The 60948-nt window shown below is 45.0% G+C and overlaps 1 protein-coding gene and 1 long non-coding RNA gene across 2 annotated transcripts; both read right to left on the bottom strand.

The window, feature by feature from the left end:
- Window positions 1-11300: 11300 nt before the first annotated feature.
- Window positions 11301-13987, bottom strand: LOC119808318. The gene is made up of 3 exons (XR_005284419.1): window positions 13892-13987; window positions 13576-13760; window positions 11301-12349 (listed from the first exon to the last, which is right to left on the bottom strand). It is a non-coding gene; the product is annotated as an uncharacterized LOC119808318 (long non-coding RNA).
- Window positions 13988-29208: 15221 nt separating this feature from the next.
- Window positions 29209-57174, bottom strand: Suclg1 (succinate-CoA ligase GDP/ADP-forming subunit alpha). The gene is made up of 9 exons (XM_038319086.1): window positions 57020-57174; window positions 49268-49371; window positions 44590-44706; window positions 42214-42426; window positions 41941-41998; window positions 37570-37653; window positions 35774-35925; window positions 31289-31477; window positions 29209-29427 (listed from the first exon to the last, which is right to left on the bottom strand). Exons 1-9 carry the CDS (start codon window positions 57114-57116, stop codon window positions 29401-29403), a joined length of 1041 nt encoding a protein of 346 aa, XP_038175014.1. The 5' UTR covers window positions 57117-57174; the 3' UTR covers window positions 29209-29400.
- Window positions 57175-60948: the final 3774 nt, after the last annotated feature.

The following is a 60948-nucleotide window of genomic DNA, read 5'->3' on the forward strand; positions in this document are numbered from 1 at the left end:
AATTCCCAGCAACCCACATGGTGGCTCACAACCATCTGTAATGAGATCTGGCGCCCTCTTCTGGCCTGCAGGCATACACAGAGGCTGAACACTGTGTACATAATAAATAAATAAATCTTTAAAAAAAAAAAAAAAGAACCAAAAGACGAAACAAAGCAAAAGAAATAAAATAGAGCCGGGCCATGGTAGCTTATGCTTTTAGTCCCAGAACTCAGGAGACAGAGACAGGTGGATCTTTGTGAATTCAAGGCCAGCCTGGTCTACAGAACTAGCTAGCTCCAAAACAGCCAGGGTGTATACACAGAGAAACTCTGTCTCAAAAAGTCAAATAAGGGTCTCTGTCTCTATCTCCGTACATCGCCAGATAAAGGTTCTTTATCACATTGGAGCACTGGACTGAGTTCCCAAGGCCCAGATGAAGAGCAAAAGGAGGGAGAACATGAGCAAGGAAGTCAGGACCGCGAGGAGTGCGTCCACCCACAGAGATGGTGGGACTGATCTAATGGGAGCTCATCAAGGGATGAGCTGAACAAGCATGTGATCAAATCGGACTCTCTGAATGTGGCTGACAATGAGGGCAGACTGAGAAGCCAATAATAATAACACCAGATTTGGATCCTACTGCATGTACTGGCTTTTTGGGAGCCTAATCTGTTTGGATGCACACCTTCCTAGACCTGGATGGAGGGGGCAGGGCCTTGGACTTCCCACAGGGCAGGGCACCCTGACTACTCTTAGGACTGGAAAGGGATGGGGAAGGGGAGGGGAGAGGGGAGGGAAATGGGAGGACAGGAGGAGGTGGAAATTTTTAATTAATAAAAAAAGTCAAATGAGCCAGGCGGTGGTGGCGCACACCTTTAATCCCAGCACTTGGGAGGCAGAGGCAGGTGGATCTCTGAGTTCGAGGCCAGCCTGGTTTACAAGAGCTAGTTCCAGGACAGGCTCTAGAAACTACAGGGAAACCCTGTCTCAAAAAAAACAAAAAAAAGTCAAATAAATGAATGAATAGATAAATGAACGAATGAATGAATGAAAACAGAGTATTAACTTAAGCTGAAATGCTGAGAGTCAGCAAGATGGTTCAGTGAGGAAAGGAGCTTGCTGCTAAGCCTGACATTCTGAGTTCAGTGCCCAGAACCCATATGATCAAAGGAGAAATCAACTCCCAGAAGTTTTACCCCCTGTGCATGTTATACATACAAACAAACAAATATAATATAAATTTTTTAATTAAGTGAAATGCTTATATATCACAAAATATAATGCTGTAGAAAACATATTGAAAGTAAAAAAAGTAGTTGATGTCCATGTTCCAAGTTACCACCAAAGGCCATGCAGATAAACGTTCGTGGTCTGTGTTGCTTCCTGAACCCATGTCAATGTCCATGGGTCCTGTTGCCACCAAGAACCATACTGATGTGAGTGACCTGCATTGCTACCTGAGGCCGTGTCTACGTCTGTGGTCTGGACAGCCTCTGAAGGCCTTGTCTGTGTCTGTGGTCCTACTGAAGCAGGAGGCCATGTTTGTGGTCTGTACTGTCACCAGAAACCATGTGGAGGCCCATGATAGGTGCTCCTGTTGACCATGAAGATGAAGGAGGCTATTCTTGCTGTGATGTGGATGGCTGCAGATGCACAGCTGAGAGAGAGAGATGCTGAAGGCTTCTGTGACAACCCCGACCCCTCCTAATGCCACCCCCCCATAAAAGGTAAAGCCTAGACAAGAAAGTGATGAAGAGAACTCTTTAAACATGTGATGGAGATGCTGAAAAGTAGCTCTTCTCAATTGATGGCTTCTGGTGGAAATGTGGAAGGCGAAGGACTCAGTTCCATTGAAGGGGCAGCCACTAAGACCACACTCCAGTAAGCATACAAATCCACAGAGTGGATTGGGGTTTGTTTGGTTGGTTTTTTATTTCTTCCTTTTTCTTGTTTTCTCTTTTTTTTCTCTGACTTTTATTTTCTACTTCTTTTGGGGAAGAAGTCACAGGGGGAACAGACCTGGAAGGACTGGAAAGAGATTGTGATCAGGAAGCGCGCTGTAAAACTCCTAGAGAATCAATAAAAAAAAAAAATGCTATGGGGGAGGGCAGAAAATGAAAAGAATAAAAAGGTACAATAATGAATACACAAAAGTCGGCCTGGAAGAATATGAGTTAGAAAACCCACCATTAAGTGCTGCAATAAATTTAGATATTGTTCTATTTATATCTTGAAATTCACTTAGGATTAAAAAATATACCTTTCAAACACAAGAGAAAATAGGTTCCTTCTCATTTAGCTCTCCCAATGACCATCAAGAACTCATTGGCACTGACCTTGGGAAAAAAACCTACTTAATACTTTCCTAAAATTGGATTTAAGCAAGACACTATGAATAGCTCTCGTAAGAGTTTGGATATTGAATTTCTCCTGGTTGAGATCCAAAACCCATCTGAAGTGGAGCCAGCAGAGCTTGAGGTTCAGACTGGGAGAAACGACTGGGTATAAACCGGTGTGGCTGGAGCAGAAGGTTCCGGGAAAAGGGCATTGCCAAAGACAATCCAGCTAATTCACATCTCCCTCATGGATGACTGTGACCCCACCGTAGACGAATCTATTGGTAATCAAAGGCAGACTTGTGTCCTGAACTCTTGGAGACACCTGGTCAAGTGCAATATGGACTGAGGGAGCAATACATGAGGGCAGGTACACAGAGGTCTTCCTCTGTATCTGCAATCAATAGCAACAAATCATTTGCAGATATGGACTGGTAGGAAATGAGTGTGATCTCCCAGCATAAACGGTTAACACTGGCCGAGAGTTCTGAGATCTGTTCATTGAAACCTCGACAAGGTAAGGCAAGGTTTGCAAGACACTGTCTTTGCCAAGATACACCAGTACCAGTGCAACACTGGTGACAAAACCGGGATTGCATCAGGCTTCCACATGAGGGTATAACAAGAAATCTGTAAAGTTCCCTTGTGAGGATAAAACCACTTTGGCACTACCCCAAGAGCCTGGTCTGATTCCCTGGAGGCGTATTCTTGCCACTCTCTTCATCTTAAGGAAGCTACTGATGCTTCACCAACTCTCAGAAGATTTGTAAACTCTGAGGAATAGACTCAGAGAACTCCACCCATCATTGATTTGGACCTTAGCAAACCATAGGCACACTCCTTGAAAGAAAATCAGGATGAATCAATGGAGACACTACTATTGCCATGTTTTGTAAGCCTTAATGCCCTCCCCTTGGCACGGCTTCTCTCTCTAGACTCTGACTTTCTCATTTTACCAGTAAAATGAGAAAACAGCAACTTTATTTTTTAATTATTTTATGTGTATACATGTTTGCCTGCATATATGTCTTTGCACCATTTTGTGCCTAGTGCAAAAAAAAAGGCAAGAAAATGGCACTGGATCCCCTGGAAGTGGAGTTATAAATGATTGTGTGAGTACCACGTTAGCTCTGGGAATCCACTCCAGAGCCTCTACAAGAGCAGCCAGTGCTCTTAACCTCCGAGCTGACTCTCCAGCTCCGACACCCACACTATTAATCGTCCAAGTTTTCTCACACCCAGTCTAGTCTAGCTAAATAGGTGTCCCAGTTAACTTTTTCAGTAACTTGACTTAACCTAGAATTATCTTGAAAGACAATTTCAGTTAAAGCATTGCTTAGGTCACATTGGCCCACAAACATGTCTTGGGAGAGGGTGGGAGACGGAGAGTTGAGAGGGGGAAACTATCTTAATTGTTAGTTGGTATAGGACACAGCTACTGAAGGTGGCAACATTCCCTAAGAAAGTGGTTCTGAACTATGTAAGAGAGCTGCCTGATCATAAGCCTCCCTGGCAGCCAGCAGACAGCATCCTTCATTGTTCCTGCTGCACTTCTTCGGCTATGAGTGAGTTCCTTGGCCGTTTATATGCTGCACAGAATAGCAGGCATGCCTGCTTCAAGTTTCTACCTTGAGTTCCCGTCTTGACTTCCCCTCGATGACTACTACCTGAAATCGTAAGCCAAATAAGTCCTTTATCCTCTATAGTTCCTTTTGGTATGTGTCACAGCCGTGGAACTGAAACTAGAAAGGCCAGGGCTCACCTTAAATTGGGCCCTCACTATCTGATAAAGAACACTAGAAAATGCAGCACAAAGCCACACTCAAAATATTTGGGCAGAAGCCAGAAAACAACCCAACAAAGAAATGGATTTGGCTTCTTTCCTCATAGGGGGTTCAGGTTAGGTGACCTCTAAGGACAGTTCTGACTCTAAAAAGATTTCATTTTCCTGGTAGCAGCGGAGTAATCAGTGTCATATCCTGAGGTCTCTCAGCCTCCAGCTCTGCTGAGAATCAGGACTTGACATAGCACCGATTTCAGATACAGCTGCCATTGGAAGCCAGTCACACTGAGCACATTTGCTGGTACATATTAATATTTCTGAAATGACTATGTGTCTTACAATCAGTAGCTTGTCCTTGTTTAATTTCCATCACTCTAGCACATAAATGATGTGTCTCTTACAATTGATGAGGCCTTAGATTCACTACAATATATTAGGTCTTTGGCGGGTTCCTTCAGTGCAAGTACAGTGATCTGTTCTGTTACCTAATGATTTTCAAATGCATATGAGCTGCCATCTTAGCTATATACCCACAGGCTTGGCATGCAAGCCCCTTTCTGTTTGCCTAGGGCAGGAACTAAAATTCTGGTTGTTCAACTCCTTGGAAGAAAGCTAAGCAATAAGAAGACACCTCCCTGTGTGTAGTGAATACTTCTTGCAGAGCAACTCTTACTTCCTGGAGCAGTTCGGCCTCACTAAATGAAGCCCCTCCGATGCCCTGCACCAGGTAACTCCTATGGCATCACTCACAGACATCTTTCCAGCTTAGAATTTGGTTCATCTTGTTTAAAAGGCCTCTTTCTCATTAATTAGCCATTTGCCAGGGACCCACAGCCAGCCTCATGCCTCTTGGATTTCCTCTTCACTGAAAAGAAATTGGAGTCCAGCGAGAGATTGCAAATGATGTGGATCATTCGCTGAGTCACAGATTCCAGGTCAGGGACTTCTGACATGCATTCTCCTCGGGTCCTCCCAGGCTGAGTCTGTGAGCAGTGCAATATCCTGTCTGTGGAGTGCAAGGAAGGAGAAGGCACCTGAAAAATGAAATGCCAAATATCTTTCTCTCTTTTACTGTTTCAGTTTGCCCTTGGGCCCCTGTGGCAAATATGTTCCAAGGATACCTACCCTCCAATAAGTCACATCTCTGTGTAAGTCTCTCCCCTCAAATGTAAGTCTGTGGCAGGCTTTTAAGCAGCATATGGTGAGACATAGAGACTCTGATCTGTTATACCATACAGGGCAAGAGGGAAGGCTCAGATGCTGACGTGTTTGCCATACAGGCATGAAGACCTGAATTCAGATTCCCCACCACCCACATAAAAAGCCGGACACTGGCACACACACACACACACACACACACACACACACACCTGTTGTGCAATGTTCTGATTGTATTTTGACAATAAAGTTTGTTTTGAACCAGAGGGCAGAGCTAGCCAAAATTAGTCCTAGAGACTTTGGAGGAGTGAGGAAGTAGTAAGGCAAGGCTCAGAGAGGATGTCAGCCCTTTGGGAGGAAGGACCAAAAGAGGTAGGAGTTACTACTGGCTAATCCGTTGCTTCTCTGATCTTTCAGGTTCTTACCCTGACATCTGACTCCCAATTTTTTATTGATAAGAAATAATTAAATAAACACATCACTTACCTATGATCCCAGGACTGAGGAGGAAGAGACCGGAGGATCCCTGGAACTTTCTGGCCAGGCAGTCTAGCCAAAGCAGTTCAGTGACAGACCCTGTCTTTAAAGGTATAAGGTATAGAATGATGGAAGAAGACATAACATCACCCTCAGGCCTCCACACACATCTGTCTGCACCCACATCCATACACGAACGCTCCATTGCATCAGGCTCTGACATAACAGGAGAGAGAGAGAGAGAGAGAGAGAGAGAGAGAGAGAGAGAGAGAGAGAGAGAGAGAGAGAGAGAGATCCTCTGTGCCCAGAAGAAACAAACTGTCACTTATGAATTGCAAATGGGAGGAGTATGTGGCCGGAAGTTGTCTAGAGCCACTGAAAGCTGCCTCCTGCCACAAACAGGCTAAGACGCTGTGTCACTCAGGTTATATTGCAAGGAAATAAATCCTGCTGAAGGCTCACATGAGCTGGGATTAGATATTGACCCAGAAGAGCCTCCATATTTGACCCAGCACAGACTACAAGCGGGAAGCAGCTGACAAAAACAACTGGTTGGAAGAAAACGTGTTTTTTTTTTCGGTGGCTAAGGTTTCAGTGGCTAAGGTTTCGGGTATGTGGCAAGAGAAAATGAGCCACCTCCCTCTGCTCCTTTGTCCCCTCTTCTGCCACTGTGTCTGCAGACATCCATTCATGTACATTAAATAAAGAAATGGAGGGGGTGACAGATACAGAGACAGAAATAAGAGCCCACTTAGTTTAATGTTCTGGGCCAGATTTCAAAGACACAGCAAGGAGTAAACTAAATAATGTCTTGGGGATAGAGAGGCGTTCCATAGTTAAGAGCATTAGTTGTTCTGGCAAACCCAGGTTAGGTTTCTCGAACCCACATGGAGCTCACAGTCATCTCTAGCTCTGGCTGATTGGTGGCCTCTTTTGGATTCTGTGGGCACTTATACATGTGGTACACATACACACATGCAGGCAAACATGCATACGCAGCAAATACAAATAAGTCTTTTCAAAAAAGATAAAATCATTTCCTTCTTGGAATTTTCTTTTTAGCAGAGACATGCACACAATGAGACTACAACCAGCTATTTTGATAATAGGTGGTATGAGAAATGAAAACAGAAATGTGATTTAATAAATATTCAAAAATAAATATTCAAAATAAATATTCATTAATTAAATAATTCATTAATAAATATTCAAAATAATAAAATTCATGCTGACAAGTGTATGAACCAAAGATCATTCATTTGCCCAAGCGTAAATGAACTAATAAATTAATGATGAACTTGTAAAAATAGGACATTCCAGTGGGCTGGAAAGTTCCAGTGCTGGCAGTGGAACTTTTATTCAACAGGAACACTTTTATCACACACCTCAATGTGGGATCTGACTGAGAAACATGCCCAATAGGCTCATGTACCTGAGCACTTGGTCCCCAGCAGGTGGCGCTCTTTGAGGAGGTTTAGGAGCTGTGGTCTGGCTGGAGGAAGTAGTCACTGGGGGCTTTGAGGGTTGAAATTCTCACACTATGTCCAGTTCACTGTTTCTACCTTGTGCTTACCTTTAAGGGTGTGAGCTGTTGTCTCTCTGTCCCCGCCCCCAGCCCTGCCTGCTGTCATGCCCCCCACCTTATCCCCCATGATGTACTCGATCCCTCTGGAACCGTATGCCAAAATAAACTCTTTCTGCCTTAAGTTACCATAGTCTGTTGCTTTATCAACTCAGCCACAGACTACAGTCCCCACAAGGACCAGTGATCCCCACTGCCTCCCACTTCCTCTCTCTTAGATGTATACAATGTTAAAGAATCTGGGAGTCAAATTACATACAGAAGGAGCGTGTAGCAGAACTTTACATTAGCGCTAACTGGAACCTAGAGCAATGTGCTAACAGGAAACTCTATCAAGGGACACAAATTACAAACATTCCAGTTGATTATGGAAAAAAATATCTTTACAAGGAGTTTGTTCAAAATGGGATGAATTGTCTAAGAAGCTCCTTTCAGGGGAAATTCAAGCAGAGCCTATCTGCTTCCTCTTAGAGGTGTGATGGGTCTTTTCTACTGAGGCTATAAATTGCTCCTATAAGGCCCTTAAGAGAATTTAAAAATGTGATTTGAGCTAGAATGTAAAAGGCCAACGATGAAATAATTTATTAGCTCTCTGTCTCTGGGCTCAGTTCAAAGAACAGAACCCACTTTGACTATTTAAGGAAACAACCTCATGCTGTTAGGTGACTTGACAGAGACACACAGCAGGAGAATGGCCTCAGCTTCTCTGCAGTAGGCATCACCCTCTGAGAGAGCCTCTGGCAGTGGAAGGAAGTTAGGAAATAGGAAGCTGCCAGTATGTCTACTGGCCCAGAATCATACTCTGCCATGCAGACTGGAGGTCTGCATCTCCTGTGGTCTACTGTGCTTTACAACAGGAGGTCGGGGGTGGTGACTTACAATAGTAGACACTTTCACCCCGGAACTTGGGAAATGAAGCGAGAAGATCGGTGGTTCCAGGCCAGTACCCCACTACACAATGATTTTCAGGGCAACCTGGGTTGCACGAGACTGTCTCAAGAAGACAGAGAGAAAGAGAAAGGGATGTGGGGCAGTGGGGTAAGTACAGGAGATGAAGATAGTAGACTTGGGGATTGCACGACCTCCAGATCATCTAAATCAGCTCACATCTGTATTGCCAACTTTAGTGTCCTCTGAAGCCCATAATGCTGGACCTTCACGTTATCTGGTTAGTCTATGAGCTCCATCTGTATCATGACGACCACCTGTACACACACACATTCACACATGCATGCATGTGTGTGCACACACACTCACACACAAGAGAATCTGAGGCTCATTTTAATTTTATCACCTCCATAGCAACAGAAATATCAGATTATTTACAGGTAGAAGAAATATTAATTCTCTGACTGAACCTCAAAATGAAAAATTCAAAACCCTAGTCATTTGTCATCTTTTCGTAAGTCCTTGTCAGTAGCCAGCATATCTCTGAGATTTTGTACTAAAACTCCACTATACTCTCTCTGCTACAGATGTGGTTCTAACAGACATGGTCCTCTGGATGACCTTGGGACTTGAGTACCCTCTGTCTCTCTGTCCCACGATCTACCAGCAGCCCATCTTTTCCTTACCACAAACTGCTACACCCTAACTACTTAAATGACCAGATCCTGGGACTTCAGACTCAACCGTCAGGATGCTGTCCCAGCATCCCGTCCCTCGATGACTGTCTAGTAAGAGTTTCTACATGTCTCTAGGTTCAGGGCATGCCATAGAATTTGCTTTAGTGGCTTTTAATTTAAAATCATTTAAGACTTATTATCAAAGGACTTAAACAGCAATAGAATTATTGAGCTGGACTTGCAGGAATTCCTGAGAGCATAGTAGAGAAGCTGACCTTCTAATCTACTGGGATGAGGAAGCCGGGTGAGAAAGTCACCCACTAGTGTCAAGGTCATCTTATTGTTGTGATCTTCACCAGTACACCTTGTTTCTCAGTACCTACAAAGCTGAAGCTGGACAGGATGACGTTCGTGACAGATGCTGAGGGTGGTGATGTCTCTACAGCTACTTCCACTCTACAGTGTTGGAGTCTTTCTTCGTCTGCTGAGAGGAACCTGTGTCATCTACCAAATCAAATTACAAGGGCATCTAGGAAATGCCTATAGCATGTAGAAAGACAGGATGCCCATGGCATCCTCAAGAAGGTTGATCTCTGCACAATGGAATTTGTTATAGTTTTTAGCCATTTATGCAATTTCAAAATTTCATGATAAAAACCAATGCCAGGGCTGGCGCCATGCTCAGGAGTTAACAGCACCTACTACTCTTCAAAAGACGTGCGTTCCCTTACCAGCACACATGTCCTTGGGCAGCTCCTGACTGCCCGGGGCTCCAGATCCAGGATATCTGATGCCCTCCTGACCTCCACCAGCACCTGCACTTATGTGTACAAATCCACACACAAACCCCCTGTTTAAATAAAAATAAATCTTTAATGAAAACAAGTGTTATCCCCAATGCAACCGTAAAACAAAGTGAATGAGGGCTTTAGGTCAGCATTTCTCAACCTGTGGGTAGTGGCCCCTTTATGGGGGTCGAATGACCCTTTTGCTGAGGTCAAGTATCAGATATTCTGGATATCAGATATTTACATTATGATCATACCAAAATTATAGTTATGAAGTAGCAACAAAAATAATCTTATGGTTGGGGGTCACCACACATGAGGAACTGTATTAAAGGGTGGCCACATTAGCAAGGTTGAGAACCACTGTCATAGGTAATTAGACCATGAAAGCTCTACTCGCATGAATGGGACCAGTGCTTTATTAAAAGGCTTGAGGAAGCTAGCTACATCTTTCCCTCTCTTCTATTATGAAAATACATAGCCTTTGCAAACCTCAAGAGGAAGGGTATTCCCAGTGCCATCTGAAAGCAGAGACTGGGCCCTCAACTAAACACCAAACCCTGCAGTGTCTTTATGGACTCCCCAACCTCCTTAACCATGAGCAGTGAATGTGTGCTGTTGCAAATCACTCAGCCTATTGTGTTTGGTTATAGAAGCAGGGGGCATGGCAGGAGCAGGCAGGCATGCTGCTGGAGCAGTAGCAGAAAGAGTACATCCAGAACTGCAAGTTAGAGGCTAAGGGGAGGGGCTGGGGCTGGCATGGGCTCTTGAAACCTCAAAGTCCACACCCAGTGACACACCTCTTCCAATAACGTCACACCTTCTAATCCTTTCCAAGCAGTTCCACCAACTGGACCAAGTATTCAAACACACGAGCCTACAGGGGCCATTCTCATCCAAACCACCATACCAGATAAGTTAATGCAAGAACTACTACCTCACTCAGCAGCACTCCACTCGGCCCAAGTTCAGACTATCACTAGTCCCAGATTAAAGTCATCGTAAACACTCTAGATGCCTGGAGGATCCAGTAAGTCATAAGAAACTTATTCAGTGACGACTCTCAAGTGCGAGCAAAGTTTGGGGGTGCATGGCTATCACCCCATCATTGTTTGACTCAGAGAATAAAAGTTTGAGGCCAGCCTGAGCTATACCATGAAAGCCTGTCTCAAAACAGAACAGGAGCTCAGGAAAATGCTTAATAGATAAGAGCACTTGTTGCTCTTGCAGGAGACCCGAGTTTAGTTCCCAGAGTCTATACCAAATGGTTTATAATAACTACAATTTCAGCTCCAGAGGATCCAGTACCTTATTCTGGCCTCTGTGGGCATAAACACACAAGTGTATTCATTCACACATACAATAATAATAATAATAATAATAATAATAATAAAATTAATATTTTTGAAAAGACATAAATACAAAGTAATATTTTTGAAATTGATATTAATATGTTGATATAACAGTAATATTTTTAAATTAGTATTTATTGACAATATATAATATATTAATAATATAATAATTGATGATTTATTAATATATGATACTGTGTTAATAATGATAAAATTGATGTTAATATTTTGAAATTAATATTTTTGAAAAGACATAGTATTAAACTGGTTCCTAATGACTTGTCATTACATCCAAGGATCAGTGCATCTCTCCCCCCTCATCAAAGAAGCTTCCTTTTGCAGTAGATGAAGATTGATACAGAAATTCACACTGGACCAAAGTGTAGAGAATAAGAGACTATGGCCTGCTCACCCTAAATGGGATATCTATGATACCCCTTCCTCCAAAGGCTTGTGAATCATAGCAAGTGGAAGAAGGAGGAAGAGAAGGCAGAAGATTGTAAGTGCCAAAGGCAGTGAGCAGCTACAATGTCTAGGTCCAACCTTGACAGGATTTGCACATTCCAGGGTAGGGGGTGTGTGGATTAGAAACACCAGGCAGACAGAACAGAGATACAAAAGAAATAGACAAAGACACAGAGTAGAATTGGGGTGAGAGTGGCAATTCAGTGAATACTGAATTTGCCCGCATTTATTTTCCATATGCTTATATACCTCAATCCAAAAATGAGGGTGGGGGCAAGAAGGCAAAAGACTGATTTAACATGATTCAAAGAACAAACAGGGCAATTGCCTATTCAATATACCTGAAGCATCAAGCAGTTATTCCCTGAGTTAAATGTTCTGTTGTTTGGGCAGGATCTGCAGCAACCACACCTTAGGCCAAGCATCCTGTAGACAGCCACTCCTTGGTCAAACTTCCTGTCATATCCTTGAAGGAGCAGGAATATGCCTGAACTCTGACCTTTGGTCAAGGTGGGATGGATTCACTTCTATGGGCCATCTTAATACCCAAAGCACCAAGTGACCACACCCTAGGTCAAGACATCCTGTTAGTAGCCACACCTTAGTCAAACCTCTTGTCAATAACCATAAAGGAGCAAGAATAGGCCTGACTGACTCTCTGACCTCCAGTCAAGGTGGAGCAGACCCACTTCCGTGGGCTTCTACACTACAACAAAACAATGTTCTCTAAACGCCGCAGGGCTGTTACTCACGTGAACATGCAGCAGTTGCAGCAGTGTGCATAAGACCTCCACAAGCTCAAGCCAATCAGCATCCCAGAACGAAGTCCCAGCCACAGCTAAGGAGCTCTGCAAATAGCTGCTGCAAGAGAAAGAGACCATTCTTCTTTCATGGTGTGGTGTGATCCCTGGTAAGTCTACCACACTCTGGGGAAAGCCAGGAAGAGCTGTGCAACACAAATTGTATGTGGTAGGTTTAAAACTGAAAGAGAACACAAAGTTGGGTGGGTAGGAAAGGGGGTGGATCTGGGAAGAGCAGAAAGAGGGTGAATATGCTCAAAGTACATTGTATGAATTTCTTTAAGAATTAACTTTGAGGGCCGGGCAGTACACTCGAGATAGAGGCAGGCAGAGCTGTGAGTTCAAGGTCAGCCTGATCTATACAGCTAGTTCCAGGACAACCAGGGCTGTTGCACAGAGAAACGCCATCTCAAAAAATGAGACTCCGCAGTGTGTACAGTATGTACCTCAGCATTGCCCTCTGTGAAGGAAATGAAGGCTGCGTTCTCGCTATAGACTGGCTGGACTTACATCATGACAATCTCTAGGAAGCACCCAAATGTTTCTTCTTTGCATTTTGGCAACTGTTACACAACGGTTGTTAGGATGCAATGTTGAGCCCTGACCGGGTTAGTGCTACGATGAATGAATAGAGAAAAATGACTGCCACTTCTGTCTTGAAGGATAATGTAGCTTGAAAGTGCTCTCCAAATTTCATATGGTAATAGAGTCACCAGACGAGGCTTTGAGTATTTAGTCTACTCCTATTTATGAAAATAACATTTTACTAGAACATACCATATCCATTCACTGAAGTATTGCCCATACTGCTTAGCCCTGCGACAGCAGCATGGAATGTGGTAACAGTAAACATCCTTGCAAAGCCTACATTACTTGCTGTCTAGCCCTTTATAGGGAAGGTTTGTCAACTTTTGGTTTTCACAGCAGCACGGTCAAGGGAATTTTCAGACATATATCATCCAATGGTACAGAGCTGGGGTCAGGTAGAGAACAGAGAGTGCCTCAAGGGGGTCGCAGGCCTGGGGAGCCAAACAAATATTTCTTGGCTTGATCATTAGAACCAAGGGACAACTCTCTAGTCAATTAGAGTTGCATTCTTGAAGAGTCATTGCAGAATGAGAAACAGAGTTAACAACATAATAAATTGAAGCCAAATAAATCAAAGTCCAGGAGACCGGGCAGAAAGTTTATGGATAAATTGAAGAGGAGGGAAAGCAGAGCCGAGAGGTAAAGAGACACAGCCCAGACGGCACAGGAGAGACTGAAGAAGTCATTTTGTCCCTGTACCTTCTGGCACTCTTCTCCATGTTTCCGAGTCATTTTTCTGCTGTAATTGCCTGGGAATTACAACATTCTCTGCTGGCAGAAGGATGGCTCTGAGGAAACTAATCAAACTTGGAAGGTTCCCATGCTCAGCGACTCCTGCAGTTCTCAAGGTCCTTCCCCAAGGTTATGTGAGCAGTGAGCAATTGCTGTGGAAGAGCAGACCGTCCAGTAGAGCTTCCCGCATACTGGGCACAGAACTCCAAGAATGTGTGTTCAAGAGTCATCCACCACATGGACGACAGGCTTCTGCTGATGCAGTTGCCTTTGAGATACTTACATTCCTGAAAGCGGCCCTCACCCATGCCCCAGTACAATTGCTGGTTTATGAAGCTATCCTTCAATGGAATTCTTCCTTTGATCCATCATCAGTGTGATGAACAGATGTCTATCTGTGGTGAACAGAAGACATTTCTTCAGGAAAAGTCACACAATTGCCATATATCCTTAAGAAAACCAAAACCCAAAAGCACGCCTGCCTAATGTGTAACACTGTAAGAACCTTTACCATAGTAAGTTATCCGCTCCCAGAAGATAGACGTTGGGTGAAGGGTGAGACTAGACAACAGAATCAGAAGAAATGAATTCAAATCGCTTATCACCCTGCTTCCTTGTACAATTAAGCAACTGCTTTAACCTCTAATAGCTCTACTTTCTTTCTTCTCTGTTCCATTTGGTTTCCTAAAGAACTCCAGGAGGTTTCAAATTTAAAAGATTTTTTTTCACAGGAAGACCCTCTTTATTTGATTAAACAAAAATAAAATAAGCTGCCAATTAACCCAATTAAAAAATGGGGCGCTGAACTGAACAGAGAATTCTCAACAGAAGAAGTTCGAATGGCCAAAAGACACTTAAGGTCATGCTCAACCTCCCTAGCTATCAGGGAAATGCAAATCAAAACAACTTTGAGATATCATCTTACACCTGTCAGATTGGCTAAAATCCAAAACACCAATAATAACCTTTGCTGGAGAGGTTGTGGGGTAAGGGGTACACTCATCCATTGCTGGTGGGAATGCAAACTTGTGCAACCACTTTGGAAAGCAGTGTGGCGGTTTCTCAGGAAATTCGGGATCAACCTACCCCAGGACCCAGCAATTCCACTATTGGGAATCTACCCAAGAGATGCCCAATCATACAACAAAAGCATATGCTCATCTATGTTCATAGCAGCATTATTTGTAATAGCCAGATCCTGGAAACAACCTAGATGCCCTTCAGTGGAAGAATGGATGAAGAAACTGTGGAATATATACATGCTAGAATACTACTCAGCGGTAAAAAACAATGACATCTTGAATTTTGCAGGCAAATGGATGGAAATAGAAAACACTATTCTGAGTGAGGTAACCCAGACCCAAAAAGATGAACATGGGATGTACTCACTCATAATCGGTTTCTAGCCATAATTAAAGAACATCGAGCCTATAAATTTGGGATCCTTGAGAAGATAATAAGAAGGTGAACTCCCAAAAAAAGATATAGTAATCCTCCTGGATATTGGAAGTAGACACGATCGCCAGGCAAAATTGGGAACTTGAGGGTTGGGCAAGACTGGGCCAAGGGAAGATGGGGAGAGAAAAGTGTGAAGGGGAGAACGGGGGGAGCTCGGAGGAATGGGGTGCTTGGGATATAGGAAGGGTGGATACGGGGGCAGGGAAGCATATATCTTAATTTAAGGAGCTACCTGAGGGTTATCAAGAGACTTGACCCTAGAGGGGTTCCCAGGTTTCCAGGGAGATGCCCCCAGTTAGTTCTTTGGGCAGCTGAGGAGAGGGAGCCTGAAAAGGCCAGTTCCTATAGCCATACTGATGAATTTCTTGCATATCACCATAGAACCTCCACCTGGCGATAGATGAAGAAAATGACAGAGCCCCACATTGGAGCACCGGACTGAGCTCCCAAGGTCCTGATGAGGAGCAGAAGGAGAGAGAACATGAGAAAGAAAGTCAGGACCGTGAGGGAACCTCCATCTGGCGACAGATGGGGAAGGTGACTGAGCCCCACATTGGAGCACTGGACTGAGCTCCCAAGGTCCTGATGAGGAGCAGAAGGAGCGAGAACATGAGGGAGAAAGTCAGGAACGAGAGGGGTGCGTTCACTCATGGAGACGGTGGGACAGAACTAATGGGAGATCACCAACTCCAGTTGGAATGGGACTGATGGATCATGCGACCAAACCCGTCTCTCTGAATGTGGCCAACAGCGGGGGCTGACTGAGAAGCAAAGGACAATGGCTCTGGGCTCTGATTCTTCTGCATGGACGGGCTCTGTGGGAGCCTTCTCAGCTTGGTCGATCACCTTCCTGGACCTGGGGGGAGTTGGGAGGACCTTGGGTCTTAGCATAGAGTGGGGAACCCTGATGGCTCCTTGGCCTTGAGAGTGAGGGAGGGGAGGTATGGGTGGAGGGGAAGGGAGGGAAGGGGGAGAAGGAGGGGAGGGAAGGGGGAGGAGGAGGGAAGGGAAGGGGGAGGAGGAGGGGAGGGAGGGGGGAGGAGGAGGGAAGGAGATGGAAATTTTTAAATATAAAAAAAAATAAACCATGAGAAGAAAAAAAAAATAAGCTGCATAGGAACAATTTTAAAGTCCATAGAGACACAGGCTTTGTTTTAAGGCTGCAGTAGCTGATACGTTGCCTTGCTACTTCCCCAGCCTTCTCTGTGGACCACAGAGATACATTCAGAAGCCTGTGAGCTCACAGGAGGTTTGGAATGCTGCTCCACTGGCTCGTCACCTGCTCATTGCCCGTCATGCCTGAGGCTGGCAATAATAACGTTGAAGGTTTTAAAAGGTAAAAGTCCAAAAGCAGGGGAAGGGACTTACCCCAAATTTTTTTTAAAAAATTAATTAATTTAAAAAAAGTCTTTTGCTTTGAGTTTGGGGATAGTTCCCCTAACGGCCCACTGCCTTGATGAGCTCTGATATGCCACAGCAATTCTAAGAGTGGCAGAGGCAGTTGGAGCCCCAGGTGGGCTAGCAGTGAGGGCTCTGGTGCCAGGGGAGGAATGCTGGCAGTGTGTTCCTCCCATCAGCTTGTTGTGAGAAGAGACAACATCAGGCAACACTCCTCCAAGAATTCCACCCAGATCTGTAACCATTCTTTAAAAACAAACAACCAAAAAAGGGGTGACCCAACTGAGTCATATATTCTATAGTTACGTAAAAATTAAAGTTTCTTTTCTTTTTAAAAGATTTTTTAAGTTAGCATTTTGACTGAGATAAAGAATGGGCCACACACACAGCATACTTGGTAAGTGCCCCTGAGCTGGATGATAAGTGTTGGAGAAGACTGGTCCACAGAGGAGCTCCTGAGTTCATGCATGTAACTGGCGGGGAGGATGCAGAAAGCTGAGTGAGTAGGTAAATAGCTGCTCAGATGCCCCACATCTAAGAAGTCCATTTGAGTGACACTTCTTTGTCCCTAAGTTGCCCTCTCTTTGGGTGCTCCAGATCAACAGTGCTTTAGTTGGGATTTTATTGCTCTGATCAGACCGCATGACTACAGCACTCTTTTATAGGGAAACATTTAATTGGGGCTGGCTTACTGTTCAGAGATTTGGTACAGTATCATCATGCAGGAAGCACTCCGGCATGCAGGCAGACATGATGCAGAAGAGGTGGCTTGGAGTTCTACATCTAGGTCTGCAGGCAACTGGAAGAGACAGTGAGCCACAAGGCCTGACTTGTGCTTCTGGGACCTCAAAGCCCCCTTCCAGTGACATACTTTCTCCAACAAGGCCACATCTCCTAAAAGTGCCACTCCCTATGGGCCTTTGGGGGCCATTTTTATTCAAACCACCACAAGCAGTATCCACATTATCCAGGAACTTGATAAAAATAGACACATTGCCTGAGGGATGGTGTCTTTAATTACTGTTCTAAAGTTGTGATGAGATACCATGAGCAAGGCAACGCTTACAAAAGGAAGTATTTGATTAGGGGCTTGCTTACAGTTCCAGAGAGTTAGTCCATTATCGTCATGGGCAGGAAGCAGACAGGCATGGCAGTGGAGCAGCACAGAAGAGCTTTGGATCCTGCTTTACAGGCAGCAGGTAGAAAGAGACACTAGGCCTGATGTGAGCTTTTGAAATATTAAAGCTCACCTCCAGCCACACACCTCCTCCAAGAAGGCCACACTTCCTAATCCTCTCCAAACAGTTCATCCATTTGGAGCCTAAACGTGCAAATACATGAGCCTATGGGGCAATTTTCATTCAAATCACCACAGGTGGGGGACTAGGCATGGCTTAACAGGATGCCCCCAACTCAACTTCTGTTACCAAGGCAGCAGTCACAGTGTGTGCTAGTGGTCATCTCAAGGACCAAGCTCATTGGCATGGCTGGTGGTAGGCCTCCTGCCTTTGCCAGCTTTAGAGGAGGGGGCCTCTCCGTGGAGTAGCTCACAACAGACAGCTGGCTCTCCTCAAAGGAAACAGCACTGGCATCACGATCTTCATCACTTGGTCTTAGAAGTGACATCCAACCACTTTACCACATCCTATCCATTAAAAGTGAGCCACTAGGTTCCACCCATGCTCAACAACATGAGCACCAGGAGAAGGAATGATCAGAGGAGCCGCCAGCCAAACCTACTGAATCAAAAACCCTGCAGTGGAGCCCAGACATCTGTTACAACAAGGTCTCCAAGTGACTGGTGCGCACTAAATCTAAAATCTACTGAATTATGAAGGAGGCGCAAGGTTCCTTGTGGATTTCTCAGTATAATTCTTCCTAAATGAGTGAAAAGTTTTGCTCCCACAATCCTTTTCGCCCATCCTTACTATAGGTATAGGTCTGCTATCTAGTCCACTCAGTGCCACACATATTTGCTCCATATCAGAGTCTGTGAAAGAGAAATGAATCCTGATGCCAAGGCCCCCAGACATATAGAGTGTATTCAGAGAACTTATGTTTGAATTTATTAGTATCAGGTACCTCTGACGAGTGGTTGTGCTTAGCATTTTTAGAATATTTAGTCTTCCCAAGCATCCTGCGAAGAACATTCCATTCTCCCTATTCAATGAATGAGATTTGTTTTTATTTTGTTTTGTTTTTGTTTTTTGTTTGTTTGTTTGTGTTTGTTTTTGTTTTGGTCTTTCAAGACACTGTTTCTCTGTAGCTTTGGAGCCTGTTCTGGAACTAGCTCTTGTAGACCAGGCTGGCCTTGAACTAACAGAGATCCGCTTGTCTCTGCCAAATTTTAAAGGTTAGGTTTAATTGTCAACTTGTCACAATCTAGAGTCACCTAGGAAGAGAGTCTCGGTGAGGGGTCTTGTATATCAAATTGACCTGTGGCCATATCTATAGAAGATTGTCTTGATCATATGAACTGAGGCTAGGAAACCTACCAACTGTGGGTAGCACCCAACCCTATGAAGAGGATCCTGAGCTGTATAAGAATGGAGATAGTAAACTAAACACAAATATGAATGCATTATTTCCTTGCTCCCTATTTCTAATTATGAATAATATATGTGTACTGACTAGTTTTATATCAACTCAACACAACCTAGAGCCATCAGAGAGGAGTAAGCTTCCACTGAGAAAACTCCTCCATAAAATCAGGCTGTAGGCAAACCTGTAGGGCATTTTCTTAATTAGTGATTGATGGAAGAAAGCTTAGTCATTGTGGGTGGTACTAGGCCTGAGGTGGAGGTTCTGGGTTCTATAAGAAAGCAGCATGAGCAAGGCATCAGTCCTGCGTAGCCTCTGAATTAACTCCTGCCTGCAAGTTTGAGTTCCTGTACTGACTTCCTTCAAAGATGAAGATTATGTGGAAGCATAGCCAAGTAAACCCTTTCCTGTGGAGCTGAAGAAATGGCTCAGTAGTTAAGAGTACTTACTGTTCCAGATAATCTGGGTTCCCAGCACACACACACACACACACACACACACACACACACACACACACACACATCATGTGGCTCACAACCACTTGTAATTCCAACTCCAAGAAATACATCTCTAAAAAACAAAATACAACAGAAAAAATAAATAAATAAAAATAAAATAAAAAAATAAATAAATAAGAACATATCCTTTCCTTCTCAAGTTACTTTGGTTATGATGTCTCTTCACAACAATAAAACCCTAAGACAGAATTCATCAGGCTACATGACCCATGGTAAACAGAAGAATTGTGTCCTAGAGGTAGGAAAAGATTGATGTGTTACAAAAGCCCAAAGAAACATGACTGTACTATGTGAACAAGATGGGGTGAGATGGGGTGGGAGAGGTAGTAACCAAAGTATTCTGGGAAATGCGCAGGTAGGGTCTGTAGACCTGAAGCTTTAATCAGTGAAGACACTGATCAAAACAGGCCTCCTGGAAATCAAAGAAAGATTCTTTTAGAACCCTCCCAAGGCAGGACCTAGTTTTATGAAGACTGAAACTTATGAAGTTGTAGAGAAAAGAGCACAAGATGGGAAATATGGAGTTATTGGGGTGTCTGAGAGAGAGCCTTGGAAGAGTAACTAGGAGATATAGATAATATATCTATAGATATAGATAATAGCTTAAGCTCAGTTGGTTTCTTGATAAGCTGACATAGCTACCTTAGTTCCAATCCTCTCTTCCTTCTGACTTGAGTCTTAGGAGAACTTTTCACAGAGCTGCTTAATTAAAACTACTTCTGCCCCTTCTAAACAGAACTCCATGTAGACTACACTCTGCAGATGTGGGTAGTCAGAATCAGGTGATCAGTTAACAAATATATTTGCTAGACAAAATCTCAAATTTCTAAAAATTTCACTAAATTTACAGTGCCCTTGGTATGCTATAGAGTGACCTAAAAGATGTGTAGACCAGGGATATAGCTGCCAATTAAACAGATCCAAATATATTGGTTCATGAAATGAGCATCCATTATGTACTTGCTTTGTAGAGTTTGAGTAGGAAGAGGCCTTAGGACCCTCTGATAGTCTAGGTTAATGATCTGGTCACTGTAGGCATCCATATGGAGTTTGCTTTCTTTATGGCACAAGCTAGCCAAGCAGGCAAAGAAAATGCCCTTGCTCAATTGCTGGCAGTTACTGTCCAAACTGGACCAGCAGGACACAAAAACGGCAACTGCTAAACTTGCTAAGACAAGGTAGGACAGTCCTTCAGAATTCCATGTTTCACAGGAAAGTCTGTCATATATGCCAGGCCTGTAGGCTAGACTTGGATGTCCCAACATTACAGAGGAATTTTGGATGACTGTCCAGGCAGCAAGATGTTCCTATCACTAGATAGCATTTCACCCTTCTGGGGTCTCTGATGAAGTTGAAGACTAGATAGTCATAGTTTTTCTTAGTTATGATAAAAGATAAATTAGATGTGAAACTTTAGATTCATCAAGATAGGATACATAATTGAGTGTTTTCTCCAATTTTGTCAAATACAAATGGACTGGATATTATAATTGTAATTCTTAATAACTGTTTTTGTTGTATATAATCTTACTACAATGAAGTTTAAACTTTTTTAATTAGACAGAAAGAAGGAACTGCTGTGGAATAATTCTGTACACTGTGAATATGTATTACACTCATTGGTTAATAAAAAACTGAGAGGCTGATAGCCAGGCAGGAAGTTAGGCAAAAAAGTCAAACTGAGAATGATAGGAAGAAGAAGGATGGAATCAGAGAGTAGATACTAGCCAGCCACTGGGCAAGCAGGATGTGTAGAAAATGAGATAATAAGTCATGAGCCACATGGCAGAATACAGATTAATAAAAATGCATTAATGTAAATTGGAAGAGCTAGTTAGTAATAAGCCTAAGCTATCAGCCAAATCTTTATAAGTAATATAAGCCTCAGTGTGGTAATTTGAAAGCAGCTTCCGAGATGGTGCTCCACCTACAGGTCACTGTAACAACCTCCCAGCAAGCAGGACCTATAAAAACAGAACCATTTCAGAGACTTTCACAAAGACAGCTGTGTGAAGGAAATAATGTGAGCATTATCTTAACTATTTTACTGCTTGGTTTACCATATAAGAATGTGTGTATGTGCGTGTGTGTGTGTGCGTGTGTGTGTGCGCGCGGGCGTGCGCACATGTGTGTAAATGTATATAATCTCCAAAGAGAGATATGCACATACCATGTTCTAGGCACAGTGTCCACACATTAAATCTGTTCCTCCATGTGATGAGGTCATTAGACTGCAGTTAGCAACTAGCCTATTCCTATAAACAGACACAGAGTCTCTGAGGGAGGGGTGAGGGGTACAACCTCTGCAGGTAGTTTTCTCCCAGTGTGCTGTTGGTCTTTACAAACAGAGAAACTGAGGACAGGATTTGGCTCTGGTAACAAGAGCTGGGGTCCTTGGAGCTAAGTGTGAGTGATCAACTCCCATGAAGTACCTGCGGTAACTAATGACTCAGAGAAGAAAACAAGTGTAAGGTCAACCCTCATTTTCTTATGCACTTGTGTGTATGCCTGTCCAGTTTATGTGCACCATGTGCAGGTGCCTGCATAAGCCTAAAGAGGGCGTCAGATCTCCTGGCACTAAAATCACTAGTGATTAGGAGCAGCACAGCACGAACATTGGGATCAAATCCAAATCAAACATTGGAATTCAGATCAAACTCACATCCTCTGAAAGATCAGTAAGTGTTCTTAGCTACAGGTCCATCTCTCCAGCCCCCATTTCTTTCCAGAGAAAACATGTATCAAGAGGGAGATGCATCCCCAACAATTGTCACTATCTTCTGTGAAGAGGAGGAAAGGCTCATTTGATTTCAGGATGGAGGATCAGCAGATTAACATCGGATGTCCTTACATGGGAGTGAGCTGTAGAGTTTAGGGGCATAAATAAATCAGACAGAACTTGAATCATTCGGGCCTGCTTTCCCCCTTTTCTCCTTCCCTGGCATCTGAAAATATCTCAGAGGGGTTGGCTCAGTCACCTCCAAGTGTCTGGATCAGAATGATGCACCGTGGCTTCACCCAGAACAGTCCAAATCGCCCTTGTCCCTCTTGCCTGCATTACACTCAAGGTTGCCAGAACTCCTGGTGATTCCTTCCCATGTGAATTAACTTTATGGGATATAATTGCCTGTACAAGGTGCTTTTTTAAAGTCTTTAATGAAATGTTCTACTGTGCCCTGTTTCTGCAACTACTCCAACAGTTCCTGGTTTATGACTCAAGGTGACCGGGGGCCCTGTACCCTTACATGTCACCACCTCTCTATTAGATAAAACAGAAATATAAGGTAATTTGGACTATATTAGGGACATAAAGAATCTAGGAAACCACACCTTAGAGACACCATCAAAATGAAGAATGCAAAAGGAAATTATTTTGCTGGGGTTTGGCTTCTTATTTTTTAACTTTGTACATAAAACAATTCCTTTGAGACCTGCCAAGTGAAGTCGAAAAAGGACCATTTTCCTTTAATATTTATCGAACTAGATGGAAGGGTACAGCATGACGCTAGGAGCCACACGGACATAAAATGCAAGCTGTGCCCTTCAGAAATAAACAGTCTGCTTGTGAGCACAAGGCAATTATAGGGAAGACGAATGATAGGACCAGCCAAACACCATGAGGAACACTGATAATTCAAGCACGGGAGGGCAAATGCTGATCACTGTCCCTAAAAAGCTTTGGGACAGGGGCATGCAGAGTGTGGTTGAAGAACAGGAGCGATTTAGGCTCGTGAGAAGATGGGATTTTAAGCCTATGTGTGGGCAAGGGGAAGAAGGGAGCGTGTGTGGTTCATCTCCATGCTTGGCCAACTGGAGCATCAGTCTTGGTGGTGATTAGGGATGACTCTCACGGGCTGCTTCTGTGGACTCAGCACACCACCGTCTTGACCTTACCTACTGCTGGAGCCCTCTGACCATCAAGTAACTTCTGATGGAGGACACACTCACCCAAACCACTGTTTCACCTTCCCTCACTGCCTAGAATTTCCACAGCACCAACCCAACTACGTGGCAGAAAGCCCCTCAATTCCCTGTGACAAAAGTACTCATATATTGAAACATTAATTCAGGCACTGAGAAGATACCTCCCTTGCCACATTGGAATACTAATGAACTAAAAAGTTATTAAAGCTTAGACTCCTGGAGTTGAAGAAAAGTCGCTCACCTTCACAATGTCAGTTCAATTTTCCCTTGGGTTACGGCATGCCCAACCAGGCTTTTGATCACTAGCGATTTCAAATCTCCATCCAAATCAAACAGAGCTGATATCAGAGATGCCCAGACCTGTGAAACTCTGATGGAATTCTCTCTCTCTCTCTCTCTCTCTCTCTCTCTCTCTCTCTCTCTCTCTCTCTCTCTCTCTCTCTCTCTCTCTCTCTCTCTCTCTCTCTCTCCTCTCTGAGTGTGTGTGTGTGTGCGCACACACATACATTCAAAACCAGAAGTCAACAATGGCTGTTGTTCCTCAAATGCTGCCCTCTTTGTTTTTATTTTATCTCATTTTGTTGTTTTGCTTTGGGTTTTTTGTTGCTTTTTGTTTTTTGTGGGTTTTTTTTTGAGACAGCTCTCTTACTTGGCCAGGAACTCCTCCATTAGACTAGACTAGATGACTAGGGAGCACCAGGGATCTACCTGTCTCCCCCAGTGCACACGTGACCAGCTTTTTCACACAGGTTCTGGGTATCAAACTCAGGTCCTCATGTTTGTACAGCAAACACTTTGCTAGCTGAGCTATTACCTTGCAGAATTCTTCATAAAGTGAAATTGATCATTCACACTTCCCTCTTCAAGAGTTCTTCCTAAATCTGTCATGGCCCCCAGAACTGAACTGTCCTTCCCAAACATCTGTGCGCAGCTCATCAGAGCAGAGCTGAGCTCTGGGCCACTAAAGCAAAATACCAAGTCCCAATTCCCACCACGCCCTCCAGCTGGACTCTGTCTCGTGGCTAGAGAGCTCTAGCTGTGCTCGGCTCTCAGGACCAACTCATCCCACTTCTAGAACACGGGAAATTTCCAGAGGGTGGGTCCCATGCATATGTCGTCACATATTTGAGTCACTGGTGTCTGTGGCCCCTGACCTTCCCAAGGATGCTGGCTATTTTCAGCTCCTCGCTTCACTTCTGCCCCACTTTGCAGTGATTGGCTCGGGCCTTCCTAGTGCCCTTTGCCAACTGAGGCATGGGCTAGGATCTGGAAGAAGCGACCTCAGGCTGAATTTCAGTTTTTATGCCAACTCAGTATGAGTTTAGACTTCAGTTCTTTGGGTAAGAACTATAAGAAGCTCTTACCAACTTTATATCTTGATTGACAAGTGAGTGCTTTGAGCTGCTTCTGAAACTGTGAGGCCAGTGCTCCATGTGAGATTAGAGGAAGGAGTGACGGCCTGCACCGAGGAACACAGCCACTGTTTAGGAGGGAGGAGAATGCAAACCCTGGCTAACCCACCCCATCTCTAATCTCCTGAAAGGAGGGTTGGCTGGAACCTACTAGAAGGCTAGACCTAAGACTAAGACTAGAGACCTAAGGCTAGGGCAATCTTCAGCTCACTCTTCTACTAACAGGGACAAAAACCATCCAGGAATGACAACAGGACAATTATGTCCTTGGCCAGTGTTACCTACCTGTGTGCTTCAGGTACAAGTTCCATTGAATTGGCCCAGAATCCCAACCTGCCCCTCTCAGTCAGTCCTATTGTCCTTCAAAAGCAAACATCTACCAAGTATTTCCCTGGAGTCAATGATATTCTTCCAAACATAGCCTATAGCCTACCTCTGCCACTACTTAACATATAATTCCTCACTCCCTACCCCAGCTGCTACCCTGTCCAAATATGAGTCAGAGGGCGAAACTAGTTTCTAATTGGTCATCTGGGCCCATTCTCCACCTTTGCCATGATTCTGTGCCCTGGGAGACTACCCTATGCATGGCATCATCTGAGTCTGCACATTCCCTGCCTTCTAGTAGGTTCCAGCCAACCCTCCTATCAGGAGATTGGAGATGGGGTGGGCTAGCCAGGGTTTGCATTCCCCTCCCTCCTGAACAGTGGCTGTGTTCCTCGGTGCAGGCCGTCACTCCTTCCTCTGACCTCACATGGAGCACTGGCCTCACAGCTTCAGAAGCAGCTCATAGCACTTGTCAATCAAGATCTAAAGTTGGTAAGAGCTTCTTACAGTTGCTGACTTGGGAGTGCTTCCTATTTAATAGATCATCTGTTAGACACCTACTGTGATAACTCGGGGTGTTACAGACCAAAGGGGCTCTCAAAGCAAAGCTCAAAGGACAGCCAACATCCAAACACGCAAGAGATGAAGTCCTAACTCATGACCTGCCCAGGAGAGAGAATTCTAATAAATTGACGACCAGGTAAGAACAGGATTCCAAATAAACCCAATCATAAACAAGTCCAAGGTCCTCTAGGGCACCGTCCAAAGGTGCCTTGATAAAACAGAGTACAGGGACACAGTAATTTCTGCGATTCTCAGGTTCTTCTCTCCTTCTCCAAGAACTCAGGGTTAAATATAAATTCCTCAGAGAAGAGTTTTAACCAAGCATCATAACCCTGGTGCCCAGACTCACCAGACCCAAAACAAGGGATCAGAGGCTCAAACTGGGCATCTGCGGTAAGGCTGATAGTTCATTTACTCCTTCCTCCCCTCCCAAGCCTCTTATTTCTGAAACAGAGTCTCGTGTAGCCCAGGCTATGTAGCTGAAGGTGATCTTGAACTCTTGATCCTCTTGCCTCCAACTCCCAAAGGGCTAGATGACAGGAGTACGCCACCATGAAGGGTGTTTACTGCCCAGCCTTCTGTCTTCCTGACCATCTTCTTTGTCCTACCCTCATGACCTTACTGCGATCCTCTTCTCCACTTGGCGGTCCTGCGTGGTTTATAATGAAACTGCAGTCATGAATGAGTACTGTACTTCCAGAGTGAGTCATCCAGGCACATTAGTCTGAAGAGAGTTACAGAACGAAGTCTCCAACCTAAAACCAAGCCCAGTGGCGACGCCAGGATCTGCAGCTGGCATGGAAAGGAACACCTTGTGAGATGGCTGCAGGAAGGTAGGGTCCGAATTGAACCAAACTACGGATACAGCGTTGGTGCTGAAGAGCTGGTGTAAGGATGTAACAGTAAAGGAACAGAATCGGAGTCAGGGAAGCAGGAGTCCCACCCGCTAGTGACATCAGAATCTCTCCCCGGGGACCCGTGACGGTGACTGCTAAGACATTGTCAAAGCCTGTTGATGTGTTTCATCTTGAAGATGGGGACCTCGTGAGGAGCTGGGACTAAGATGCAGGCTCTTCAGAAGAAACACAGTGTGATTTTCTGAGCTGGCAGCAGTGCTCAAATGGGGAGTTTGGCCTGAGGAGGGGAAGTCCACATGCCAGCCTGCTGTGTAAGAAGACTGTGTGAACCTGGAAGACCAAGTTCCCTGGTCAGGACTTTGTGTCCTCAGTGTGACCAAGGAAAGGTACAGCTGAGCTGTCACCCCGAGCACACCCTGGAGCCTCTTGGCAAGTCTGCCACACACCAACGTAAAGAATGAGTTGTGAGAGCTTGCAGGGAGCTCACAACAGCCCGTAACTCCAGTTCCTGGTGCTCCAATGCCATCTTCTGCCCTCCATGGGCACTGCATCCACATGCACATACCCACACACATACCCACACACAGACATGCACATACCCACACACATACCCAAACAAAGACATGCACATACCCACACACAGACATGCACATACCCACACACATACCCACAGACATGCACATACCCACACAAAGACATGCACATACCCACACACAGACATGCACATACCCACACACATACTCACACAGACATGCACATACCCACATACAGACATGCACATACCCACACAGACATGCACATACCCACACAGACATGCACATACCCAGACACGCACATACCGATAGACACGCACATACCCACACACAGACATGTACATACACACACAGACATGCACCTATCCACACAGACATGCACATACCCGCACACAGACATGTACCTATCCACACACAGACATGCACATACCCACACAGACATACGCATACCCAGACATGCGCATACCCACAGACACGCACATACCCACACACAGACATGTACATACACACAAAGACATGCACATATCCACACAGACATGCATACATGTACATAATTAAAAATACATCTTTTACAACACAACAACAAGCCTAAGTTGCGGAGTATTCAAAATGAGACGGTGTTGTTGGATGACTGACCCCTGGGGAGATGAGGAGTGAGCAAGATGTGCCAAAAGCAAAGGCAGAACTGTAACACCAGTCCAGGTATGGAACTACAAGGAAAGAAAGTCTTGGCTATGACCTCACCTCGTGCTACTCAACATGGGTCAACAAGGTCAACAAGAGTGATGTGAGCTTCATAGCTAGGCTTTTATGACAAGAATATTCCTGTGAGCACGGGGCAGAAACACAGTACTCAGGATGAGAAAGTTAAAACAAAAAACAAAGAAAAAATGCTTTCTATCATTATTTAAAAGCTTCAGCTCATTCAAAGACACAGTTAAGGCTGGGTGCTTACAATCCCAGAGCACACAGCATTGAGGCAGGAGGTCTGCAACTAGTTTGATGCCAGTCTGCCTAGGTGGTAAACTTAGGCCCTGCCCAGGAAGCAGAGCAAACCTGTTTTGGCCTACACGGGTCTATAGTCTAGCAGGTGTCCTGTGGGAAGAGTCACGTCTGTGTTCAAGGTGATGAAATGCATGCCTACTGTACTCCAAAGCCACACACGGTGCATCTCCCAGGCCTGGGCTGACTCCCGTGCTCTTCCCAGGCTGCCATTCATGGTGCATCCCCCAGGCCTGGGCTGACTCCCGTGGTCTTCCCAGGCTTGCTGTGCCTTCAGCAGTAACCCACACAGACATGTGAGCTCAGCTCATGTTTCCCTTGGCTCTCCAAACACCTCAAAACCAGCGCTCCTTCCTGCCCTTAAACAACCAGCTCCCTTAGCCCTCAGGGTGTTTGCCTTCCCTTTCCAGCCCTTAGGTGTCCTGTCCAGGAAGATTCCACCTAGCCTTCCCCTCAGGGACTTCTCCTATTTAAAGCTACTGCTTCTTTTCAGGGTGGTTATACAACTTGAGACTATTCCCACTGCAGAATGTAAGTTAGGGTAGGGTATGTCATATTTAGTGACAAATTCCTACTAGAACTTCTAGTTAACAAGGTTTTTTTAAACACAAGACTGCACAGCCAATGGTTTTCTTCCTTCTTGCAGTAAATATCCAAACCGCAAGCTAGGATGTGGAAAGGAGGAGGTGCCCGGCTGCAGTGGAGCACTTTAGTGAGCACTCCCCATTTCCCAAGTGCAGGAGCATCCAGCCTGCAACAGCAACAGTGGCCACAGCAGGGATGGGAGCCGCTCCGGAGGAAGCCAGGCTGCCTTCCTATGTCCTACCTACTCCCTGGTGAACCAGACAGTGAAGACTTCCATATGCAAATGAGTTAACTACCATTCAAAGGCCTAAGGTCTAGTCTAGAATTAGACAAATGACAAAATTGTTATTTAGTCTCATTCTGCCAAAGTCTCTTATGCTTTCCACAGAGCCATTAGCAAGGATATGCGCGCACGCATGCACACACACCCCTCCATCCGCCCCCCCACTCTCAGAATAATAACAAGTGTCCACAACCATGCTCAAATCAAATAATAGATTTATTATGTCTCTGTTACACAGTAAGTGAAAATAGGTCAATTTAGGACTTCTAAGATTTGCCTGGGCTTCCCGTGGACTGAGAGGCCAGCCTGAGATGCAGGGGCTGACACTCTGGACTGGCTCTCAGCCTAGGTGAGTCCTTGAGCTGCGTTAGAGAACTTCACCTGTGTCCTTCATAGCATCTTCCTCTTTTCAAATTCCTTCACAAACAGGAGAGAAGAAAAGACACATTACATTCAAGGGACCGTGACCTTCAAAGTATCACCTCTAGGACCTTGACTCTGCACAGGTAAATGTACTGGACACGGGGTTCTTGCGCACAAGGTAACTACTTTCAAATCAGTCCGCGTCAGTGCCAGAGCGACAGAGTTTGACTTCTTCCTGTAAACCCCAGAGCCACAGGCTTTAATAATCCTGTCTTCCCTGCAGAATTACGCTGGGGTTGATGAGCACCACTGCTTATCCAAACCTATAACGCCATGTGTGCAAATGCAACAGGCCCTTTAATAAGGCAATAAAGACTTTTCCAGAGAATAAAACTCAACACTGATTCAACTAGAATTTGAACAAAATGTCAAAAACCTTAGAAATGCCTGAAAACACACAATTGCCCTGAACAGGAGCCACGTAAGCAGGCAGGCCGGAGCAATGGGACAGACATGGCCTTCCAGTTGCAGGAGCAGAGTGGGAAGCCCTACAACAAGTGCTTACTTTTTACCCTTTCCTGCGTTTCAAGCACACTTCCTCATATATGGAATATGATCTTCAGAAGGCAAGATATGCAAAGACTTGATCAAACAGGAGTCTTTTAGAATCCCTAAGATGAGGGCAAAGTACACGTGACAGCAGATTTTTTAATTCTCTGATAACTATTCCCTTCTAGAAAAATAATTTGTGCCTATTTTCAGCTTAAGACATAGGGTTTTGTTGTGAAGAGACAAGGCCATACTGAGCTGTTGTCTTACCTACCTTTCTTTCTGTTTTGCCAAAGTTAAAACTCGCATAAAGCAAAGAGGAAAACAGTAAAACACAGGAGAGGGGGAGAACCATGATACTCAAGAAGACATACTGAGAATCGCTGCAGAGACTACAGGGAACAGATCTACTGAGGATGTGGGTTTTGTACCACAGCATCCTACTAGAAAGGAAAAGCAAAGGCAGCTGCAATGCAGCTCCTCTAACCAGCGAGCAACGGGACAGCACCACTGTCAGTCACAGCATAGCCGGTCACGGCACAGCGGTCACGGCATTGTCAGTCACGGCATAGCCGGTCACAGCATAGCCGGTCACGGCACGGCGGCCACAGCATAGCCAGTCACGGCACAGCGGTCACAGCATAGCCGTTCACGGCATAGGGCAAGGCATAGGCCCACCCTCCTCAGGCCCTGACTCCCAGCACCTTTATACTGTTTGCTTCCTTAGTAAACGGCAGCCACGCTCTAGAAACAGACACCTGTGAAGTTAAGATGGCTACATCCCAATTTCCTGGAAACCCCAAACATGAAACACAGAGCTACAACCCTTCCACATCCCAGGCTGCACATCAGTGTGCCTGTGACCTCTGAAATGCTTCTGTGGACACCATGCCTTGTCACTGACAAAAAACAGATGCCTACATTTAAATCAGTTTCGGGGGGGGGGGGGCATTCTGGATTCAAGCAGGGTTTCTCTGGGTAGCTCTGGATATCCTGAAGCTCACACTGTAGACCAGGCTGGCCTCAATCTCAGGGATCCACCTGCCTCTGCCTCCCAAGTCAAGTGCTGGGAATAAAGGTGTGTGCCACTATCGCCTGGCTTAGAAGGTTTACACGAGAGCTTCCTAATGCTGCAACTCTTTAATATAGTTCCTCATGCTGTGTAGCCCCATCATAAAATTATTTTGTTGCTATTTCTTAACTATACTTTGCTACTGTTATGAATCGTAATGTCAGTATCTGATATGCAGGATGGTCTTAGGTGACCCCGAAAGGGTTGCAATTCCCCCTGGTAGAGAGCCGCTGCATTAGGGCATCAGAACAATTAGCTACGGAAAGAGAAGGAACACAGCGCCTGTGTGCTCACCTTATACATGGTGGTCCCCAGCTGTGCAGGGGACATGCTGACAACAACCCCTGCACTCTGAAGGGCAGAGATCTTCTCTTTAGCGCCACCTTTTCCTCCAGCAATAATTGCCCCTGCATGGCCCATCCTTCTGCCAGGAGGAGCAGTTATACCAGCAATGAAGGACACTACAGGCTTGGCATTTGGACCCTGGAGAGAGAAAGACATTTTAAATGCTTGAAGAGTAAGTCAATCAAACCGGACCTGAAATCCATGACTTGGTGAACAGGAAATGGCTTGGGAAGGAAAAGTCCATCCCTCAACCCCAACACTGAAGTACTCTCCTTCAAGAGACTCGGCTTTCCACACCAACACAGAAGCTGCCTGAGACCTTGATCTGCCAAGTACCGGCACTGTCACCACCACGCGCTGTTCCACACAACTGAACCTTTCTTTTGATAACCAAAACAGCACACCTACCTGAAAATTCCGTTTCATGACTTGTGACAATAAATTAAGATCCAAGCTCAACTAGTCGTCTTGTTTAACTTCTACACAACTTCGTGTCGAGTTATTATATAATCCCCATCCTTAACAAACATCCTCAAAGAGAAAGATGAGGGTGGTGGGCACAGGGAAAAGCCAGGACTTGGACTCCATTCCCTACTAATGCTGCATGTTCTTGGACCAGGCCCCTCACTAATAGATCTGGACCTCTTCGTATATGCTACAACATGGACGACAGTCACTAGTTCCTTCTGCTCTAAAATTCTACCGTATAAGACGGTTGAAGCTGACTGTTCAACAAAATACAACCCAAACACAAACTCATTTACATTAACTATCACTGTACTAGATTTTGATATTAAAGATTTTTAAAGCCCATACACAGGAACCAACAGTTTCTAAGCTCTGGGCTTACACTGCAGTTGAGGAAATACTATCAAATGATTACATATCAATCCATCATGAGACACCACACAGCAACACATGACTATATAGTCAGATTTCACAAGGAATCCAAAAAGAACAAGTCTGAAGCACAGAACCAAGAGCTTTACCCAAGGATCACAGTTTAATAAAGCTAATAACTAACTCTTTTGCTTCACTGGGAACATTCTTAAATGAAACCAACTTTCTTTTTAGACACAGATCCCTGGACCTAGCCCACTGGTTCTGCAGGTCTGCTGTGGCTGGCTCTAGCCCTGGCACCCCCCGCCCCAGCTCTTCCCTGCTGTAGATGTAACACCCTGACTTCTTCTCTGCACCTGGCTCAAAATGCTCCTCCCCCTCCGTGCACATATGCAGCTTTACACGTGTGACCCATCCCCCGGTCCTGACAGAAGCTGTCTGCCTCCTCCCACATCTTACTGACGCCCAGGGATGATGGGCTCCTGAGGACCTGCTCTGGCCCTCACAGGAGTCTGTCACACACACAGCACACTGGCTGAGCTCTTCTTCCCATGTTCTCCAACTAAGCAATGAGATCCCTGAACAGGAAACCCTCCCTCAGTTCCCTAAGCCCAGTGCCACTGCAGTGCCTGAGATAAAGAACACAGAGCAGACAGGCTCCAGTCATTCATTCATCCCCCGTGGTCCCTGCACAAACTATGAGAATCTCCTATTTGTGTGGTATGAACTTCTACTTCATCTGCTCCCTAAGAGCCCCTAAAATGGCAATGCTGCTGCACCAGGGAAGGATTATAAGCTTGACTGTCAAACAAAATTACGCTCTGTCTCTGTCAATGGAGATTTCTGAAGGGGAGAAAAATGGAATGAGGCAGCGGGAAGTGGTGAGAAATGAGGACCAAGTGATGAGAAATACAAAAAGTCTAAACACAAGCCTGGCTGCGACGGCTCAGCGTACTCAGCACAGCCCAGGAGGACTCTTCCTGTCCCCCCCCCCCCCATGTGCCTGCACCAACCTTCAGCAGACACTATTTATTATTTACGCCACACCATGTATGATCTGTTTTATGCAACACTTTGTCTTAAGCTGCTTAACCTTGAACCACATACAGATCAGATTCTCCAATAAAAAAATAAGTAAGATACAAACAAACTCTGCAAAACCCAACCAGAAATAATAAATGGAAAAAATGTGCATGTTTCCCACTAAACTTGTAAACTGGCTATGGAATCAGAGTTGGGAGCCAATACACTTTAATATTAATTTAACAGTGGAACAGAGTATCTGATCTTTTCTAAAGAGAAGTCAGTTTTTACTTAAACTTTCAAACTTTTCTGAACTTACGATAGCAGCTAAAAACCTATCCTGCTTATCTCTCAGCACTCAGCGCTTTCTAGAGACTGTGCCAAAGAGACCGTGTCATATGGGGCACGGGTCTGAGGCGGCGGCAGGGGGTCTGCAAGGAGCCAGAGCATGTGCCAAACGGGGCCTAGAGTCACACTTTCACCGTGACACACACGCCAACGGACAACTTGAGAGATTTCACTTCGCTCACTGTTTCAGAAGGTGTGCTCAACCACACTAGGCATGCTCCCCACTATGGTACGTGTGTGGCAGAGAAACGTGGTCTGCTGACGTCTCTGCAGTCAGCAAGCGGAGAGAAGCAGAAGAGGCCAGGGCAAAGTAATGCCTCAAGGACGTGCCTCAGTGGCCTGTTTCCTCCAACCAGGCCCACCTCCTAAGGTTCCAGAATTTCCACAGTGCTACCAGCCAGGGACCAAGCCCTCCACACGTGACCTTACAGGGACACTTCACATCCGAAGCACAACACGTGCAGTGGGAAACCCTGACTGGTTTTACCAGAAACAAGATACCATTGCCTGGGGGGGGAAACCAGTGGCTGGGGAGGAGCAGAGACCTCAGGAAGTGCATTTCTGGGACAGTCCAAGTAAGCAAGCTGAAGCACAATGCAGAGTGCCGTGGGGAACTGTGGCGAGACCTCTGACTCTGGACCTATCACTGAGTGGACACAGAGGTAAGAGAAGGAAAGCCAGCACTGAAGAGTCCCATGGATAGGACCATGTAAGCTGTGTGTCCTAATCACACTGCTTAGGAACAGACACAGGAAACAGATGGGGAGGAGGAACAAGGAGACAACTATGAGAAGCACCCAGAGGACAAAGGAAACCTGAAGTCTAAGTGGAGGCCCCTGGAAACCTCTATAAACACATCAGGAGAGTACCGGCAGCTCGATTCACCGAGACTGCGTCCCTATGTTACTGCGTCCTCCAGACTCTGTGACCTCACACACACACTCCAGCAGGCCTGTGCCAATGGGAAGACCTAAGCAGCAATGCTAAAGTGCTCAACAGAAAGGAGACCGCTGGGAGTGGGGATGGGGTGTAGGGAGGGGAGGATCGGTACGGAATGAGATGCAGAAGTGAGGGGACGGCTGCGCCAAATGCAACCAAGTAACAACTAGAAATCCCACAGAAGATCAACAACGCTTAGAAAGTCCTTGCAGTTCCCGGAAGCACAAGTAACTGAAGGAACACTGTGCCAGGCTTGCAGGTGGCATCACTGGCTCCTTTAACACGGCCATTTTCACTATTTCACTTCACCCATGCACTCCTCATTTGTTTGGGTTTCCACAAGCACTGGGGGAGCTTCTCTCCCCTCTCTACTTTTTACTTCATTGTGTATGAGTGTTTTGTCTGCATGTATGCATGTTCATTAAGTAATGTGCTTGTACCTATGGAGGCCAGGAGAGGGCACCAGATTCCCTAGAACTGGATTCGCAGATAATTGTGAGCCAACACGTGGGAGTGGGGAACTGAACCCAGGTACTCGGCAACAGCAGCAAGGCTCTTAAGTTCTGAGCCACCTCACCTGTCCCATCTCCCTTCTCCTGCTTGCCTAGCTCTCAGACACACCTACCAGAACACAGTGGGGTTGGGACAGTGGCATCTCCTCCCTCGCCCCTCACCCACCAAATCCCAACAGAGCAGCTTGGTTCTGTAGCGAAACAGCTGACACAGCAGTGCACTGCTCCTTACTGATTTAACTCTAAGGCAGAGGCAACAGGGAAGCCTTCCCTGGAAGATACAGAAAGGCTTTATTCTGCCTCTATGGAGCTGAGTCCTTTCTACTAGCACAGACTAAAACTAGCAGGAGGGAAAGATCACCGAGAAGGCTATAAAGGAAAGGTTCTTTAAAGGGTCAACCTTGAGAAAGACAAAGAGCATCTATTTCCCTTGGAATTAGAAAGAACACCAGGGACCTTGGATTTAAGACTCAAGTCAGGTGTGGGCTTCCACCCACGGCCTGAATTCTCTCCACTTAGCATGAGGCCAATGTATCAGCTACGCAGTGTGGGGCGATGTCTGGGGAGAAAGGTTCAAAGTAGAGAAGTAGACAACAGCATTATGGAAAGCAGGGAAAAGGACGAGCTCAGAATCTAGAATTATCTGAGTGTTATAGACTAGAAAGTCTAGGTTTAAAGGTAGCTTACGCCATGAAAAAGTAAAGATAATTTCTAAAGCAAGCCCCAGTGTCAGTCGGCAGCAGAGCCTGGATTCTTCCAAACACAAACTTACTGAGTTATGTTCCTTCAGGAATTCGGCAGCGTGCTCTTCAGCATGACCACCAATTTCACCAATCAGTATGATGCCTTTTGTGGCTGGATCATTGAGGAAGACATCAAGGCAATCAATAAAATTTGTCCCATTAAAGGGGTCACCTCCAATGCCTGAGAAGGTCAAAGGATGTCAGTATTAGTCAAAATGTAAGGATGAACCATGGAACTTAGGTCAGAAAATATTCTAACTCAGTTTTTATTCTCTGTACCCTTTCTCTTTAATATTTTCAGATTGCAACACTACTCTTCAACATTCAAAGATCACAAATGACACTTGTTTCTGTTTACAATGGTGTATGTATGTAAGTAGTAGTCCTCTTTACACAACCCATGAAATCACTCCACACTAACAAGTGTGCCTTGTAAGAAAGTGGGTGTGTACGGAGTGAGTCTCCCTTGGACGCTTGTTCTTGACTCTACTTCTTTGAGCATGTATGTAATGAACTTGAAAACACTACTCTGACAGAGTCAGCTATCTGCATGACATACACCACACGGGAAGATTAAATAATGAGCAAGTGTCTTTGCACAGAGGAATTCTTGACAAGCGATACAGAGACTAAGTTTGAAGATCCACTGTCAGTGAGCAACAGGATGGAAGGTTCTCTGGCCCTGCAGATCCCAAGTTGGGAAATGGCAGAGCCTGCACACAGTGCTCTACTCTGAGCACATGACATTTGAGAACTTAGAGAGCAATGAAGCAAATGTTCCCTACTCTCTGCCTGACAATGTTTTAGTTTTAAAATTACAGACTTGTTGAGGATGAGAATGATTTTCACTTTTCAACACATCTTTCAAAAATAAAGCTGAGAAGAGGAAACTGTTGATTAGGTGGCAGCCAGGTGTCAAGTCCGTCTGCCTCACAAGCATGAGACCCGGCGTCAGCGTATGCCCAGCCTCTGTGGAAGGGCATTATCACCTCCAGTTACAAGAACTGAATCTCAAGAAGATGGAAATAGCAAATCTGTTTCAAACCCCGTTCTTAGTCTTCATGACACCAAATGATCTCGTGCCTAACACTGTGTCCTGCAAATAGACTTGATTCATGTTTCCAATTTGAATTTATTTAGAGTATAATACAAATATTGCAGGGCTCTCTTTTATAATTTTTATTATAAAAAGGTACTTTTAATAAAATTTTAAAAGTTATTCTGAGGATTTGAAGATTTTAAAATGAGACACTTATCTAGTTTTTGGGAAGGAAAGGAAGAAAGGAAGGAAGGAAGGAAGAAAGAAAAGGAAGGAAAGAAAAAAGACAGGTACTCAGTAAAACCTGCTCTGACTTTTTACAGTGTCAGACAGTGCTGTATGACACACAGAGAAACCGCAGGGTGTATAGCCATCCTCAACCTTGACTCTCTGCCCAGTAAGGTACATGTTTCAGCCTTGGCTCAGAGGTACCTCGGGGGTTGCCCAGAGAGACAGTGAGGCAAGAAATTCACTAACACAGAACAAACTGTGATAACAGAAAGCCAAATGTGAGGAGCCATGTCTTCACCGCAAATGAAATTAGTGATGCTTTGGGCACCGTGCCCATCCCACAGCCACCTGTACTACAGTGTGCGCTCCTCTACCTAGAAACCAAATCTCCAAACGTACAGAAAGCACCACACTTCAGCAGAGTAAATGTAAGGTCGTAACATCCTCTTACTAAAATGGTATAAAAGCCTCTTATAAACCATCTGGTAAGTTCTTGTCACTGTGCTTGTTCCTTAAGGATGCTCCACTCCACTAAGACTCTGGCCGAGCACTCACCAATGCACAAGGACTGCCCCAGGCCAACTTGGGTCGTCTGGTGAACTGCTTCGTAAGTCAGTGTGCCGGATCTGGACACAATACCTTAAAAGGAAGAGAATGAAAACTCTCAGATTGTGTGGATAAGAGCCTGCCAGGTGGTAATGAAACTAACACAGGATTGTAAAAAAATTCACATCTTAATTTGCCACTTTAATCAACTATATCTTCAAATGATGAAGACAAAAAAGGAAGTATTCATTAGGTACCCTAGCCACCAAACCATAAAACAGCATTAATTGTATTTAACATTGTCTACCCTCCCCACAATTATTTTTGTAAGAATTTTCACACAATATATAGGCAAGCTTCCTCTGGATTTTGCTAGCCTCCCATTTAACTTCCTCACTGCACCAAGCCTGTGGTGAGAGCACCTAACTTCATAACCAAGATCTATGGGAGAAGGGCAGCAGCAAGGGTCCAGTCGAGTTCACCAGGCAACTAGTGCCACGCAGCAATCCATGCAGTCCTTACAAGAACAGATACGCAATGCAGAGATTCCTAATTCTATATAGCTTAACTAACTTTGGTTTTTACAAAGCATTAAGTTTTTGAACATCACATAAAACACATCAGAGCATTGAGTCTGAGGCTTGGACAGCTCTAGTAAGTCCATGGGTTGCTGCCCTGAATGTCCTGCCTTGGATAAGACTTTGTCCTTAGAGTATGACCTCCAATATAGGTAGGAGAATTCTTGTCTCACTAACACCAAAACCATGACCAGCAGCTAACCTCAGCTTCAGGGCAGTGTGTTCAGTCTTAGACAAAGTGCTGTGTCTCCTCTGTCACTGCATACTCATGGGCATGACATATGTGATCTATGCAAACACACCTCTGCCCTATGGACTCAGAGAGACAGCCACACTGGAAGCAAGCATGCCTGGACCTCCAGCATGCCACCATACGGTTCTTTAGATGAGTTCCAAACTGTAGGTGGAAACTGATCATTTGTTTCTCGGCTGCCCAGACCCACAGTCCCTGACAATACTTCAGCTCATGGAGAACTCTGCACCAACTCCCTACCCGAGCACAACTCCTTCCCACAGCCCTGGCCTATCCCTTAATGTGTTTCCTACTACTTCCTTCTTTTAAAGAACTGTGTTGTTCCTCCACTATCCTTCATGCTTCCCCACTTTTTCCCATTCATTTTGCTTCAAATGGAGCGCCTCCCTTCCACCCTCTGACAAACATGCCAACTAGCCATCAAAGCCACACAAAGTCTGAGTGCTGCTTTCCCACACAGGTCCTCCTGGACTGCCCCAACAGGACTGAGATGGGATCCGCTTCTCTCAGTCTCCCTACTGTTTCTGCTTCCTACAGCTCTTAAGAGAGGGGCATTGAGAGACGTTATGCCTTATGTACCACAATGTGACCCTAAATATTTCCAAGTAAGAACAACTTTCTTCACTAAATGGGTCACCATACAGCACAGCAGAAGAACACGGACTCCCTTCCCTCTTGAGGTCAGGGCTGGTGAAGACAATACTCAGTAGCCTCAGTGACCTATGGGTAACTATTTTGTTCTCTCTGGGTATTGTAGCAAATTCTACAAACTATTAGCAGCAGACCAAAGAATATAAACACTACTTAAACAGGCACCAGGCTGTATGGAGCAGGCCCAGTAGGGCTCCTGTAACCTCCCTTCCTTATGAACCACTAGCAGCAGGGCTGACAAGCTCAAAGAAGAAAGTAATCAACAAAAAGTGTGATGTTTAACCTAATTCTGCAGACTACACCATCAGCAATGTCCCACAATGACAACTGTTCTGATTTAGCAACGATAGTTACGGTCACAGGAAGAGATGAACACTGCCACCAGCTCTTACTACAGACAATCCGTCAAAGTTAGCTGCACAGTCTAATTTAAGACTAGCACAGCTAACTTTGAATTGTGGATTGGTCATGGCCTTAAAGAACCAAACAAGTAACAGTACAATCTTCCAAGGCATTTTGAGAAAGTTTGTGAGATTAATGCAAGCAAAATAAGTTTCAGATGGGACACAGAAACAGTAATGGAAAAATGTTCCTGGCTCACTCTTACCAAGTGTACCTCTTGATTAGGAATAAAGTTTGCCTTCCCTTGAAATGGTAGTCTCTTTCACTGTGACCCCAAAATTATTTCTAATAATTTGGAGGCTCACTTCAGGAAACTACCTCACCTGAGGTAGTCCCTCAGATCCCCTCCTAGGGGAAACACAGCCTACCAGATCCTTTTTGGTGGCTCTTGGGTACTGGGCCTCTGGCATCCTCCAAGTTAGCAAAAGAATCCAGGTTTGGAAGTCTCTGGACTATACAGGGAGAGCCCAAGGAAAGGAACAAGAACCACTCTGTGCACAAGCCAAAGGTAGAAGTGCTATGGAGACAACAAAGCAGTCCTTTGGTGGTCAGCATATCCTAAAGATAAAACTTGCCTTTGACATGAAACTCAGTGCAAGAAACCTCCATAAAGAGGATTGAGCACAAGACAATCCAGAACGGGAAAATAACCTAGGTAACTTTCAGTTCCCTCAAAGAACCTGGGAATCTTTCTGTCGGGTCTGATAGAAGCAACAAAGTCAGTCTTGTGACATGAGTAAATCTGAATGCCTTAGAAGATGTTGCCCAGAAGCTAATTTTCTAATTAGTAGAAGTGTCACAAGGCTACTAGTGTTTTAAATTAGGATTAACTACTTTAACAAATTGATTGTCAAAGGTCTTAAATTCCTGCCAACATGGGAAGTCACAGTTCCATCTGATCTCAGCCTACATAATGTTTAAGTGGGATCAAAGGAGGCCAAGCAGCAATCTGTGCCTGTGGACAGAGGAAAGGTCACAACACATCCAGACGACAACACCTGGTGTCCACAGCTGTAACTTCTATGAAGCCACATAGGACAGATATCAGACTTTTAGCAGTTATCAAAGAGCATGCAAAGCAGATTATAAGTTCATCACCCTGGAGACCAACCTTAGAAGCTAAGGAAACCAAGGAGCCCGATAGATGGAGGCTCTTGTGAGCCCAAGAGATTCAAATGGACTTTGATTTGGACATTTAGTAGCTTCATCCCCACCAGAGGACAGAAGTATTTTAGGAGCTCTGATCTCTGATCTGGTTCCTGGAAGATTCTAGTTACCTCTTTGGGGAGGGGGAATGTTAAAGCTGCAATGAAGGCCATAAGAGAAAACCACTTCCAGTCAAGAGAACAGAAACTCTGGCCTGGAGACAGACGCAGCATTCCAAAGGGCCAGGTAAATCTCCAAGGAACCATCCCTGGGAAGGCGGGCTCGCCTGAAATCATGCTAACAAAAGCCTACCTCAGGATTAGTTTCTTAGCACATCTTAATGAGTTTGAAGAAAAGAGTGTTTACAGAAAAAGAGGACTTCATAAGAAATGTCAAATATGAGACTTTTCCATCAAATCCTAAAAAATTTGTGTTAAGGACAAGGAATTAAAATCCTTTTATCTCCCACCTTGAAAACCTCTTGTGTGAATGTTTTAATACCCCCACCAGCACCCAGTAAAACTTGGTTTTTAGGCCGATAGCTTTATTCTAGGAATCTGATGGCCTGGAGCAGGAACCTCATCTCCTTGGAGCAGTGACCTGTGTGCCAGCTCTTTTCAGACTAGCCAACTGACTAAAGACTGTGAGGTGAACCCCTGCACTTCCTGTCTCTGTGTGTCTGCTCTTCCAAGTACACCCTCTTAATCAAGAGTAAAGAAGAAGGCACTCTTCAACGTCAGTCATCAGGGACAGAAAATAAAGCCCAACGTAATACCATTTCATCCCCCAAAGAATAAGTTCACGGAAGACAAGAACACTGAAGATGAGGGTGACTGGGCTCTCTACTGACGAGAATACACAGTCAGCTCCTACAACTCTCCAGCAGCTTCTTTAAAAGTCTAACATACTTAGCTGTGTTCTTGTAAATTTTATCCAACAGAAATGAAAGTGTATCCATAGCAAGGCCCGTATTTTAGTCTTGTTCCTAATGCTCAAACCTAAAAACAGCCCAAGTGACCACAGAGAAAATGGATAAAGGAACGGTGGTGAATGCCACATAAAGCAGACAGCTACTGAGCCAGAAGCTGACATTCACTACGGATACAGGAAACACAGAACTCAGAGTTTGAATGGGAAAGGAGTCACTACTCTCCTCCCCAGATCATCAATGAACCTACAGAATTAGAACCAATTCTCAAATAGATCCATTAAATTTGGGATAGATCACTGACTCACTGTAAATGAATTTGATTTATTACGGTCACACATTTATTTAGTCACAATTCCCTGTGAGTTTGAACGATGAAATTTTCACTTTTTACTCTATCAGAAAGTAACAAATTTACTCACCTATCTTTCCTTTCTTGTGAATATGGCCAGGCATGATGCCAATTTTGCATTCTCCGGGCTGGAGGGGAGTAAAGTGCAGTTTTCAGAAAAGTTCTAAAGAACATTCTAACTCTAAAGTGTCTCTCTCTCTCTCTCTCTCTCTCTCTCTCTCTCTCTCTCTCTCTCTCTCTCTCTCTCTCTCATGCACACATGCATTCACACATGCTTCAACTGACTCAAAGCTGTCTGGCTTCACAAAGACTAAATATGGCTTCCTTCATATTTTGCACTCACATTGATGATTCCAGGGCAGTTTGGCCCAATCAGCCTCGTCGTTCCCTGGCGCGTCAGTTTGTGCTTGACCCGTACCATATCCTGCTGCGGGATGCCTTCAGTGATGCACACAACCAAGGGAATCTCTGCATCAATTGCTTCATCAATGGCAGCAGCAGCAAAAGGAGGAGGCACATAAATAACAGAAGCTGTCGCTCCTGTTTTCTCTTTGGCCTGAAACATTGACCACAATTGGTTGAATCATAAATAAAATGCATTCGACAACCTGATTTGACTAGTGTCTAGGAAGGGGTCATGGTCAGGCTCTCCCCACTCTGCAGTCCATGACACGGTTAGACTCTTTTCTGTCCCCTGTGAATGTCACTGGAAATTAAAAGGTTCAGTACATCTTACCCTATAAAAGGACAGTAAACCTGAGAGCACTGCCTAATTTGCACCTGTGCTCTCTTCTCCCTGGGACCATGCACAGCATCACTGTTCCTCCCCAGACTCACTAACAAGATCCAGTGGCACCTACCCAGCTTCAGGCTCTGCAAGACCTTAGAAAAGCCAGGGAACCCAAGAGCTCAGAACTTGGCTTTTAAGCACCTATTTTAAATCTATGGTAAATACTACCAACAAACGGTGAAAGTAGACTGTTCCTTTTAATACAGATATTTGTGTGTGTGTGTGTGTGTGTGTGTATGCACATGTATGCATACCTGTGCCTGCCCCCAGAGGTCAGAAAAGGATACTGGATCCCTGGAGCTTGAATAATGGCAGTTGTCAGGAGTCCAGGTGTGGGTGCTGGAAAGTAACCAAACTTGGGTCTTCTAGAAGAGCACCAAGAGCTCTCACCTCACCACTGGGCCACTTCTCCAGCAACTAAGTGAAGTGTTCTTACCTGACATTTTACTTAATCCATTCTTACTAGAAATCAACAAATCACACCAAGTGTAGATACATACAAGGTAACAGAGTAAGAATGAGGCTTAAATAGGTATTAAGATTAAGGGTGTCCCTCTGATCTGTGCTCTCTATGGTCATGACCTGATCCTCCACATGTGGTCTTGGCGCATGTGCATTCTTCTACTCATCATCTGATTTTGGCATTTTGTTTTTGTTTTTCTGAGACAGGGGCTCTCTATGTAGCTCTGGTTGTCCTGAACTCTCTATACAGACCAGTCTGGCCTCAACTCACAGAGATCTGCCCGTCTCTGCTGGGACTAACAGCCATGTACCACCCAGCCCAATTCTCCAACCACCTTTCAGTGTGGCCATGCCTCCCTCTCTAATGGAAGTCCTGGAGCCACAGCGTTCTGACTGCAAGAGCAGCAGCCACTCCCCAGCAGCCCTGTGAAGGCTCTGCACAGGAATCCATTTCTGGGATACTCCTGGACCCCATTATCCCAGTCTACAGATGCAGATGCTGAAGCCTGGGGAGGGGTCCATGAGGCCTTCCCCTCCCCGAAGGACTACCAGCAGTTGACATTTGTTGCAGGAAGGAGAGCCATTTTATTCTTCAGGGCTGTAGCCACTGATAAGGTATCCTTGCTAAAAAGTAGCCCCCAGTTCAGGCTCAGACAAACTACTCCAATTAAACTCAGTGGGGCACACACATGAAGACTCAAAGTAAGAAGGCGAGTCCTTGGGAAGAAGGACCCTGCCCAGTGAGAAAAAAGAGGGGCATGAGGATGACCAGATGGTGCACATCTTTAGCAAAACTCATGCACTGGATTTTACCACATTCCCAATTTCTCTAGGTTACTGGACATTCAGACAGCAAGCGACTCTCCCAAAAGGCACATAATTGAGCCCTCTACCCATGGAATGCCTGTCTTTACCCACAGAACGCCTGCCTGTCTTTGCCCATGGAATGTCTGTCTTTGCCTATGGAATGTCTGTCTTTGCCCACGGAATGCCTGTCTTTATCCACGGAATGCCTGTCTTTACCCACGGAATGCCTGTCTTTACCCACGGAATGCCTGTCTTTACCCACGGAATGCCTGTCTTTACCCACGGAATGCCTGTCTTTACCCACGGAACGCCTGTCTTTACCCACGGAATGCCTACCTGTCTTTACCCACGGAATGCCTGTCTTTACCCACGGAATGCCTGTCTTTACCCATGGAACGCCTGTCTTTACCCACGGAATGCCTGTCTTTACCCACGGAACGCCTGTCTTTACCCACGGAACACCTGTCTTTGCCCACGGAATGCCTGTCTTTACCCACGGAACGCCTGTCTTTACCCACGGAACGCCTGTCTTTACCCACGGAATGCCTGTCTTTACCCACGGAACGCCTGTCTTTACCCACGGAATGCCTGTCTTTACCCACGGAACGCCTGTCTTTGCCCTGCTGCTTTTTCTCCACAAACCCAGAAGCCATTACTTACTTCCTTCACAGTATTAAAGACGGGTAAGCCCAGGTGTGTCTTGCCACCCTTCCCTGGCGTGGTTCCTCCCACGAGTTTGGTGCCATAATCCAAGGCCTGCTGGCTATGAAAGGTGCCCTGTGAGGAAAAAGCACAGGATCATGAAAAAGGCAGAAGGAGACAGTGGAGAAGCAAAGGCAACCTCAGCAACTTGGGAAAAGAAAACCAACCACGATAGTTGCTCCCAGCAGCAGCCTGAGCCCAGCACTCTCCCCCACTTAGTAAGCACTGCCGTCAGCACTGAAGTAAACTGGCTTCTGCAAAGCCAAGAGCACTGAAGGTCCTTTCTATCCCCCGCTGAAATTGGCTGCTGATATGAAATGCCCTACTGCTTGTTAAAAGGCCATCCCATTTTCCCTGTTCCTCATCTCTTTGCACCACACTTTGCCCAACTGCAAATCCAGGATGGATCACTACATTTGTCCAACCCTGGCCTTTCCCTTTAAATTACATGCATAGCAAAAGCACAAGCTGGTTTAATCTATTTCACCAACACTCACCGTCACACACATGCACGCACCCACTGCCAAACAGTAACCCGAGAAAACCCACAGCTGTGCTAACTAGTCTACTTTAACAACAGTAACTCGAGAAAAACCCACAGCTGTGCTAACTAGTCTACTTTAACAACAGTAACTCGAGAAAACCCACAGCTGTGCTAACTAGTCTACTTTAACAACAGTAACTCGAGAAAACCCACAGCTGTGCTAACTAGTCTACTTTAACAAACAGTAACTCGAGAAAACCCACAGCTGTGCTAACTAGTCTACTTTAACAACAGTAACTCAAGAAAACCCACAGCTGTGCTAACTAGTCTACTTTAACAAACAGTAACTCGAGAAAACCCACAGCTGTGCTAACTAGTCTACTTTAACAACAGTAACTCAAGAAAACCCACAGCTGTGCTAACTAGTCTACTTTAACAACAGTAACTCAAGAAAACCCACAGCTGTGCTAACTAGTCTACTTTAACAACAGTAACTCGAGAAAACCCACAGCTGTGCTAACTAGTCTACTTTAACTAAGGGTCAGTCAATCGGCAGCGAGTCTTTCAGACCTCCCCGACACTTCCCTGTAACTCACTCTCTCTGGCAGCCTTATTCCCAGACTCTTCCCACAACATGCCATAACAAACACACACACACACACACACCGACCCAGTTGTAACAAGCACAACACAATGGCTCCAGAGATTGGGAGATTCTTACCCACCAACACTCAGGTCTCTGTTGCCTCCTGTTCTCCTCTTCCCTTCTATCTCAGTTCATGCCTGTTGTGATGCCACCCTTACCAAGGCAGCAAGCAAAAACTACATGGTGAGCCTTGCCATTCGCACTCCTCACACAACTAGCCGAGCCTCTGCCTGCAGTCACACACTCGTTTGCCTACCTAGCATCTCTATCTACAGAGCTGGCAGGCATCTCTCACTGAACATACTCACACTGAGTTCCTGATCGCCCTCCTCTCAATCTGTTCCATCTGTTGATGACGACTCCACTCCCACAGATATTCAGACTAAAAGTATGACGTCACACACACCTTCTTCCTCTTAAACCCTGAATTTATAGCCATTAGTAAATCTCACCACTGTATACTCAAAACAGCCAGTCTCTCTCCTACCTTTTGCTGGGGACTGTGTTGGCTGACGTCACCTTAACTCCTAGTAGCTTATTTTTGTTGCTCCCTTTGAATCTATTCCCCACATCACCAAGGGTTATCCTATAAAACCTGAGGAAAATCCTTCCATCTGTCTAGCTCACTAAATGTGAAAGTTAGCATGCCATGTGCCCTCACGGCAGAGCCGCATCTATCAGCTCACATCTACTGTCACGAATGCCTGTCTGCGGCTTCCACACGGCAGGTATGTGCCCGCCTGAAGGGCTTAATGTGCATCTTGCATAAAACACCCCTAGGTATCTCAAGGATTCGCTCACAATCTCCTTTGGATCCTGGCTCAGACAGCAAACCTTCCCTGACCACCTGACCTAAGTCTTCTCCCCCACACCAGCCACATGACTCCACACGGAACATACTCTTTCTCCTTCCCCCGGTTTGTTCCTCCATAGTGATTAGACTTTCTAGTACCACATAATTCAGTCATGAATTTTGCTGATGTATTTCCTCCTCTCAGCTGAGAGGTACACTCCACGAAGACAGTGATGGCAGACACTCAACAATAACCAATCAACAGGGGAGGGTCGATGTGACAGGCCCTAAGAGTACTGAGTTGATTACTTAAGTTTTTAATCATTGAATATAAAAATTGTGAATTTAAGGACTTTGGAAGTTTTTTAATTAAACTTTTCTTTTTATACTAGCAAACTCGGCCCTAAACAAAATGAAGCAACTAGCTTGAAGCTAGTGATGGATGGCGTTTAGAAAGAGCCGAGTCAGCGCTCCGCTCTCGTGTGTGCTCTACAGAGCAACGCATCAAGAGTGAAAAGTGAGTAAGACAGAAGGAAAAGAAGAACAAAAGTCACGAGCATAACAGTGTGACACTATTGTAATGTTTACTGTGTTTCACAAAAATACCGATTCACACTGGATCAGAAAGCCCCTAACAGGTCCTTGACTCCTGAGTCTGAGAGGCAGTGGCCTGGACTACACATCCAGCTGAGTAACAGTGAATCCGCCCTTTCGTACTGCGGTGTGACTAAATAAGGGTGCTCCCATGCAAAGGAAGCTTTTTCGCAGTTTTCATGGTCACCAGTGTAGACCAGGAACTATTTCTGCAGCTCATATGAGCCAGTAAAGAACCCACAGCACCCTGGAAATGTGCACGGCTAGAATCCACTCTAACATACAAACATTCCTGGTTTACCCCAACAAGGCGCGCACTGAGAAAGGAACTAACGTGACGAACCACAAGCTTCTGTGACACTTAGCTCAATATTTAGTCAAAAACAAACAAACAAAACCAGAAACTGAGACTGTTAAGAGTCACAATTACTAAAAATGCAAACACAAGGGAAGTGAAAAGACCCCAAAACTAGCATTCAGGAGGCAGAAGTAGTCAGATCTCCATAAATTCAAAGCCAGCTGATATACACAGTGAGTTCTAGGCCAGATAGGGCTACACAGTGAGGGTCTGCCCCCAAAAAGGAAGGCAGGCAGGCAGGCTGGCCAACGCTGAATAAAAAGACTTTAGCAAATCGTTCCCGAATGTAGGAAGCAGAGTCAGTTCCAAACAGTGCTTGTATATAGAACACAGCTCTTACAAAGATATCAGAGGTTAAAGTGTCACAAGAATGGCATATGAAGTTCAAAGGGAAAAAAAAGTATAATAAACTTCCTCAAGAATTTGAGGGGCTAGAGAGATGGCTCAGCAGTTAAGAGCACTGGCTATTCTTCCAGAGGTCCTGAATTCAAATCTCAGCAACCACATGGTGGCTCACAACCATCTGTAATGAGACCTGGTGCCCTCTTCTGGCCTCCAAGCATGCATGCAGGTGTAACACTGTATACATAATAAGCAAATAAATCATTTTTAAAAAATAATTTGATTATATGCTAATGTAGCATACACAAAACTAGACTATACTTGGAAAAAAATACAGCTCACACCTCCTTCCCTCAGGATGTGCAATATTCCTTTTGAGGATGTCTGTATACGGGCATTTGTGAGAGCTGGCTGGCCTTCCGCTAGCACCCTCCAGATTCAGGCCTGGCAGTCTGTGAGACTGTGCCTGCCCTGCGTCTGCTTTTGTAAATTACACTGGATCAGAACAATCTGACAGCACAAATGCTGTAAAAGATGTACTATGTAAATACAAAGTACCTGTACGTGTGTTTCTAAAATGAGACACACAGACAACAGAAATAAATCACAACAGCAAACAGCAACCCTGCCCTTTCCAGGATCACTCTTCACTGACAACAACTTCACAGCCTTTTCTAAACTGAGAAATACTGACGTTTACCATCTCACTCCTCAGACAGAAAACTGGGGTGCCTGTATTTTCATCTGGAAGGACAAATGCCAACTTAACAGAGGACTGTGGGGAGCAGAATGGTTGGAAAGAGGGAAAGAGACTCTTATGATGGTTTTATTGCAGAATCAATTCACAGTACCTTTCAACTTACGCAAATTCTAAGACAGAAGTAGGGAGAGGGAGAAGATGTGAATAGAAACTAATGAAAGCCAATTCCAATCTTAAGAGCAAGTTTGCTCACTGTCTTCTTCAGCGACCACTTGCCCCAGAGAGGGTACCCAGTGAGAAAAGTCACCTGCGGGTTCATCTGCCCACACTCTCCAGGAGCCTCTCTGCATCTGTGCATTTCTTCATACTGAGCAGTGGATTCTATGTTGAACACAAGGTTTCCTCGACAGTCTATTTACCTAGTACTCAAAGGAACTGAAGTCTCTCGCAGTGTTGGAGGAAAACCAGGAGTCCTGTACTTGCTGAAAGACGGGGAGTCTCCGACACTGTCATCCCGTGCGTTCTCAAGCTACGTTTAAACACAGTCACCATCTCACAGGCTTATGACACCGCCTGCCTTCCTAACACACAGCCCTTTCTGAGCTACGACATAGTTCTACTCCAATCATACATATAGTACTATTTTTGTGTTAATAAAAACAGAAAATATTTTTTTACATCTTTAGTCTGCACTTTAATAAAAATGTAGATGCACATACCTGCTTGCCAGTGAAACCCTGGCAAATGACCTTCGTGTTTTTGTCAATATAGAGATGCTTCCGGGAAGCTGTATAAGAGCTGTGCCGTATCCCATTCTGCTGCACTGAGAAGTGAAGAAAACAGGACACGTTACAATTTTCCCACACCTCTGACCCATGAATGAAATTTAATAACCCAAATTTTCCAAAACTAATCTTCTATCTAACATAAGAGCAGTGCTGTGACCACTTCCTGAGACAGGGGCACACCAGACACAAACTAGAAAGTCAAACACAGGCGTCCACCCCTTGTGACGGAGAAGCACAATCTACTACTACTTTCTAAACAGAGAAAGAAAAGCTGAAATTTGTAATTTTCATTCCCAAGGGAACCTGGGATTCAAATTTAAGGGTTTCAATTAAACTCTGAAATTATTCCTTCTAATGTTTACCAAGTGCAGCACCCGACTCTGCCATGAGCGGCGGTACCTGTGAGCACCAGGGGAGCTGGGGCACCCTTTAGGAAGAGCAGTGCAGGAAAGGCTAAGTCGTGGGATAAATCTGCCTAAGATGCAACCCAAGATCACTTAGTTTGAGCCCTTCTGATATAGGATTCAAATGCACACATGTTAAACAGAGAAAATAAAATGAGTTCTAAAGTAGATAAGAGAAATATGAAAACAAACCAACAAAAAGCCACATTCCTAAGTTATGTCTGGCAACCCACCTCAAGGGAGATGAAAAAGCGTAAGTAGTCACCATAACCCAGTCCTACTTGAAAGTCAGTCCAAGAGCACATGACTCACAATTAGGAGTTGCCTTCTAAACCTTCACAGAGACTCAGCCTGTCTTCTCTATGGCCCGTCCCAACCTCTTCACAGCAGCCAGGTCACCTTCCTAACTCAGAGGAGCCCGTGAGAACCAGCTCCAGAGCAAATCTATCTCCTCAGGTATGTCTCAGCACCTTCCCCCACTTCTGAGCACTTTCCTACTTCCTAGTGCTCAGACCTCAAGTGCACAGCTGAAGAAGCACCTACTAGAAGGGGTGTCTGGAGAGCCAATCCTCCAGGGAAGGCACAAGCCCAGATGTCAGCCTGGCCTTCTAGGGAAGAAGAGTTCTGCTTGTACACAGACAGCTGCACCGCATGTATTGACAGCTGCAACACATGTACAGACAGCCACTGCATGTACAGACAGCTGCACCAATGTACAGTCAGCTATGATGCAAGTACATAGACAGCTTCACCACAAGTACACAGACAGCTGTACCGCATGTACACAGTCAGCTACAATGCATGTACACAGACAGCTGTACCACAAGTACACAGACAGCTGCACCACAAGTACACAGCTGCACCACATGTACATAGTCAGCTACAATGCATGTACACAGACAGCTGCACCTCATGTACACAGACAGCTGCACCGCATGTACACAGACAGCTGCACCACATGTACACAGACAGCTGTACCGCATGTACACAGACAGCTGCACCACATGTACACAGACAGCTGTACCGCATGTACACAGAAAGCTGTACCGCATGTACACAGACAGCTGCACCGCATGTACACAGACAGATGCACCGTATGTACATAGACAGCTGCAGCCCTGAACCAGACTATGCTGAACAAGGGGCCATGCTGCAGTCAAGTTCTGGCTCCCAGGGAACAGCCAAGCACCTGATCTGAGCCAAGAGATCCCACAACAGGGACTCAAGGCCTATAAGGCTGATCCCACTGCACTGTGCAGCAGAGCCCAGGGATGTTACTCAGATCATCTTTGCCCTTAGTTCACAGATTTACCCATAAAGGCCATAAACAAGAAATACCAATGATGACATTCTGTAGTGAGGAGCTGCAGTGGGCAGTCATAGAGGAACTTACAATGAGATTCTGAACTTTACTAATAGAGAAAACAAACACACTAAATTAAACAGCAGGCAAGCAGGAAAGCCTGAAGGTGGCCATGATTATGCCGACGGTGAGAACTATCAGGGCCACAACCTGGGCCATCTCCAGAGACTCTAGCACTGGCCAGCATAGCCTTGGTACTGTTCCCAGGAGCAGCTGAGATCACTCCTAGGAACCAGACAGGCTTGGCTAGTGTTCATGCTCTGTGATCTTCAGCAGTGCAAACCAGGGCAATGCTTTTCATCTCCTTAGCCTAGTGTTCTCGTCTGTAAATGGGCTAACAGCTGTGTACAAGGAGGGTGTGCTGTTACCATGGAATGACGGCTGTATACGAGGCATCAAAGTGTACTTTGCTGAAACCCTACATAGGCACAAAGGTAAAGCTTCCCCTAAAACAGTGGTTCTCAACCTGTGGGTCGCAACCCTTTAAGGGAAGTCAAATGACCCTTTCACAGGGGTTGCCTAAAACCACTAGAAAACACAGACATTTACATTATAATTTATAACAGTAGCAAAATTTCAGTTATGAAGTAGCAACAAAAATGGTTCTATTGTTGAGGGTCACTACAACATGAGGAACTGTATTAAAGGGTCGCAGCATTAGAAAGGTTGAGAACCACTAGTCTAAAGAAAGAATATAAGGTTCACACTTCAAAATCAATTAAACCCACCCAGAAATGCTCTCTATACACATTCTTTTAAAAAGGCAGAGAGACAGACAAACAGACAGACAGACAGACAGACAGGAATTAGCATCAGCGTGGGAGGTCAGAGAAGAGCTCTGCAGAGTCAGTTCTCTCCTTACTCCTTTACCTGGTTCCACAGATGGCGCTCAGGTCGTCAGACCTGTGTGGTCAGCCATCTCCCTGGCCTGCCCTCATGCACATTCTACACAAATAAACCTCTGCGTCACAGGCTGATGCATTCACATAGAAACTGGGAATCTTTTCATGGAACATTTGTACGTCTGTAAAAATACAGATACTATCACGTCCCTCATTGGCTATGTACATAAGTTTATAAACCACATGTAGAGCAGTGGCTAGGGCACAATATGTGTGGCATCACTAATCATGACCTTACTAGCATTAGTATCCCTGCTCCAGAGTGAGCAGAGCAAACTGCTGTAAGAACCAGTGGCAGCTATCCACCAGGGGCTAAAGCTCTTGACTACTTAAGACAAGACTCAGGTCCTACCCACAGAAGCCTCCTAGGTCTGTAAGAGAACCAAATGTTAGCGAAGAAGCACGAAACCATAAAAGGACAAACTGAAATAAGTAAGCTGCCGAAGGAAAAGGACTGGGTGCTGAGGAAGATGCTTTCCACGGAGGAGATGGGTTTGTCAGTCCTATCTCCTATAGGTAGTGGCTGTATTATAAAATGCCCAGGGCTATTAATGCTGCAATATATATAGCCAAAGAGCCCTGCCAGGTGGGACTAAACAGGGCCTTTTGTGACCAGTGCATCCCTACTCAATAACCTGATTGCTTATGAAAATCCTCTTCAACTCAACCCTGAAAACTAAGTCCCCGTTCCTCCTTTACTGATAAGTCTGAATTCATGAATTCAACAGAGGTAAACTTTAACTGTACTGGCCCACCTGAGGCTGATTTAACAAAGTGACTTTGAACAAAGTAACTAATTACAAGGAAAACCACTTTGTTCAGCTCACACTTTAAGCAGTGGTTCTGATCGCAACCCCTTTTGGGGGGGGGGGGGTCAAACCACCCTTTAACAGGGATCTCATATCAGATATCCTACATAACAAATATTTACACTACAATTCATAATGATAGAAAAATCACAGTTATGAAGTGCCATAAGCCACAATAATATTATGATTAGGAGCTGAGAACCACTACCTCAGAGCAGCCTTACCTGTTCAGCCATTGGTAACTAGGACATGGTGGAAGGGCAGCAAGGGAATAACACAAGGCCAAGGTGCCGTCCAAGCACATGGAACAGCCATGTATGTCAACTCACTCTCAGGAGTAACCCAGACTCCCAGAAATCTCTTCTAGGCACCGTGATGGCAGTGACCTAACTGCCTGCCAGATCTCACCGCACCAGAGACACCTGGCATGAGAACTCTTGGGGGACACTCAAGCGCGTCCTAAACATAGCTTAACCATTAATTACATATACAAAATACAAGTTACAGTGGTCCCCACATGAGGAGACCTTGTTTGTGACAAAACTTCTCCCAAGGAGACACAACTCACACATCTACTTAGCCCAGATAGGGAGCCCAGGGCAGACTAAAATAGAAATACCAACAAAATACAACTGGGTGAACCAATGAGTTTTACTGGGGTTACTTTCAGGAATATGGGTGAGGGGTTACTGACAGGACTGGAAAATTCTCAAAGACAGCTGTGCCACCAAAGCCTGGTAGCAGCACGGGTAACAGCTCACAGAGCTGGGAACCTGGAGCACACTGCACAGCCGGCAGGCTGCTCAGCGGGCTGGAGGGTGTCCTTTCCTGGTGCCTCGGTTGGTCTAACCCTCTTCCAGGCAGGTTGTCTGGTTTCTGCTTTTTCCCAGAAGCCAGCCTGCTCTCTGAGAGTCTCTGTGGCCTTGCTTGTCTGACAGTCTTTGTAGCCTGGCTTCCTTCTGACTGCCGGGAGGCTCAGCTTATATTGTCTACTCTGACAGGAAGGAGCCTCCTGAAGTTGGTCAGTTTTAGGGCCTTCCTGAAGCTATTTTGAGTTGTCTACCTTCCTGCTTCAGGAGCTTTCCAGCAGGATGGTATTTTAATGGCAGAGGAAACTTATACAACAGACCTACAATACATGGGACTATCTTAGCACCCACTTACCCCAAATTCTAAAGACAAAGCTCTGTATTCACTTATCTTAATGATACATTCGATACTACCATCTTAGTTGATCATAGCACTATGCTTCATAAAATTTAAAACAATCCTCATGTTTTAAGAACTAAGTGTAAACAGAAGGATATGTGTTCAATGTTTTATAATGTATCAACAATGAGAAGACATTCCAATTTATAAATGTTATAAAGTAAAAATCAATAAATGGATTTAACACGACAAAATATCTGCCAAGTGGCAAACTCAAATTATTCTCCTATATATAGGAGAAATCATTTTAAACTTCAGTGTTGCCATAAAGCAACTAAGAGGCCGGAAAACCAAGTTACTTTTCTCAGGGCTACATCAAGGAAGGCATTTGCATACAGGCTTCTATTTCTGAAATAAAGGCAGTTCTTAGATATAAACAGCAGCAGACTAGAAACGGTAATAAACTGTTGAGTATCTCTTATTCCACACACTTCCAAATGCTTCTCTGAGTCTACAAACAGCCTGTGTAACTTGGCAAAGATATAAGAAAGGCAAGTAGTTCCTGCGAGCAGGTCACTGAGCGTGCCGAAGTCCTGCTTCTAACAAGAAGGGTCAAGCGTCCCAAGGCACACTGCACAGTGCCAGCAGACCTGGATTCTGAGATTCCTTGGACACTACCTGGGAAATTCTCAGCGTTTGTTTCCTCGTTTGCCAAACAAAACATTAGAACTAACCAGATTGTAAAGTCTACTTTCTGACACCAATACTGTAATTCTAAGGATCAAAATATTACCTGCTCTTACTATTCTGAAAATATGATCTACAGAAACTCCCAAGTGATATACTTTAAAAGATCCTACCACACTTTAGGTTTCTTTTAAGACTTCATTTCAGCCTCAGTGGTGCTTTATAAAATCTTACACATTCTCATCAGAAATGATTGTCATTTCCCATTTATCCATCCTCCTTACAGCAACAGGATTCTTGCCCTTCTTTCATAAGCAGCTGAGCATTTCTAAGTTGTCCTCCAACAGGGCCCTGTAGCACCTAGGTCTGTTTGCCTTTTTATCTTTTTTAACTTAAACCAACATTGCGAAACTTGGGACCTCAACACATAAAGTGGCATCAGCTAACATTTAAGGGTGGGAGGTGGGATTCCTTATCATCTCTAGTTATTTTAACCTAAGTAATTTGTGACTTTCTAGAAGAGAAGGAGGAGGAAAAGGAGGAGGAAGAAGAGCAGGAGGAGGAGCAGGAGGAGGAGCAGGAGGAGCAGGAGGAGCAGGAGGAGGAGCAGGAGGAGCAGGAGGAGGAGCAGGAGGAGCAGGAGGAGGAGCAGGAGGAGCAGGAGGAGCAGGAGGAGGAGCAGGAGGAGGAGCAGGAGGAGCAGGAGGAGGAGCAGGAGGAGCAGGAGGAGGAGCAGGAGGAGCAGGAGGAGGAGGAGGAGGAGAGAACACCAGTGTGTAGGTGAGCATACTCTGCTGGGTGTTCCCATCGACCAGACTAAAGTATACATCTGGTCTTCTACATCTTAACCCACAATGATTCCAATTCAGTTAGATAAGCCCCATACCCAACACACTAATGTTCAAACCCTCCCGACAACAGCAATTATACTGGTACAACTAATCCCTCCTTTCCTTCTATCTAGAACACATTCTGTATCCTTTTAATCGTTCAAGAAAAAGCTCCAGAAAACTTACCCCAAATAAACTCAACTCTTTCCTATTTGGCAAAGCCTTTGTCCTCAAACGATTTGGCAATGAAATACAGCTACTGTGTGCACACTTACCCTTGAACACTTTTAGGATACTCAGGAAAGGAACTAAATCTCACTATCTGATGCAAGAAGCAGCAGAAACAAAATGTAAACAAGGAATAGAGGGGAAATACTTGTCGGAGTGTCTATTCACAGGTTCTCAACTGACTCACTGATTCTGCACAATGAAGCCAAATCATTCACCAGTTTTTAGTATCTCTTAAATCTGGATATATCTGACAACCAATCGCTCATCACAATTTTAACTGGCAATCATTTCTCCTGTTAGTAACAGGCAGGACAAGGCTGCATTTCACAAACCACGCTTTCTCGGATTCATTGCAATATGCTTCTATTTTCATGTGACTGGAAACATTACTTGAGAAGTCTTTTCATTTGGATGCTTGGTTTTTGTCTGCTTTGTTTTCTAGACAGGGCTACTCTGTGTAACAGCTCTGGGCTTCTTGGCACTCTGTAGACCAGGCTGGCCTCAAACTCGCAACGATCCACCTGCCTCTGCCTCCAGAGTGGGATTACAAGCATGAACCATCACAGCCGGTGAGAAATCGTTTTTTTAAAGGAATATTGTACAAGCATGAATGGATTAGCGAGACTACAGACACGACGTGAACGATTCCAAGGCTGTCCTTACATACTTAACACAGAGACTTTGGACGCAGAAATAATTTTCAAGAGTCAGCATTACTGAAGAGTAGCAACCCTGGGAGATTAGTTCTCAGGAACTGTGGTGTTCATAGAGCCTAGCTAGCAATTACTAGTGAAAAACACATTAGTGGCGAAAGTGTCTGCTAACCCTCAGCTTCTGCGCACCCACAGGGTCAAGCAAACTCTGGTCGCTGAAACCCCCTTTCCGTTGGCCCTACCACACAACGGACCAGTTAACTCCACGTGCAGGACTCTTTGGTACAGGGGATAGATTTTTAAACCCTAGCGCTCACTCTCCCAGCAGAGTTCATCCCGGACCTCTCTCTTCTTCACCCTTGGCTCCAAGGAAGGTCCAGCCTAGACGCCACCTCCACCCCGTCACTCGTCACTGTAGAGGCTAGAATATGTTCCCGGGTCTGCAGGACGCCCTTCCCAGAATCTGGCCTCGACCGATCCATCGCCCAATCGGACAAAGTCCCCTCCACCCCCGAGAGCTGCCACTGGGGTCTGGCCCCGTGGTTCCCTTGGCCCTCCCGAGGGCCCGCCTGGAAGAGCCCTGCTGGGGCCTGAGGCAGGACGTGGAGCCCGAGAGCTGCGGAAAGCTGGAGGAGAGAGTCCCGGCACGACTCACGGAGGAAGGTGCGCGACAGCAGGCGGGCGGCTGCAAGGCCGTTGCTGCCGGAGACCATGATCGCGGTAGCAGCTGCAGCAGCTAGGGCTGCGGTCATCCCCCAATGACACTCCCAGGCCCCCGGAACCTAGCTAGCAAGGCGCTTTGCTCGCCGAGAAAGGTGTCCAGAATAGTAGCCTGAATAAATTTGCTCTCCTCTAGGACACCGGTAGTCACAGAAGGGAAAAAAAAGAAAAATGCGGTTGGAAAAGCAGATAATAGTTCAGTTCCTCTCGTAATGTGGATTTAGGTAACCGTAAGCATAACGGCAACGTTGAGGACACCCCATGCGAGGCCCGGTCGGCGCGTGGGATTGTGGGAAATGTATTTTTCGGGTAGGCGGCATGCGGAAAGGGAAGCCGTAGGATATTCTGGCATGGGCACAGAACAGCCACAGTGACAGGGAAGCACCACCACAATGCTATGTCCCAAACCGTGGACCTACACCTCGGTTTTCCTCGACGGTTACAGAGGAGATAATACCTCCCATGCCTTTCTTGTAAGGATCCGAAAATTATCCCTGGTAATAGAGGCCGAATGCGCGCGCGCTAGTGGCCGGGGAAGAGAGGACAAAAGGAAACTAAAGACAAACCGACTCACTGCCTTCTCCTAGTGTTAAATGTATAGATGCCTCTTTCTAAAATCCTGAGGACTGCAATTCGAGATAAAATTATGAATTTTTCCCCACTGGGAAAAAACTATTTACTTCCACTTTCAAAAAAACCTTAAGACCTGGAGCCAAAACACAAGGATTAGTCAGGTTTCTTACGTAAGACCACGCTCCTAAAATTCCTTATCATTATCATCAATAAAGCTATTCTACTTCACTAAGAACGTCGTTGTAATTTGCACTAATCTCTGGCTGAGCATGTCTACAAGTTCCTTCCTTGTCTTGTAGATCCTGTCCTTGTGATAAAGTTAGATGTTATTGCTTTGCAAGTAAGTTCAGTATGAAGACTAATTTTAAAGAGCAAAATTTTCACTGAGACTTAATAATTTAAATTTTTGCTTCATTTAGTTAACAATGTATATTTTTAAATATTCATTTTGTATATAGGTATTATGCATAAATTATATAAAAATCGCTGATTTTTTGAGAACATCATGTATGAGCACTGCATTTACATCACTCTGGCCCTCCCCCAACCCTGCAGTTCCCCCAGTATTACCCCTCCCAAACTCATGACCTCATTAATTACTATTGCTACATACATAAGTGTATGTATTACATGGACCTACTGAGTCCATTTAGCATTGCTGATATGCACGTGTGTTCAAGGCTGACCACTTGGGATTGGATAACCATGCTGGAGCATATCCCTGAAGAAAATAAAGCTTCCTTTCTTAGCAGCCATTGGGCAACCATTGTAGCTCTTCATCTAGGGGTGGGACCTTGACTTTAACGAATCTGAATTTCCATGAAGGCACAGATTTCAGTTTATTTTGTACACTGAGGTATGCATCCCTAGCACCTAGAGCAAATCCTCACACATGCACATGGAAAAGTTTATTGTGTGCTGATATATAGGGAAAATAGTGTGCACATTATTTATTGACTCCACAATGTTTGATGGGCCTAAAAATATGTCAAGCCCATTTAAGAACTATGCCACACCACAATTCTGAACTTCATAGTGGGGAGGGAGCAGTACACAAGACAGTGACTATAATGCTCTTTATACATAGATTGAGTGTTGGAATCATAAGTGGATTCATATTCCAGATCGGCCCCTGGGATTCTGGTTTTCTCAGTGAGACTGGGATCAAGTTCCCATCTCATAAGAATGTCATTGGTAAGTATAGCACAACAAGCTCTTAGGACTTGTAAGCACGCAACAGGTGGAACCAAGTTCTTACTAAGGATAAGATTGTAGCATGATGCTCCAAGCGCTGTCACTGGTGTGAACAGGTGTTTGTAGAACAGGACAGTCCCATTTGTTTCAGAACATTGACTGAAGTCCTAAAACTTAGGGCCACAGGCTACTTGAGGTATTGCCATAGCCAGGGAGGACTATTCTGGAGCCTCCTCTCTAGGGAGTTAGTAAGTGCACAAGCTTGTCCTTGAATTCCCACTCTCATGGCAGAGCCCACCCAAGTGGGAACAAAAGACTGGAATTCACTGATGGAAGGAACTGATTCTGCTCTGTCTTGGGCTTAGTGTTCCCATTTCTTCCTCTCCCAACCAAGCTGATGAGAGAAGGCTTTCACCTAAAGATTAGCACTGACTTTCAGGCTGCATTTGTACAAAGCTGCAGGAACTCAAGAGCCCTCCTCGGCTCTTGATCTAAGAATACCTGGGGAAAGCTGAATTTGAGGAATGTGATTGCTGTTTCTGGTTGTCAACTGGACCACATCTGGAATTAACCTGGTGGCTAGGTACACCTGTAAAGAGCTTTTTTCTCATTAAATCACGTGAACTAGAAAGACCCACTGTTAATCTGGATCTTTTGAGATGCGACAATACACCTTTAATCTGGGCCATCCTTATGGTGGCAGCCTATATAAAGGACACAGAAGATGGAAGCCTGTTTTCTTTGCCTGCTTGGTGCTGCTCTTACTGGCAAGTCCATTCCTTCATTGGCATTAAAGTCAACTTCTTCAGGATTCTGGCATACAATAAAGACCACCTGCGACAGACATCCAGTTTCGTGGACTAAATAATTACTGGATTCTGGGCCTTCTGTTAATGAATATATGTGTGTATGCGTGTATGCATGTGTATATGTATACAAATATACATATACAAAATGTGTGTGTATGCATATATTCTATCAGTTCTGTTCCTTTAGAGCAGTGGTTCTCAACCTTCCTAATGCTGTGACCCTTTAATACAGTTTTTCATGTTGTGGTGACCACTAACCATAAAACTATGTTTGTTTATACTTTATAATTCTACTGGTATAAATCATAATGTAAAAATATATTTCCAATGATCTTAGGTGACCCCTGTGAAAGGATTGATAGGCCCCACCCCCAAGAGGTAGTGACCCACAGTTTGAGAACCACTGCTGTAGCAAGCCCTGACTGAGAAGTGGTTCTACAGCTTCAGCAGTCTAATGATGAATTTTTGAAGTATCAGGAATAGGCATTGCCAATGCCAATGCCTACTGTTACTGAAGCCTCTCTCTTAGAAGCTTCTTAAGTATTGAAAACCTATGATATGAACTATTTGGCAAACTGTGACAAATACATTTGATTAACCTGATTCACCAAATATGAGAGGCAATGGATTTAGTAACTCTGTATATAAAACAGTTTGTGGGAAAAATGGGAAAATGATGCTGCTGGTTGGTTACTTCTAGCATCTCTGGATAAACTGGGAAAGAAAAATAATGCACTCCGTGATTAAAAAATTAACCAACTTCTAGCATCTCAGAATACAGCAAAGGACAATGAATTCGGTGATAAAATTAACCGATTCCAGATGCAAATAAACAGTCTAAATGTTTCTAAACGTGCCCTAAAAGAGAATCTTCTCTCCAACAGCCACAGAGCTCAAAATGTGAAAAATCAATCCAAATCCCTCATTATAAAGCTGGCTGAATTACAGCAAAAATTCAAGTCCAAGGCTGGGAGGTGATACTGAGGGCATTAGTTGGTAAAGAACAGGGTCCTGTAACTTGGAATGGGATGTGTCGGAGGACCCCACTGAAGCTGAGAACTTTGGACCCTCGGGTGCTCAAGGGTTTATGTCACCCAAAGAAGTCTCTCTACCTCTTGTAGAAGATGTTCTCACACCCCATCCCCTGAAATGTTGCCTTTTCTGTCTTTATTGTCTGCTAAGCCAGCAGTGACTTTCTCTGAAGGAAATGCCAGGCAAAACAATATTGATGCCCCTCGTGGCCCACCAATAGTTAGTTGTCTCTAGACCTATAACCAGGCTAAGACAT

The sequence above is a fragment of the Arvicola amphibius genome, chromosome 2 (genome assembly GCF_903992535.2).
Source record: "Arvicola amphibius chromosome 2, mArvAmp1.2, whole genome shotgun sequence".
NCBI classification, from domain to species: Eukaryota; Metazoa; Chordata; class Mammalia; order Rodentia; family Cricetidae; genus Arvicola; species Arvicola amphibius.

Bases quoted from the DNA above. Each gene is read 5' to 3' on its own strand.
- Suclg1 (XM_038319086.1), bottom strand. From the start codon at position 57,116: ATGACCGCAGCCCTAGCTGCTGCAGCTGCTACCGCGATCATGGTCTCC. The intron at 31,478-35,773 runs GTAAGTTTGTGT...TTCTCTCTCCAG, and splicing joins TCCTGAAGGAACATAACTCA to GGTCCAAATGCCAAGCCTGT. The intron at 29,428-31,288 runs GTGAGCACACAG...CTGTTTGTGAAG, and splicing joins TGGGGACCACCATGTATAAG to GAATTTGAAAAGAGGAAGAT.